The sequence below is a fragment of the Haliotis rubra genome, unplaced genomic scaffold, assembly GCF_003918875.1.
Source record: "Haliotis rubra isolate DU_JTF1 unplaced genomic scaffold, ASM391887v1 Scf1291, whole genome shotgun sequence".
Classification (NCBI taxonomy): Eukaryota; Metazoa; Mollusca; class Gastropoda; order Lepetellida; family Haliotidae; genus Haliotis; species Haliotis rubra.
This window is the reverse complement of record NW_025765216.1, coordinates 107962-180050: the sequence shown is the minus strand read 5'-3', so window position 1 is coordinate 180050 and position 72089 is coordinate 107962. Positions and strand designations below refer to the sequence as shown.

Below are 72089 nucleotides of genomic sequence, written 5' to 3'. Positions count from 1 at the left end.
AGATTTTCGGAAACAAATTAATCAAGCATTTGGTTTTGAAAATTAGAATAAACTCATGGTGTGAAATTTAAATATTAAGTAATGTTCCGAAAATGTTCAAATTATTACTGTAATATTATGAAACTGTCTAATACATGACTACACTGGAGTCATTTAGGTTTATAAACCGACATGTAAATTACTATAAGCAGTTACTAAAGTACTGTAATGTTTCGCATTCGTTTAATTTACTCACATTTACGCACATTTAATTTACTCACTAACATATGAAACTATTTTGTTCTGGGGAACAATAGTAGGAAATAGACAGAGCACTGCTGATGCGACCTTAAAAGGCCAGATTAAACGAAAATATATCCCGTTTTTTACACAAATAAAAATAATAAATATTGAGAAAGTGTTATCCAAAATAAAACATATGCTACAAATAGTATTTGTGCTCGTAGTTTCAAAGCCAAAACAGTACGATATCACAAGTAACTAATATATTTTTCGCGTTATATCGATTCATATTTGGCAAATTTCCCGAGAGCTCTGTTTCCATGAAAAACACACTATGGATTATGTCCGTTGCAATATGACGTCACCGGTTCCCCAAGATCCTTATAACACCCATTTCACGTAATTGTAGTAACAGGTGTGTAGTTCGTGTGTCTAGATGCACACCCTACTGTTTTAACCCTCATCCACTCATTGTTAATTGTAGCGAGGGCAATGCTACTGAACACTACATGCAGCTCGCCATTTTGCGCACATTCCAATATTTACTGGGAGAGCTGAGTTTCAAGAAAACATATTAATGATCACGGATTTGTTGTTGTTAATAAAAAGTCCAATGATCAATTATCTACATGTCCAACACCTTGATAAAGCCAGACATGGCCAAGCCTATGACCAAGTTATTTATGTGGATTGCGCAATTAGGGCGTTTACGCTGAATTACATTTAATGTAAAATAACATAGTTTTCGATATCTGTATGAAGGCATATAGTTTTCGATATCTATAACAAGTTTTATCAACTTGTTGTTCTAATTGTAACTAAGGGAAACAGTCAGAAATGAGAAAAAGAACGTGTACTGTCAATGTTGTACGTCAGTCAGACAGAGACTATAATAATGGTGTTGAATGTATCAAATAATTGAAATACATATATTCTGTATTATTAGATAAAAAATCTTTGTTTTTATTCATCCATTAAAACTGTATTTATTGAAGAATTGTATATCACTGATGTGAAGAACCAAAAATACAGGTCATTACTTCTATTTGAAACAAATTTCAATCGTTTCAGAGTACAAAATATTACAAAACGTTTTTGTAATGCTAAAAATTATGATGCTAAATGTCTCCTGTGTCATGTGTTAAGTTACGGATAAGAAATTACCGTGACACAAATCTTGTGAGTCCCCTTTAAACCAGACAAGTCTATGATATTCAATAATATATTGAATCAACAATAAACATGGTTACAATAAATGACAGTGCTCATTTCCAAAACAATACAATCGAGTCACAAATGTAATCTATTAACTCACCAAAGTCTTGATATCTCTGGTAAAGAACAAATGTACTGGCTGTCTCACATTTTATGCATTTGCGATCTCTGAATCAAGAAAAGTCGCCTTGTTTTTATCTCTGAAGTCTCTTACCGTTGGTGATGTTATACGTTACTTTGATATTTTCATACCTGCTTTTTTACCCGATTAGTTTCACAATGTATGTCTTTTGCTTTCAGACTACATAGGAGACCAGTCTAAATCAGTTGGCACCGATTAAATCATAATCTAAGGAGGTAGCTCTTGCCTTTGTAGCTCGGAAAACTGTGCATCCATATATACCAAATGCATTGATTATATTTACCCTCATTATACGAAGTGAGATGGGACGAAGTGTATGTTTGTGTGTGTGTGTGTGTGTGTGTGCGTGTGCGTGTGCGTGTGCGTGTATGGAGATGTTGATCACTGGATTAGAAGGAGCATAGTGTTGCAATATACAGGTGATTAGATGTATCAAATAATATTGATTAATATTCACATATCCAGTTGAATGACTTAGTATAATAACCAGTCCAGAATTTCGAGACTAAGTTGCACAATAGGACGGAACCCAGCCAGTAGGAAACGAGACTATTGTGTAATCAATGGTTTGCTTGAAATTGGGCACCACCTAACCTTAAAAGTTTGTGAGTTTAGTTTTACGCCGCTTTTAGCCATATTTTAGCAATATCAAGGCGGGGGACACCAGAAATGTGCTCCACACATGTACCCATGTATGGAATCGAACCTGGGTCTTTGGCGTAACGAGCGAACGCTTTAACCACTTGGCTACCCCACCGCGCCTAACCGTAAACAAGATTGTAGTATTGTACGGTTCATGACGATATATTTAATCCCAGGAGATTGTGAATGACAACACCAAATGGGAATAAAGATATATTTGACAGCCTTAAGTTTGAATTGATAACCAAGTATACCCCCTTGGACAGAAACGTACTGCGCGAGTGGCTGAAGGGATGGTGTAAATCAAGCTCCGGTCCTTGCAGGTACCAAATGTACTGAAAGTTACCATTGTCTTTGGTAGGGTGATCCGCCCTCAGTTGTAGATGATCTGTATCTCCTTTTATGTTGTAATATCCTAAATAGCTTATGTTTCAAGTTACATGTTGCTTTCAATCTCTAACTGTGATATACTAGTCGGTTTGCTGTCCTATGGCGACATATCTTATAATGTAACGTTACAAAGTATTTACGTGCAAACTGTTTTTAGTCACGATGTTGCAGAAATATTGCTAAAGCGACTTTAAGTGTCAACTCACTCACTCAATCACTCACCCAGAAACGTACTGAGAAGTGTACCCACAAAAGTAACATTCTTCAGTCAAATTAAATACTTTACATTATTCTGCCCATTGGCCTTTGTGAAGCTGAAAGTTGATATCAGTTCAAGGCAGTGCGTCAAATATTCAGTCTACACAGGGAACTTCTAGCCTGCTGAATTGATTTCACCAAAAGACGTTAATAACAGGGTGGGTGATTTCAAACAGTCGATCGGTGTACCATTAAACTAAGGATAACTGAACCAATATTTTGCACATTAATACTAGATAGACAAATAAACATTAGTTTTAATAAATATCCTGATATTTTCAAACATACAGAGGTTAAGGTCAAAGTAAACAAATAACGTAACTTTTCTTTGCATTGACATTCTTAAAATATCAGAATTGTTTTTCTTTTAACGATAGACACAGAACACTATAATGCTATTGTTATGACATACTGGCACAGAGCTACAGATAACTTTTTGGGTCATTGGGTGATGTACTCGCTTGTGTTCATCTCAATTGGGTCTTTTGTTGGTTACCCAGCCACGTTGGCATTTCTGGGAATACAATGGCTGATCTTGCTGCCAAGGCAGCACTCACAAAATCTGTGACACCACTTCTTTTTCCATACTCTGATTACAAAGCTAGCATTAGAACTTACATCCGTGATCTGATGCAGAAGAAGTGGGACACCCAAGTAGGTCTAGTCAAACTCATTTGTTTTCTATTGGCTTACATATTCCATTTCTTTGCCCTCTTATTTTCCTCATGCACGTTCGTTTATTTTCATTCTCTTTTTCTCCATCTGTCTCCTATTCTCCCTCCCTCCATTCGTCTCTCTCACACGGTCAAATAATTTTCTGACTAACGGGCCTTCTGTCATTCGGGCTTTCTGACTACCGGACCTTCTGACTAACGGGATTCTGACTGACGGGCCTTCTGACCATTCCACCTTCTGACTAAAAGGGTGGCGGGTATATCTGTGTCATAATCTATGCCACAATGCTGTTGGGAACGTTGAAGTATCTTGCAACAGCAGCCTCAGACGCCCCTGATTCCAAACGTCCAATAGCGATACTTCGGTAATCTTGGCATTTATTTATTGCCGTTTACATTGTAGATTATGTAATGAAATGATGAATTTGGTTTGTGTTTTATGCTCGACGTCTCTATTCATATTTCAGACCCACTGCACGTGCATTACGTGGAAAACGTTTTCTGCATGCACTTTTCATTATCGTTTTCCGTCTTTTTGACCAACGTTTACAAACACATTTGGGCATGGAGTTGTGCGCAATACGCAACAACCACGACATGATAAAGGGGATTTAAACATTGAAATTGTCATAAAGACGACTGGCGTCAAAATATATCAAAATAATGAACGGCTGAAAACGCCTATGCGTTTGTTTTTGGCTTTTTTGTTTTGAAGAGTGTATTTTGGAGCCTTTTAACGTTTGCTCACATGTTTGAGAGGGTTTATTCTTTTGTAATACGTTTCATTTAGGCGGTTTGCAATCACCATCTACAGCTACTGTGCGGGATAGCACCGCAGATCATGATGGTAAACGTCAAGTTTCAGGTAAGTTCTTCTAATTGTCTAACTTGTCGAAAACAAATTACACATTTCTATATCCAATAAGATTACTCACTTATTCAAATTCAGTACTACATGTTGATCACTGCAAACATTATCAAAATTAAATATTGATTGATGAAGTGATTAGGAGTTCGATGTTTGACATTTCACCACTAGTAAAGAGAACACTTTGCAAGATCACTATTCTCATCTTCACTTTACTCACTTATATATGCAACCATTGTTTCTTGGGAACAATATATTATTCACAATACCTTTCATTTAGGCGCTTTGCAATCACCATCTACAGCTATAGTACGGGATACCGCTGCGGATCATAATGGAAAACGACGTCAAGTATCTGGTAAGGTCTTCTAATTGCTTTCCATAGATTTTCGGAAACAAATTATTCAAGCATTTGGTTTGAAAATTAGAATATACTCATGGTGTGAAATTTAAATATTAAGTAATGTTCCGAAAATGTTCAAATTATTACTGTAATATTATGAAACTGTATAATACATGACTACACTCGAGTCATTTAGGTTTATAAACCGACAAGTAAATTACTATAAGCAGTTTCTAAAGTACTGTAATGTTTCGCATCCGTTTAATTTACTCACATTTACGCACATTTAATTTACTCACTAACATATGAAACTATTTTGTTCTGGGGAACAATAGTAGGAAATAGACAGAGCACTGCTGATGCGACCTTAAAAGGCCAGATTAAACGAAAATATATCCCGTTTTTTACACAAATAAAAATAATAAATATTGAGAAAGTGCTATCCAAAATAAAACATATGCTACAAATAGTATTTGTGCTCGTAGTTTCAAAGCCAAAACAGTACGATATCACAAGTAACTAATATATTTTTCGCGTTATATCGATTCATATTTGGCAAATTTCCCGAGAGCTCTGTTTCCATGAAAAACACACTATGGATTATGTCCGTTGCAATATGACGTCACCGGTTCCCCAAGATCCTTATAACACCCATTTCACGTAATTGTAGTAACAGGTGTGTAGTTCGTGTGTCTAGATGCACACCCTACTGTTTTAACCCTCATCCACTCATTGTTAATTGTAGCGAGGGCAAAGCTACTGAACACTACATGCAGCTCGCCATTTTGCGCACATTCCAATATTTACTGGGAGAACTGAGTTTCAAGAAAACATATTAACTCATTAAGCCCGACAGACACTTCACTACTCAACACCTGGAACCCCTCGCTGATTGCCCTTCTCGCTGTTGCGAGCTAATTAGTGCTATTCACACCTGATTTCCCTGGCAGGTTTCGGGGATGACAGGAAACTGTCTAGTCGTACAAACAAGCTCTGATTGTTTAATTGTGCCGTAAAGATACAAGTTAAAAGAAAGCAGGTGTGAATACATATCATGTATGGCAACGTTTTATGTAATTTATTTTGCAAGATTCTCTTGTAGACCTTTGGTGGCTTGTACATTTATGTTTTATCAACATATGTATGTATTCTTTGTATGTAAGAGATGAAACATACATAACAAATTCTTTCTCTTATATCATTGTGTGAGGTTTAATTTGACAAAATATCTATGACAGTGACATACTGTAATTTACATACATGCTTTATAATCTTCTACGATATGAGCGTTTTTGCCGATAGATTTCTACTGTATACTGAATATTTCAAGGAAAGTACTATTACGCTAGTCTGTGACTAACAAAGAGCACATTCATAACTTTGTTCCATCTAGATTTAATGCCAAAACATACGTGATCATACGAACATACATATAAAAATTGTATAATACAGATTCCTAGTATAGACATGAAACAAAGAGTCACGTGATAGGGCGTCATCAAATTTCCCCAGTAGAACATGCGGTATCTCAATCGCTCAATTTGATCATTTGTTGTTTATGACCAATCGTATCACGAGATACCTGTCACAGAGGAAGGGACAGGTGATGGGGCGTGGGCGAAATTTCTGAAGACCACGTTTGGTCACTCAACAGCTGGATAGAGATTGATTATTGGCTATACCGTTGACCAGTCGATATGCTGGGTTTCGGCTTTAACAACTCAAGCTATCATGTAACAGTTTGTGTATTGTAAACATACATAATCGTAACGATCTATGAAATATACACATAAGACACATAGGAGTAGATAGATCTCAGAGATCGAAAACACATTTTAGTGATTTTCGATAAGTAAAACAAAGTGATTGAAATCCAACCATTGAGTAGAGATAGTATTTATTTTCATATACATTTTACGCACACAGCCAGTACATAAAACATAATGGTTTGCTGTACATGTAAATATAATCTTCACCTTGATATGAATGAATATCCAAATTAAAGTACACGTATTATAGAATTAAATAAGTGACACGATACTGAATTATTATAATGTATAAACTTGCGGTTTAATCCCCCCAAATGTTTATGAAGATGGGCGTGCCTATATTTATACTGAATGTAAACGAGGTTCATAAGTTTATAGATGTGCATGCGTAAACATTACAAAGAGGGGCGTTACTCCATAAAGCAGGTTGTCCAATGATATAACATCGCATGTTTTTTTTACACTTGTCATGGGTCTTCAATTATCTCATTACTGTAATATGATTGATTATACGCATGTGTATAGATACCGTAACTGATATACTATCCAGCTTTTATTGACGATTGATCAATAGAGACTGAGTTCATTGATACACGTGATAATTACACCGGATTTGATCGTTACAGAGATCAAATGGAAATGTTTTTCACAATGCTCATGTAAATTGGTTTGAAGGGGAAATTTATGAAATTTATCATCAAGATGTACTCATCATTATGTGCTTGTGTCAGAACTGATACTGGATTACCATCTTATTTCAACTGTAAGGCAAGGATGTATTTTAAGTCAACTATCACAAATGCTGGAGAATGATGGGGGAAGTGGTATTTTTATATCTTCACAAGCCAAGGATGTTTATTCTCTCCTATTTGCTGATGATGTCTCATCTGTATCTGACAGTGCTATGCAGCTCCAAAGGAAAATTAATGTTGTTGAAAGGTTTTGTGCAGAGACTGTAATGAAGGTGAACCTGAAAAAGACTAAAATAATGGTATTTCGCAATGGAGGTCCGCTCAGGGATTATGAGAAGTGTTTTTAAATGGAACACAAATTGAGGTTGTTAATATGTATAGATACTTAGGTATTGTGTTTACTCCAAGATTGTCATGGACAAAAGCGAAAACCTGTTTATCGTCTCAAGCGAGGAAGGCCATATTTTCTATCAACAATTATCAAAAACGTTTTGGATATATTAACCATCATGAATTGTTTAAGATATTTGACTCTATGATTGCACCAATACTCTGTTACGGATCGGAAATATGGGGAACAAGCTACTGTAAAATTATTGAAACTGTGCACACCAGATTTTGCAAGTCATTTCTTAAAGTTAGTAAAACTACCAACAACAACATGGTTCTGGGAGAGTGTGGGAGAACTCCCCTCCAGTATCAATATATCTCAAGAGCAGAAAACTCTCGATGATAATGGTAAAACAACATATGCTTCTCATATTAGGCTGATATTATTCCAATATGGATTTGGTTTCTTATGGATATCACAAGAAATTGGCTGTATATCCACATTCATGGTAATTTGTAAACAGAGATTCTATGACTGCTTCACTCAAAAGTGGCATGCATCACTACTTTCGTCACCCAAATGTAAATACTATTCACAATTTAAATCATCTCTAAGCAATCAACCATATTTAACCAGTGAATTGCTACCAAAACAGCGTAAAATCATAACTCAGTTTCGGTGCTGTAACTTCAGACTCGCAGTGGAATGTGGCCGTCATACAAACACCCCGTAAAATGAACGTCTCTGCCTCTTTTGTCATGCAGCTGGCCTTGATTACATCGAAGATGAACTCCATAGTTTGTGTCCAAAATATTCCCAACAAAGATCTGATTGTTTTTCAATACATCTGACTCAACCACCGACAATTGAAACTTGAGTAAATATCTTTCACAAGTTCGCCGTAGAAGGAATGAATAACTGTAAAACAAATCAATACTAAACTTTACTTAGCTTTACTCAGTATGTATTTACTTTTGCCAAATGTATGTATTATTGGCCTTGGGCCTAAATTACCGAATAAACCTGTCTGTCTGTAAATTGCACAGAAAACTGACAAATTCAAATCAACATGAAACTTTTAACAGCTTGAACAAAAATACTTGAAATACATTTGTATGGTTTACATGTAATAACTTATGATATTACTTCTGTCTATGTCTAAGAAGTTTTTGAATTACCAACTAACTGTGTTTTGTGACAAACGTAGTAAAAGATTTCATTGTTGTAATAACACTGACATGTATTATATTCGATGCAAAGGCGCGACTTATTACTTTATATTCGATTAGGTATTATGTGTTACGATATTTCTATAGCGCACATATCCAGGCAACTAGTGCTTGCTCAAGGCGCTGGTAACATTATCAACTTTAGAGTATGGAAAATAACTAGTTACAATTCATTAAGCTTTAAATAAGTAAGTTAAATTATGTCTAATCTATTCGAGCTTGGATGTATAATGATTTGGGTTTATACGTTATGTTTCATTATATGAAACATGAAAACGTAATAATACCTAAAAAGTAAATTCAAACTATTTTATTGTGTTTGAATTCTTTGTATGTCCTTGAAATTTCGTATATTGCTTCCTATTTATTAGGAAGTTGAAGAAAATATAATCTTCAGTAACCTCGAAACCATTACATCTAATTCAATCAATGTGCATAAGAATTATTTTATTATCTATTCCCAATGAAGAGTACCAGACACTTACCCCTGTAAACACATCATAATCCCCTTTCTCGCCGACATGTGTTCATTTGCCAAATGCTGTATGAGCCTATGATAATGATTAGCAATTGCTATCAAAACAATTTAAATACTTCTTCTGATAGACACTAAAGGTAGCATCTCTCGTAAGAAAGGCTAATATTTGCTCAGCCCTACTAAATTGGTTGAAATAATAGGTACAGAGCGATTTTTAAAAGTACGACACATATGTGCGTCTCTCGCTGAATAAGAGGTGCTTTCTGTCGACGGATATATGTGGCTCTCGCTGTGAGAAACTGCCAATTACCTGCCCCATAAACACGTCACTCGCTGTGAGGAGCTGATTAATTTGCCCCATATGTGCGTCTCTCGGCCTTAATGAGTTAATGAACACGGATATGTTGTTGTTTTTAATAAAAAGTCCAATGATCAATAATCTACATTTCCAACACCTTGATAAAGCCAGACATGGCCAAGCCTATGACCAAGTTATTTATGTGAGTTGCCCAATTAGGGCGTTTACGCTGAATTACATTTAATGTAAAATAACATAGTTTTCGATATCTATATGAAGGCATATAGTTTTCGATATCTATAACAAGTTTTATCAACTTGTTGTTCTAATTGTAACTAAGGGAAACAGTCAGAAATGAGAAAAAGAACGTGTACTGTCAATGTTGTACGTGAGTTTGCGTCAGTCAGATAGAGACTATAATAATAATGGTGTTGAATGTATAAAATTATTGAAATACATATATTCTGTATTATTAGATAAAAAATCTTTGTTTTTATTCATCCATTAAAACTGTATTTATTGAAGAATTGTATATCACTGATGTGAAGAACCAAAAATACAGGTCATTACTTCTATTTGAAACAAATTTCAATCGTTTCAGAGTACAAAATATTACAAAACGTTTTTGTAATGCTAAAAATAATGATGCTAAATGTCTCCTGTGTCATGTGTTAAGTTACGGATTAGAAATTACCGTGACACAAATCTTGTGAGTCCCCTTTAAACCAGACAAGTCTATGATATTCAATAATATATTGAATCAACAATACACATGGTTACAATAAATGACAATGCTCATTTCCAAAACAATACAATCGAGTCACAAATGTAAGCTATTAACTCACCAAAGTCTTGATATATCTGGTAAGAACGAATGTACTGTCTGTCTCACATTTTATGCATTTGCGATCTCTGAATCAAGAAAAGTCGCCTTGTTTTTATCTCTGAAGTCTCTTACCGTTGGTGATGTTATACGTTACTTTGATATTTTCATACCTGCTTTTTTACCCGATTAGTTTCACGATGTATGTCTTTGGCTTTCAGACTAGATAGGAGACCAGTCTTAATCAGTTGGCATCGATTAAATCATTATCTAAGGAAGTAGCTCTTGCCTTTGTAGCTCGGAAAACTGTGCATCCATATATACCAAATGCATTGATTATATTTACCCTCATTATACGAGGTGAGATGGGACGAAGTGTTTGTTTGTGTGTGTGTGTGTGTGCGTGCGTGTGCGTGTGCGTGTATGGAGATGTTGATCACTGGATTAGAAGGAGCATAGTGTTGCAATATACAGGTGATTAGATGTATCAAATAATATTGATTAATATTCACATATCCAGTTGAATGACTTAGTACAATAACCAGTCCAGAATTTCGAGAGTAAGTTGCGCAATAAGACGGAACCCAGTCAGTAGGAAACGAGACTGTTGTGTAATCAATGTTTTGCTTGAAACTGGGCACCACCTAACCTTAAAAGTTTGTGAGTTTAGTTTTACGCCGCTTTTAGCAATATTTTAGCAATATCACGACGGGGGACACCAGAAATGTGCTCCACACATGTACCCATGTATGGAATCGAACCTGGGTCTTTGGCGTAACGAGCGAACGCTTTAACCACTTGGCTACCCCACCGCGCCTAACCGTAAACAAGATTGTATCGTATTGTATGGTTCATGACGATATATTTAATCCCAGGAGATTGTGAATGGCTTTTACTTGGCAATATCAACACTAAATGGGAATAAAGATATATTTGACAGCCTTCAGTTTGAATTGATAACCAAGTATATCCCCTTGGACAGAAACGTACTGCGCGAGTGGCTGAAGGGATGGTGTAAATCAAGCTCGGGTCCTTGCAGGTACCAAATGTACTGAAAGTCACCATTGTCTTTGGTAGGGTGATCCGCCCTCAGTTGTTGATGATCTGTATCTCCTTTTATGTTGTAATATCCTAAATAGCTTATGTTTCAAGTTACATGTTACTTTCAATCTCTAACTATGATATACTAGTTGGTTTGCTGTCCTATGGCGACATATCTTATAATGTAACGTTATAAAGTATTTACGTACGAACTGTTTTTAGTCACGATGTTGCAGAAATATTGCTAAAGCGACTTTAAGTGTCAACTCACTCACTCAATCACTCACCCAGAAACGTACTGAGAAGTGTACCCACAAAAGTAACATTCTTCAGTCAAATTAAATACTTTACATTATTCTGCCCATTGGCCTTTGTGAAGCTGAAAGTTGATATCAGTTCAAGGCAGTGCGTCAATTATTCAGTCTACACAGGGAACTCCTAGCCTGCTGAATTGATTTCACCAAAAGACGTTAATAACAGGGTGGGTGATTTCAAACAGTCGATCGGTGTGCCATTAAACTAAGGATAACTGAACCAATATTTTGCACATTAATACTAGATAGACAAATAAACATTAGTTTTAATAAATATCCTGATATTTTCAAACATACAGAGGTTAAGGTCAAAGTAAACAAATAATGTAACTTTTCTTTGCATTGACACTCTTAAAATATCAGAATTGTTTTTCTTGTAACGATAGACACAGAACACTATAATGCTATTGTAATGATATACTGGCACAGAGCTACAGATAACTTTTTGGGTCACTGGGTGATGTACTCGCTTGTGTTCATCTCAATTGGGTCTTTCGTTGGTTACCCAGCCACGTTGGCATTTCTGGGAATACAATGGCTGATCTTGCTGCCAAGGCAGCACTCACAAAATCTGTGACACCACTTCTTTTTCCATACTCTGATTACAAAGCTAGCATTAGAACTTACATCCGTGATCTGATGCAGAAGAAGTGGGACACCCAAGTAGGTATTAACAAATTACATGAAATAAAACCTTATACTGGTTACACCTACTTGGGTTGTCAGTCCAGATTTGAGGAGGTCATTATGCGACGATGTCGCATTGGCCATTCGCGTTATACTCACAAATACCTTTTAAAAGGTGAAGATCCTCCGTTTTGTATCCCTTGTGATGAGAGAACCACGATCAAGCATGTCCTGCTTGGCTGTGTTGAATTCTCCATCATAAGGGACAAATATTTCAATGTAAAAACACTGAAGGATCTTTCTACAAATGTTAATTATCATTTAATTATTCGTTTTTTAAAAGAAACTGATTTGTTTGATGAATTCTGAATAATGCGTTTTGTAAATAGATATATTTTAAATATTGGTAATTTAGATTAGTAACTTGGATTGTTAGTGGCTGTACCCTCAAAGGGGTTAAAGTACTGTAAAATTATTGTCCTCCTGAGATGGTACGTAAGTCCCAAAACTTTCAAAGTAAAATGTAAATTTACCATATCTTAAACGTAGTATCTTTGTTTTTTTAACTTCCGGCTACATTTTCCTACAATCGCCAGCGGCTGAAGGGATGGTGTAAATTGAGCTAGGGTCCATGCAGGTAGCACAAGTAATGTAAGTTGCTTAGTATGGTGATCTACCTTCAGTTGTTGGCGATCTATAGCCCGTGTTTTATACTGTATTGTCCTCTTTAATTGAAATGTTTTAGCTTTTTCGCACTAGTTTTATTCATATCTGTGATTCTCTAGTATGTTTACTGTCCATCGTCGACAGGTTTTAATCTTCAAAATGTTTTCTCTTTATATTGTATAAATTGTTTTCGTCACGATATTGCTGAGATATTGCCGATGTGACGTTAAATATTAACTCACTCACTCACTCATCTCAATTGGGTATCCTAATTTTCCTTTGAGTAACCAAATAAATTGTACCCATCTCACTCACACTCAATTGGGTATTTTGCCATTTTCAATTAATTGTAACAATATAATAAAGTTTAAATGTTAGTTTTCGTGTTTGTTATTTCATATTTGAGGTTTGGTGAATGTTAAAAACAACTAAAACATGATACATTCTGCATTCAGTTTAATACAAACTTCAAAGATTAGATATGCATGGATATACACCCAATTATTTAACTGTCTCACACTGATGCAAAACAATTATAAGATTGAGGTTTATGTTTTGAATACTGGAGTAGAACTGTCAGTCTCTCCCAAGGACCCAACGCGTGGTGAAACAACTTTCCTCACTTTGACAGGTCTATATAGAACAAATTTTATGGATAACAACTTCTTTTTTATTCGTGAGTGCGACGTTTCGATACAGATTCTTGTACCATTGTCAAGCACTAATGGAACATGAAGAAGGGGGAAGTATATATACACTGGATGTAACAATGTAACAAAGAAAACAACACTGTAGATCAACATCTATGAAGATACACCCCCAACAGTGACTGCAATTGTCCCATCATGCATTTCCTTAGCATGCGTATCAATTCCAAATACAAAATCTTTGTTCTTAGAATCTTCCTTCTCTTTCTTGGGTGTCTCATCTGTTACTTGTCTTACTTTGCCATGTTCTGTTCTTTTTCTCCCTGTTTGTAATTTAGTCTTACACATTATGCCCCACTAACTTGCATCGGTTACACCTCCTCTTGAGTGCAACTCTCATCTTTAGACCAGTGTCCCGTATTACCACATTTGTAACAAGGTAAATCACTCCTGTTTTTCTTCACATTTAAGTTTCCCTTGTTCCCAGACTTTCGGCTGTCTTCTCGTTTAGATCTCCTCATAGCATTCACTACACTTGGACCTTCAATAGTTTTGCTTGCATTTCTGACTCCTCTAGCGCTCAGTCGACACCGAAATGTCCAAAGTTAAATCACCCCCTTTTTCCCAGTAACTTCATCTTCAACCTGTGAAAGGAACATTTTTTTAATTACTTGGTATCGAATTCTTTCGTCAACAGCTCCAATATGTCCGCCAGCTTGCTGTCGCAGACAAGTTATGAATTGAGAAACAATCTCATCCGTCTGACATATGGCACGAAAAATGTGCCTCTCATATGGCATATTCACACTTGGTTGGAAATATTCGTTTAAGTCAGACTTCGTTTTCTCGTAAGCGTCACCGTCACCTGTCGGCACTAACGTGTAGAATATGTCTTGCACTTCTAGTCCAGCCATATGAAGTAACAGTGCTTTTTTCTGCTCTTCTTTCTTGACCCCCTTTCCGTCTGGAGATAGTTCGAATGCACGCAACTATACTCAGCAGCAAAACAAAATGTCAGTACGAATTCAAAATTAGATCGGCACTGTGATCAAATCATTACAGATATCGACGTAACAAGCGGATCAAACACATTTTTGTTTACAATATCTTGACATATCAATGAATAACTCAGCACAGTTCCAAGACATTACGTGAACGGTTGCAGTCCATTCGGACTCTTGACTTCAGTATCTAGTGTGACCACCACGAGCGGCAATAACTGCAGCACAGCGTCTATGCATGGAGTGCACCAATCGATTGATGAAGGCCATTGGCACCTTGAACTACACTCTGAGAAAGGCCTGACGCAATAAATCGGCTGTGCTGGCCACATTATGCAGTGGTAAGCCCTTAGTCCTGATTAAACTGACAATTTCATCCCAAAGATGTTCAACTGGGTTTAAATCAGGACTAAGGGCTGGTCACTGCTTAATGTTGACACCGTTCTGCTGTTGGAAGTCCCGTGTAGCTCTGGCCGTATGGGCTCTGGCGTTATCATGCTGGAAAATGCTGTTCCGGTGACGTGCGAAATGTGGTATGACGTGGGGTCTGAGAGCTTGGTCGATGTAGCGCATCGCTGTGATGCCGCCTCCTTTCCCTTGACCAAGGTTCTGGAACACCACAGGACCCACTCTCTGGTTAAGGCATATTCCACCCCATACCATGATGCTTGCACCTCCCCATGAGTCTCTTTCCATGACACATTGGTCTGAGTAACGCTGGCGACGTCGTCGCCATATTCTTGTCTTGCCATCTGCAGTTGACTCTTATCTGTGAACAGAAAAGTTCTCCATTGCCTGTATCGCCAGCTTTGGTGTTGTAGGGCAAACTGTAGACGTCCACGTCGATGACGAGGGGTGAGGATAGGTTCACGGTAGGGTCTACGGCAATGGAGGTTCCCGCTGTTAAGACGTCGGCGTACTGTATCCGTACTGATTGGTCTGTCTGGCGTGCTGTTTCGGATGCCTGCATGAAGGGATTCTGTACATGCTATCGCACAACATGGTGGTCTTGTCGTCTTGTGGTCACCCTTGGTCTGCCAGTACGGGGGCGATCATTTGTGGTGTTGGTGGCCCGGTAACGTTGCTGCACCCTGTCGATGGTCCGAGCGTTGACCTGGAAGTGATTGGCAACGGCCTGTGCAGTGTGGCCAGCATCAAGTCTTTCTAGCGCCTGGTTCCTCTGAGCTGTCGTGAGAAGGGGCATCCTGCTGACGTTGTAATATGAATGTTTCAACCAGGCTTGGGGTGCATTTTATAGGGCTGGTACTTGTGAACAGCACGTGCAGCATGAATAACATGGAGAACATAGTACCATCTCCGAATCAGGTTGCGTTTTTGAGACCATTTCCTGGGTTCCATTCTGAGTTTGGGAAGGACTGTCTTTGCTCAGGTAAAGGTGGAGATGTTGTCAAAAATATACAATCAAAACATTAAATGAGTTTACAGTTATCCGTTTCTGCGAAGGAAATTCCAAACTGACGTTTCTTTTCTGCTTAGTATATCTCCGCCATTTTGGTGCGAGACTGGCTGTCTCGGAAAAGTTGAAAACTTTAATACCCGCCATGTCGTCCTATTTGATAGAAGCCATAGTTCAGTCCATTTACCTCGTCGCCTATTGTACTGTGTGCAACTTCTCATTCAAGTTACTGTCTCCAGTTCGCATTTAAGCCTACTACATCATTGTACAGACTGCACATTCTTATGCGTATTTAAATCGGGCCAATACAACATACAGAATCCGAAAAGGAATGCGATTCTACATTATAAACACCACATCCCAAATACGAAATATGATTCGGATTGCGATTCTACATTACAAACACTACAATAACACGCCGGTATAACGTTTCTATTATAGTTTAACGTAGCAGTTTGTGTGTTCCTGAGGGACGCTGTCTTGAATTCCCAAGCCTGAGCACGTGCTTGTTTCCGATCTGAAATCCTTATTTAATGTTCACTTAAGGAAAATCAAGGAAGGGCGATTAAGGAAGAGATTTAGTATGCACATTTTTAAAAACATTCAGTATGATTTCAGGCATTGTAAGATGCATCAGAACACTAAAGATCCTACAGTGCAATCCATTCTAACGGGATGAAGGAATGCCTTAAGGCTTAACTGATGTATTTATGACAGAACACTACAATACCAATAGGCATTCTCTGATATGACTGTTTCTTTTTAAAGGCAATGGTTGTCCCTCGGGACATGTTGTACCTTATGTATACCACGCCAAGGGAAACTTTTGCTACCAAGACTGGACATTCGGTACATCGGTTTGGAAAGATGCCAAGCTGGCATGTGGCAGGGCTTGGGGAATGTTGATGAAGGCGGACACGGTGGAAAAACACCGCCTCTTCGTATCCGCTGCCAAGAACAAGCGTGAGTTGTCTTGGTATCTGCTGGAAGTTTACTTTCAACTATTTAAATAGTCTGTTTCATTTTCTCACACATATTCCAGCAGGGCATGCTAAATGTTCAGCAAACAATCCTCCTTTTCAAATAGATATAAATTAAATCTCAATCCTTTCAGAGCATTTTACAAACGAATAAAAGGCCATTTTAAGACGTACACGGTCTAAATAAGGAAATCATAAGCCTTTCAGAACCGCTGTCCTGTCTTCAAGTTATTAAAACAATTTATGTCAGCATTCAGCAATACTCGACATCACTGAATTAGAATGTTGATAATTTTATGGATTTGCAACTTCTTTATTCTGTGAAAAGCAACGTTTCGACATAGATTCTAATGCACTTGCTTGACAACGACATTTGAATCTATGTCAAAACGCCGCCTTTCACAGAATAAAGAAGTTGTATATCCATAAAATAATCATCATTCTTCATCACCTCAACTTCTAAAATGCCCATCAAATAATTCATTAAACTATACAATTACCTTGCTTCTGGCCAATACGGCATCGCGTTGGTTGGCCAGCCACATCGGAAACATAAGCAACACAAGGGCTAGTAATCAGGCGCAAAACGCCACTTTTTATCCCATACAGTGATTATAAACCTGTTAGAGGTTACAGTCAAGGCCTATTGCAAAAAGACGTTAGACACCCAAGTAGGTGTAAACAATTTACAAAACGTTAATCGAACCACTGGTTACACCTACTTGGGTTGTCAGTCCAGATCTGGAGAGGTCATTACGATTCCCCACTTGAATATTTATTGAAATTTGCTGAAGTAACATAAAATAGGTTTCCTCCTACGAGTCTAAGTTCCATACCATATGAAGTATTCATATGGATGCCAGACCTTTAAATGCAGCATTTTCATTATTTTAAATTTTAAATTAGGTCTAAACTAATAAATGTTTGCTAGTGATTGAATGGATCGTGTAAACCAAACTGGAGTCCATGCAGGTAGCAAAGTGTGGGTTAGTGAGTTTAGTTTTACGCCGCTTTTAGCAACATTCCAGCAATGTCACGACGGGGAACACCAGAAATGGAGTTCACGCCTTGTACCCATGTGGGGAATCGAATCCGACTAGACCAACCCACCCACCCCGATAACACAAGTATTGTTAGTCCTCATGGTGCTCTGCCTTTAGGTACTGGCAATCTATAGCCCCTGTTTATATTACCTTGTTCATTAATAGTGTTTTCTTTTAACAGCTATCAACTAGTATTAAATTTTGTATCAGTGATATTCCAGTTACTATTCTGTCGATCTTATTCATATGTTGAGTATTCATATTAATTTCTTGTCCCAACATGGCTAAAATATTGCCCTTGTGACGTACTATGTAAGCTCACTCAAGCACTAACCCCCAACATTTATTGTTTAAAAATATAAAAAGAAAGTCTCAAGAGAATGAGTAAGTGAGTTTGGTTTTACGCCGCTTTTAGCAATATTCCAGCAATATCACGGCCGGGAACACCAGAAATGGGCTTAACACATTGTACCCATGTGGGGAATCGAACCCCGGTGTTCGGCATGACGAGCGAACGCCTTAAACACTAGGCTACCCAAACGCCCCTCAAGAGAATGGAATGTGTTACTCTTGGTAGTGGACCTATCGTCGTATTTTAGCGGATCAAACCCTCGACAATAACAATTTACCTTGCATCTTATAACATATATATCAAACACTTGACTTTGACTCTCTCTCTCTCTCTCTCTGTCTCTGTCTCTGTCTCTCTCTCTCTCTCTCTCTCTCTCTCTCTCTCTCTCTCTCTCTCTCTCTCTCTCTCTCTCGATTGTTCTATGTATGTTTTACAAAGAGGGATAACGTATTATAAAAGTATTGTATATTTGTTATGTTGGGTAATGGTTAAACCTGAGTAGAATCGCCATCAGCTGAGGGGAGGAGATGTAAATCCAGCGAGGGTCCATGCAGGTAGCAAAAGTATTGTAAGTCCCCAAGGTCTCTATTATGGTGATCTACCTTCAGTTGTTAGTGATCTAGACAGAGTCAAACTAGAAACTTCACAATCATATATTAAATAATGTGGTACAGAGGTTATGATTTATTTGTTAGGGTCGATGAATTGAGAATAAAGAGAATGCTACAAATCGGTTCCATGTGGTTACAGAATATATCAATAAAAGGCGTAAACAAAGTGTCAAGTCACAACAAAATTAAATATGATGTTTCAAACGTTCAGTAGCGTGTATGGCCACCCCGTGCGTTCACAACTGCCAAGCAACGCACCCTTATGGTCTGTCTGATGCGTGTGCACAAATTATTGGTGAGTCGACACCATTGTTCCTGCAAAGCAGCACCACAATCCTGTAAATTTGGTTGATTCCTGAGAGTGCGCAGGCGTCTACCAAGAGCATCCCAGATGCGCTCGACTGGATTGAGATCAGGTGACCTTAACGGCCAGTCAAGATCGTTTATTCCTGCCTTCTGCAGGTAAGTCAAGATGGCTGTATGAGGTCTGGCATTGTCATATTGTAAGTACAGACCTGGACCACCTGCTGCCATGAATTGAATAGCTTCGGGGGCTAGCACCTGGTCGCGGTAGCCTGCAACATTAAGGTTCCAACGGATAACCAGAAGTCGGTAACGAGCAATGCCACAGACAGCACCCCAAATCTGTCAACTTCCTGTACACAACACTGAACATAACGTTCACGGCGTCGCTTCCACACACTCATCTTACCATCAGTGAATATGAGGGTGAATCTTGATTCATCACTGAAGTCAACACGACTCCAGTCTCTCCGAGTCCATCGGAGGTGTCATCGGGCCCCCAGCAGATGCTGACGTAGATGCAATGGCGTCAAAATGGTTCTGCGAACACGAAGGTGAGCAGTCTGCAGCCGGTTTCGGATGGTTTGTGCCGACAAACGACCCCTAAACAGCTCATTTCTGGTTCCTGTAGCCTTTAAAAAACGGTTACGGAGGTGACGTGACACAATCTGACGGTCCTCCGCCTGTGATGGCACACGTGGTCGACCTGGAGTAGGGCGATCAGCAGTGGTGCCAGTTTGTTGCAGTCGAGTCTGAAAATCATAAACAGTCCGACGGCTGCACCCCACTGTCCTTGCAACGTCACTTACCGACGTTTCCGCTTTAAGCCTGCCAACGGCAGGTTCACGCTGCACATTTGAGAGGCGGGGGATAAGAATTGCCTGAATAGTGTTTCAAAGAGTTAACTCACTTTCTACAGTTGATTTGAACGTGCGATCGAATGCAGATGCAAATGATAAAATCACATGACCAGTGACACGTGAAAAACACGTTTTAGCACTATTGTGGGGTGCACGATGTTTGGATTTACTTCAATATGCTGTTGTAACCTTTTCCCTGAGTCGACACTTGGAGATTAATGTTATCATACCCGAAAGCTGTCTACTATAACAATTCATCTTTGCATTTAAAATGAATTGTGAAGTTTTTATTTTGATCCGGTTTCATTTGTATTGTCCTTAATACTATTCTAATTTTAATGTTATATGCTTGCTGCTTTTAAATCTATCTTTGATCCTAGTTGATTTGCTGTTCTTTTCTGACAGATTTTATAATGAAACTCTATTTCTCACTAATTGAAATATTGCCGATGTGACTAAAAATCTTAACTCACTCACTCGATTGAGTATTCTGTGTTGTGCGCAGGTAACATTATCAATCGATTGTTTACAGCTAACCTCAAGACAATCTGGGTCGGAGGCTGGAGCTCGGGCTTATATAAGGAAAAATGGAAGTGGGTTGATGGGACTCCCATCGTCAATGACTACTGGGGCGAGGAAGGGGCAGATCCGTGGCCTTTAAATAACTGCCTGAGTTATGCCTGGTCACAAAACGGATTCAAGTGGGATGATGTCATGTGCCTTGGTTTGAAGGGCTTCTTTTGTGAAGCACCTGCTGAGGGCCAAGATTAAAACATAGTTTGGTGGCATGTTCTCTGACACTCTTGTGTATTGTGTTCTACTGAATAGTTAAAACTTGTGAACTGTATTCCAAATATAAAAAAACCCACACGCATGATCAGGCCTATGATATGAGGTGTTGTTTATTGTCCGTCTCACTTTGGTCTATTTCATCTCTTCCCGCCTGCGGGCCTTAAAGGGGAGGTTTAAAATGTTCACTTACTCTTTAACGTTGCACTATTCCAGTTGTAAATTGGTGCAGTTAATTGTCAAACACTTTGAGTTCAAGGCATGAAACTTGTACAATAAAAGCTTTATCCCCGGCGACTAACTTTGGCAATAGGGAAAAGCAAAATGGACGCGGTTTTAGGCCTGAAATTCTACTTGCTTCGTGGTAGCGTTCATGAAGAGTGCTACTGATCATTTATGAGAGATGTTGGAAGAAGCGTATGCTTGATCTTGGCGTTAAACCAATGAAACGTGAGTCATTAATGAATCATTGAAGATCATTGTTTCAACATTCCGGATTTGGATACGTACGGGATGCTGTGAGGATAGATGCCAAGAAACGTCTGACCAACAAATATTCCTCTGCCAGACATATGTGTGACGACACCAATACCACTGTATGTACACACCATGAGAGTTACTTACCAGTCTGGTTACACAATGAAGCAGGGCCTGAAAAGGGGCCCAACTCTCCCTTATTCGAGTTTGTGGCGAAAGTTGCAATTGCTCCTAAAGTCTGAAAATACAAACTTATATGATGTTTCAACATTATGGTTGTATTTGTGTGATACATGACAATCTGACACTATTTAAAACACAAAGAACTGGTAGGTTCGGATACTTTTCGTAAGGTAATAGGAAAAGGACATTGCTTAATTTTACTTTGTGCAATTTCCGGTGTATCTGTGCGTGCGTGCGTGCGACTGGTGTACATTTTCAGTGTAAGGCCTTGTATTGGAGGTTTATTGTCGACTTTGCAGATACATCAATTTCAGGTTTGACAATCATTTTAAATGTTATATATGTGTTAAACCATGAAACTATGAGATGCCGCTTCTTTGTTTGTGTAGAAGTAGACAGTGCATGTAGATTATGTTGTGATGGTCATGGTGGTTTAGGTCATGTCAGCCATATTGGATTTAGAAGACCTTCTTTGTTCAGATATTCATACGTGTATCCTCACTGTTGTATAACTATTATGACATGTTCGGTAAAAAGAATATCAAGAATTACATCTGCCTGTGTGTATATTGTCATGTGTTGATTTCCAGGTTGGAAATAAAAGGTGAGTGAGTGAGTTGAGTTTTACGCCGCACTCAGCAATATTCCAGCTATATGGCGGCGATCTGTAAATAATCGAGTCTGGAGCAGACAATCCCGTGATCAACAGCATGAGCATCAATCTGCGCAATCGGGAACCGATGACATATGTCAACCAAGTCAGCGAGCCTGACCACCCGATCCCGTTAGTCGCCTTTTACGACAAGCATAGTCGCCTTTCATAGCAAGCATGGGTTGCTGAAGGCCTATTCTACCCCGGATCTTCACGGGTCGGAAATAAAAGGTAACCGGGAATCAGTTGTAAAAGAACTTGATGTGAACCCAACACCTAAGAATTGAGACGTAGTCAACAATCATCGTCTAAAGTGAACTAAGTGTTCAGGTTAATGCAAATCACTACAAAGGTATTACAGTGGCAATACTGTGAATACATATTAAACGGAAGCACACAACATAGACAGTGACTACAGCAATAAAAACAGAGATAGTAACATTCTCTTCACTGCGACAATGGTCAAGTTTCGTGAAAGATGCGGGTTAGAGTGAGTGAGTGAGTTAAAATTTACCTTCACATCGGCAATATTGCAGCCATATCGTGACGAGGATTTGAATAATAAACAAAGTCGCAATAATTTAAGTCAAGTTATAACACCCTGTCAACGACGGACAGTAGCATAACTAGAGGATCACAGATATAGATATAAAACTAGTATGAAAAACTTTTAACTATAGAAGACAATACAATATAAAAACAGGCTATATATTGCCAACAACCGAAGGTAGATCGCCATACTAGGGACCATGGGGACTTACAGTCCATTTGCTTCCTGCATGGACCCAACGTCGCATTGGCCAGTAGCAAGATCATTGTATAATTCTGTAATTTCTATTGAAACAGGATGTTTACAAGAAAGATTTTTAATAGCCTTAAGGCACGAAAGAGAGTCAGAAAATATGATATAGTGTTTATATTTAGGGTGTTTATTAATATATTTTAAGGCTGTTAATATGGCTTTGCTTCTGCTGTGAAAATAGAGCTATTACCAGGCAATCGAGAAGATAGTGTCCTGGATCCAATGACAGTGGCACAAGCAACTGCGCCACCATCCTTGGATCCATCTGTAAATAAGGATTTATATGTATTATATTTTTTTCTTAATTGACTAAATTCTTGTTTATACTGCAATTAATTAGTTTCTGACTTTCTAAATGTGGTTAATGTTATGCCAACTTGTGGCCTAACCAATTGCCAAGGAGAAAAAGAAAGAAGACGGGAAGGAGATATATTCTTTGCCATCAGCAAAAAGGAAAGGTTTAATTTTTATTCCTGGAGGCGGAACAAGAGAAGATTTCGTGGCGTATAAATCCTCATAGAGGGGATTGAAGACACAGCTATATGCACGGTTAGATTTGTTAGAATATATTTTGGTAATATACTGTAAGGAGAGTTTAGACTGCGCTGTGCAAAAGATGGCTCATCTGCCTCGACGTAGAGACTGTCAACAGGAGAAGTTCTAAAAGACCCAAAACAAAGTCTTAGCCCAAGGTGGAAGTTTTAGGTTGCTTTTGCAGACTCCACCATATTCGATGGAGCCATAATCAAGCTTCGAGCGGACCAGTGATCTATATAGATGAAGGAGGGTATAGTGATCCCCTCCCCACTTTGAATTAGAAACGACTTTCAATAAATCGAGTGCCTTCAGGCATTTATTTTTTAGGGATTTGATATAAGGAAGAAAAGTTAAATGGGAGTCGAAAATTAGACCCAAGAACTTGGCCTCCTTGACAACTTTGATGGGAGTACCATTTAAAAATAGTTCCCGGTCCTTATGCGGCTTATGTACAGAAGCGTATACGATTAGTTTTTGATTGAGAAAAAATATCTGTATATCTGCTATAAGGTTATTTGTTTCCAAGTACCAAAGAGTCGATTATTTAGCATGCGTCCAATGGTTTTGCAAACACAGCTAGTTAGGGAAATCGGTCGATAATTTGACGGATCTGTATGATCACGTTCAGGTTTAGGTATTGGTACTACTATAGCGTCACGCCATGAAAGAGGAAATTTACCTCACGTCCAAATACCATCAAACATATTTAAAAGAGTCTCTAGACAGGATTCTGGTAAGTGCTTCAGAAGTTGCTAATGTATGTTATCAGCTCCTGTAGCAGTATCGTGAGCTTGTTCAAGTGCAGTATGGAGCTCATGAATAGAAAATATTTCATTATAATCTTCCCCATTATCTGAATTGAAATTAATAGTTTTCTTTTCTTGTTGTTTTTGATATTGTTGGAATTTAGGTGCCTGAATAGAAGAGGAAGTGTGTTTAGCGAGGGTTTCACCCAGTTTATTCGCAATATCTGATTTATCAGTAAGTGAGTGAGTGAGTTAAAATTTAAAGTCACATCGACAATATTTCAGCCATCTCGTGACTAAAACTAGTTCTAAATTCGTAATACATACATATCATATCATATATAAACCCAGTCAACGAAGGACAGTAAAATCACAAAATGAGTTAAAACTAGCTAGTATATATCTTTAAAAGTAGATAACTATTTTTTGACAATTTCAGTAAGTAATTGATATCCATGTTTAAGATGATGGACACTAGATTTAGTACCTTTACCTTTACTTTTCTGTACCATGTTCCATACTATGGACATGGGCGTTCGAGAATTTATTTTGGATACATAATTTTGCCAAGATTGGCATTTATTCTGTTTAAAGCTACGCCACTCTTTAGTATTTAAAATTTTAAATTCATTTAAATTATGCACCATAGGGTGGCGACGGAAATAATGTTCTGCTTCTTTCCTTGCCTTCCTAGCTTGTTTGCACTCATCGTTGAACCAAGGTTTTCGATTGTGTGGAATTGCAGAGGACTTTGGCATACGCTCATCAGCTATGATGTTCAGTTCATCAGAAAAAAAACATTTGACAGCATCAGGAACATCAATAAAGAGTTCAGGTTTAAGTTAGAGCCCAGTTAGCCTTTTTTACAAATTCCGCCTTGATGATGGTGGAACATCAGACGGAGTTACAGCTTTTAGTATAGTAGGAAAATGGTCACTTCCACGGAGGTCATCGTGGACTGACCATTCGAATTCATTCAGAAGTTCTGAATTTGTGACTGACAAGTCGAGAGCAGAATATGTTCCTGTACCAGGGTGTAAATATACGTTGGAACCATCATTACAAATACATAAATCATTATCTGAACAAAACTCCTCCAGTAGTTTACCTTTAGCATTTGTAGTTGCACCACCCCAGAGTGGTTTGTACCCGTTTAAATCTCCCATGATAATACAGGGTTTCGGCAGTTGATCATATAGAGCTTTAAGATCGGTTTTGTGAAACGTTGAAGACGCACTACAACAGCCTGCAAATTAGTAGTAAGTGAAACAAGACTATGGATAAAGTTCTGTTTGACTAGGATGGAAGATCCTCCAGTGGCCCTGTCGCCCGGAGGTGAAAAACAATGATATGCATTGAAAGAACGTAGGACAAAAACATCTATCCGTTTTAAATAGGTCTCCTGCAGACAGAACGCTGATGGTTTTAAATCGCTGACTAAAAGCTGCAAGTCATTGAAATTTAGTCCTTAATCCTCTGCAATTGGACTGTATAGTATTATTCTGATAACCTATCTTCTGTGGGTTTTATTGGGGATCTACCCCGCACTCTTTTGATGGGCGACAAGCTGTGTGCCCTAGAACGGACGTTTTCGGACACGTCCATATTCTCGAGAGATCCCTAATTGTTGAACAATTTAATTTTATTTTCTGACCCTTTTGGTGCTCTGCCACTCAGCTTTTTCGATGAATCTGGCTTTTTACTTTTGGTCTTAACGATTTGTTGAGACCTTATTGTCGACTGAGAAGATGGTTCATGATCAGTCGATTCTTCTGATTGGATTCGGGAAGTACTAGGTAGAGGTTCTGCTGTTTGAGTAGATATGGCAGGTGAGATAATTTGAGGGGAATCTGTTTTCACCCATGTTAAGTTGGTCTGACAACTTGCAGATAATTTGGTGACTGTAAGGGTTGCTTCAAAAGTTGCATAGCTCTCTGTTCTGAGCTTTGAACAAGTTTCTTTGCGTCAGCAAAACTAATGTTTTGGGTGAATTTTATTCTATTGATAGCCATTTGTTTTTCCAAACAGGACAGTCTTTAGAGTAAGACGGATGATCCCCTGTGCAGTTTGTGCATTTGTTGACATTACTGTCACAATCTTCTGTTGTGTGTGTCTTTTCACCACAGTGGACCAACCTCAGTTACTTACAGTCCGCCGCCATATAGCTGGTTGCTGAATACGGCGTTAACGCACATTAAACAAAAACAAATAACAGAGGAAGACAGAAGAACAGATTAGAGAGATTCTTATTAGAAACATGGTCCAGTGGAATGAAAAAGGTGAGACGCCCATCGCATACTTTTGCCACTACGAAAAGTTAATAAGTTAATAATTAGTATTGTAAAAGATAAAGAATATGAAATTATTGATGGTAAACAAAATCGTGAGGAACAGAAATTGTTTTAAAATTATATACATCTTCAAAACTATTAAGATTTGAAAAATAAATTTTGTAATATGGCAATACCATGATTAGATACACAGCTGACCGAATCTAGAGGAAATTGCTATTTCTGTCAAATCAATGAAAAATAACAAAACCTAGGGTAGGATGGTTTCCCAAAGAATTCTTCAAACCTTTATCTGGAGTGATCTCAAATATGGATTTTCAGATGCTAGTAATTAAAAGAGGTATTTGAAAAAAAAGGATTGCCTATTGTGATGAATAGAGGTGTTATAACTTATATTCCAAAGACAGACACAAATAGAAAATATTTTCTAAATTGGCGATCAACATAACTTCGGAACACTGTATATAACGTATTTATAATGGTATAATGAAAGAAAACAATACTATTATTGCTTATCGACATCGAAAAAGTTTTTAGGTCAAAATTTAGAAAACAGGTATCAGTCTTACGTAAAAAGGCTAATTTGTATATTTTACAAAATGACCACATGTCATCTGCTTTTATGAACGAAAGAGATCCTTTATCACCCTGTGTGGCAGATATTCTGAGCATAGGATAAGACAAATTCTACATATCAAAGGGATAATTCTGAATGGGCGACACATTAGGTCAATATGCAGATAGCACACAGCTCTTCCTTGATGGCCCTGATCCTAGTCTGCAGGCAGCAATACCAACTATGAACTACCGAGTGATTGAACGGGTTTAATTTTACGCCGCACTCAGCAATTTTCCATCTATATTGCCGCGGTCTGTAAATAATCGTGTCTGGACCAGACAAAGCACACACTTTAATTCATTCTAATTAACAATCAAAACGGAGTTCAAACTTGACAATTATGGTTAACACATTTTCGGGAATCACATTTAGAGTTCAAACAAACAAAATCACCAAAAACTGGTACCATTAAGATACCCCAAAGTCAGTATCGTGTATGGCCTCCATGGGCATTGATGAAAACGTTGCATTGTCTGTACATGGAATGAATTAACCGGTTGATGAAGGCCATAGGCACCTGAGTCATACTCTGCGAAATGCCTTATCGAGTCCAGCCGCAGTTGTTGGCCTTGGTTGGAGGTTATTCAGTCTTGTTTGAATCTCGTCCCAAAGGTGTTCTATTGGACTTAAATCCGGACTGAGAGCTATTATGGCGTTTGGATGCTATGTTGTCTAAGGAAGTTCAATGTTCCTCTTGCAGTGTGGGCACGAGCGTTGTCTGGCTGGAAGATGTTTTTTCTGCAACCAAAATGTAGTGCAACGTGGAGTCTTATGACTTGGTCAATATAGCGATCAGCTGTCACGTCATTTCCTCATCCTGGACCAAGATTCTGAAACACCACGGTGTCAACTAACGGGTTCGGACCGATTGCACCCCACACTATGATGCTTGGACCACCCCACGAGTCTCTTTCAACAATACAATCATTGGAAAACAGTTCCCCTCGCCTTCACCATACTCTCTCTCTCTCTGACATCGACTGTCGAAACACAATACAATGTATCGGCTTTCATGAGATAAAAACATAGTTCTCCACTATCGATAACGCCAATTTCGATGCTGGGTTGCCCATTGCAGTCGGTTTGGGTGGTGATGAGCGGTGCGGACAGGACTACGATAGGATCTGTGCCAGCAGAGGTTTCATCCGCGCAACGTCAACGCACTGTATCGGCACTGATGGGTCTGTTGTAAGTCCCCATTTGGATTGAAAACATATTAACAAAACGTTCAAAAGTTCAATTCTAAATATTTAACATATGTTTCGTTACAAAAATGCTGACATCCATAAATTAGTGCCTGACTGAGTTTAGTTTTACGCCGCTTTTAGCAATATTCCAGCAATATCACGGCGGGGGGGCACACCGGAAATGGGCTTAACAAATTGCCTTTTGCCCATGTGGGGAATCGACACCCTCGAGTCATCGGGTCTTCGGCGTGACGAGCCAACGCTTTTCGAACCACTAGGGATTTGACTGTATATAAATCCCAGATACAAATAAAAACAGATACAAAATACAGATGTATAATCATGATAAACGTAGAGCATAAAATTATATGTGAGTGATAAATTAGTGCCTGACTGAGTTTAGTTTTACGCCGCTTTCACGCCATATTCAAGCAACATCACGAACGGGTCGGCGTGACGAGCCAACGCTTTAACCACTAGGCTACCCCACCGCCCCCCATAAATTAGTGAGTGAGTTTAGTTTCACGCCATATTCAAGGGGGGACACCAGAAATGGGCTTCACACGCTATATCCTTGTGGGGAATCGAACTACTGGGCTACCCCACCGCTCTAGTGATACGAATGTTACAATATTACATGGTTAGGCATAAAACTGATCTTCGTGCATATATAGATGACAAAACCCCTTCCACATCCGTTCTCTGTCGATTGTACAATTATGACTATATCCTAAGCGCTTGTTTGTATCGTTCGTTTACTTAACGCTGCATTCAGTTATTTTACAGCTGTATGGAGGTGGTCTACAAACTATCGAGTTTAGACCAGACAATCCAGTGATTGACATCGTGAGATACGGTGACGGAGCATTTGTTTATGAATCACTACCAGTTACTGATGACAGCAGGTGTTCGCCCTACAGGGTTCATCCGTCATAAACATATGCAAAGGCTGCATGTGTATAATTCATCTGAAGAAAGGTAAACATATGGTACAAGTCAAAATAGGGAATTGCACCAGACATAATCTTTGTCACTGATGCATCAAATTTTGAAATGTTATCAACGAATATCAACCTTTGATGATAATGGTTCAGCTTTCAATGATAACATTACAACCAGTATTTGATCTGTTTCTTATATATGGTGAAACCCCACGAAATGTCACGGTTCTTTGCTCCTCTGCAATTTAGTTACGGGACCAGAGCTGTGAAATACTGTTGTATGGTGATTCCCCTTAGCTCAGACGCTAAGTTATTAGACGCTAACTGTTTAGTTCAATACCTGCCGGGCAACCTGGTCCACCTACATTAAGAATATTCTGTTTGACTTTGATTTGATTTTGTATTTTTATTCTAGAATATTGGTGATAAAAGCTTGTTTATATCTACCTGCTAACACAGACTCTTTGACGACCTGGGGCGGTGGGGTAGCCTAGTGGTTAATGAGTTCGCTCGTCACGCCGAAGACCCAGGTTCGTTTCCCCACATGGGTACAATGTGTGAAGCCCATTTATGGTATCTCCCGCCGTGACTTTGCTGGAATATTGCTGAAGCGGCATAGAACCAAACACTCCCTTTGACAACCTACATCAAACTTGGTGCAGCAACATCATCAGTCTTTCAAATTCATAACAAGATAAACGATTCAAATCTCTTCTAAAGAGTGAGGGGCGGTGGGGTAGCCTAGTGGTTAAAGCGTTGGCTCGTCACGCCGAAGACCCGGGTTCGAATCCCCACATGGGTACAATTTTTGAAGCCCATTTCTGGTATCCTCCGCCGTGATGTTGCTGGAATATTGCTAAAAGCGGCGTAAAACCAAATTCAGTCAGTCAGTCAGTCTAAATAGTGAAACTTACTCCAAACAGACGCTTTAGACACATCACCGTCAGCAGATAGGTCTCTGGAATGTTTTGTTTAATGTGACGGTTGTAACGACGTTACTATATTTTGTAAACATGCCTATGTCAGCGTGAGTGAGTGAGTTTAGTTTTACGCCGTTTTCAGCAATATTCCAGCCATTATACCTCACCAGACAACATCTGGAACACCAGCAAAGGGCTTCACATATTTTACCCATGTGGAGAATCGAAGACGGGTCTTTGGCGTGACGAGCGAACGCTTTAAGCATTAGGCTACCACACTGCCCCTAAACAAGGCAGATGTTTTAACATGTCGATACCCATGTCCTTCTCCTCCTATAATGTCATGCTTCTGGCATGTGGCTTTAGATTTGTCACATCAGTACCCCTCAGTACTTGGGTCTATCATTTTATACGACAATGTATGCTGTGAGTGTAAGTTGTGAAAATGAACATGTCTTATGTGTTAACAAAGGGTGGGTGTTAACCTCCAGTAGTTATTGGAAGATGGGCTTAGTAAGCACAGCACTAGGGGCATTCCCAAAATGTCACCTAGATGACTTTCTGAGGCTCCCATCACCAAACCATTTCCATATGCACCCTGGCACAACAACTCAAAAATATTTTCAAAGACAATCACATTATTCTCCATAAATGTAAGAAATAATACGAATGAAACAATACTTTGAAACTAATTAACATGTAAGAAAAGCGGACATTGCCAGTTATTACATTGGAATGAACGTTTTATTAAATTTGATTGAATCATTGACACACGTGTCAGCTACAGTCTATTTTGTAATATTAGGATGGTATTTTCTCAATGCTTTTTTCTACGATCGACATGACACTGAAGACATCAAAACACGTCTCAGTGACTTGGGTTGTTTTCGTTTCTTAAGGTAACAGGTGCGATAGAAAGCATTAGTTGGCCCCCATCCTGCATCTGGTTCTAAGGACGTCTTTATTTTCTGAAATACAAATAATACAATCAACATAATGACTATGCTTGCACAAAGAAAAGGGGAGTTGTGGGGTAGCCTAGTTGTTAAAGCAATCAGACAATCCAGTGATCAACATCATGAACATCAATCTAAGCAGTTGGGATACGATGACATTTGTCAACCAAGTCAGCGAGCCTGACCTCCCGATCCCGTCAGTCGCCTCTTACGACATATTCTAGCCCGGGTCTTCACATGAATGTTCTTTATCGTCACCTAACGGAAACATGTAGTGTCATTTACATTGAGTCGATAGAACAATTCTAACTATACCATGGGTATATTTCTTTCAGCAGTATTACAGCTTTACGATATTGTTTGTAAACAATCAAATCTCGACAAGTGGTCGAGCATAACAGAAAGTTCTGAAATGTAAAATTCTATTGTTTCAGATGTCTTTTTTTTTGCTCATCAAATAATGGTGAGTCAGTCATGTCATTATTCCACTATTTCCTTCATATCTACTGTTCTTAATAATCATAGTGTATTCTCAGTTCACATGTAAGTCAGTGTCAACAATGTCCAGATCACGGGAACATGTTTCAAGTCCACATCCACATGCTGAAGTACACAGCAGGTTCAGACTCAGCTACACCTTCCTGTACATTGAGTTTTACATGTACAGATAAGAATGTCCACGGAAACGACTTTATCACAGAGGAATAATTGATGAAGGTCTATTACGACGGAAGTGTTAATACAAAACATTAAGTGCCTACTTTTATGGACAACTCAAGGATATTCTTAAATGATTGACAATTCTTGCTTCTACTGTAACGTTCATAGAAAGTGTAGGCCTGTTTTAGTAATATCTAATGATATACAAAAGCGTTACGAGGTCATGACACTATCGATCGTCGCAAGTGGTATAGGATGGCATGCATCAAACAACGAAGTGAGAACGACCACCCGATCACATTTGTTCGCTCCTACTACACCATGGGTTGCTGAAGATCAATTTTGACCCAACATATAGGTGAACCTGTGAAAATGGTTAATGAATATATGCAATCTCATAGTCAATCTCATGATATGGATTGTGGATCATTCCAAAAGCTGTTATTGACAAGACAATGCATGTTGCCAATATCAACTGGTCTCTGCATAAATCGTACCCCAGAGAGAAAATTGTCAAGTTACATTTAATTACTATCAGCCATTCAGTACACGCAGAGAAGCTGGTATAGACGTTTACAGACGCTTAAGAGTTAGATTTTGCGCGGAAAACCTTGAAATCGTATAAACATATTGACAGTAATGTGTGACCTCGCCTAGATTGATACTAAAAGACCAACTGTCGTTCATTTCCCTATTTCAGTATGTCGCATGACTACGTTGTCCTTCAAGCAGAGGGTTAATGAATTGACAATAGTTAGCGCATCATTGAATTGGCTCACGTGAATCACTGTCTTCAGCATGTGATGAAGATCAACAATACGACGTCAGTCCTAAAATATTGACAGTATTGGGGAAACTTACCTAGAAGGATACTAAAGACCAACTGTCGTTCATTTCCTGATTTCAGTATGTCGCATGACTACGTTGTCCTTCAAGCAGCGAGTTAGTTAACTGACAATAGTTAGCGCGTCATGGAATTGGCTCACGTGAATTATCAGCTGATGAACACCAGTTCTAAAATACTGACAGACCTCACCTAGATGAACACTACCGAGTCGGCTGTAGTTGCATTGTTCCTACAGACATTATGAAGCCACTGTGATCGGCAAATCGTGTTTTAAATGGAAGACATCTTCTGCTTGCCCAGATCTATATATTTATTTTCCGAAATACGAATGCTAACATTAGTAGGAGATGAGGTTTGTCTTAAGCGTTTCCCTTCTTGAAAGGCCAAATTCGCTCTGTATCGCTGGGAGCTTAGACATGCCAGTAGTCTGTCTCATACTCCAATCTTTCCGCCCAACCTTTTCTCTAATGCAAAAGTCCAAAATCAAGCGAGTCTAGACCCCCACTGGTTCTGAATCTCCGAGCTCACTGTTGCTAATTCAGTGTAAACGGAGTTATGTATTTCATATTTTCAGAGACTTACGCTTTGTATAACCTGTCCGGTTCCTGTAATTATGGACGGAAACATGCCCCGGATCTGCTTATTGTTTTTTATTAAGAACATATATCAATATTTCTCCCACTTACTGTTGTAAGATCCAATATTGAACTAGCACGCTGTGTAGCCTTTTATTGCATTTGTTTGGGTTTTGTGCGTGTGTTTGTTTGTTTAAATCCATCTAAGCAGGATAAGTGTGTGTGTGTGTGTGTGTGTGTGTGTGTGTGTGTGTGTGTGACGGGTACTAAAGGTAGGTCAAAATAGGCATGTAAAAGTTGGAAGGTAACATAACAATGTTTGGTTTGGATTTACGACTTCTTTCATCTTAACAACACGACTTTTCTAGGCTAATTCTTGTCCCTTCACCTGATTGACATGTATTTATGATATTGAATATGTGTTGTTTTTGTTTTGTTTTGTTGGAGTTTTTTGTGTGTTTTTTTTGTAATTCACTTCAGTTGGATACATCAATATTCCGAGAGAATATAAGTGAGAGACAACATGCTTAGAAAGGCGCACATACACATTCAGCTGCTTGGAATAGATGACTGAGTGCAAGATCGTGGAATCACAAATGAAATGCAAGTACAGCATCGTTGTAAGATAAAGTCATAACAGTCACAGCGCTGGTGATATTATATCCCATTTTCTATGAAATGAATCCATGTTGATATTTTTCGAAGGAATATAATTTTCAATTTGATAAAAATCTTTTAATGAGAAGATAAAGCTACTCTGTTTTCGATGTCGCGGTCCTTTATCGTTGGTTTTAGACCGCTAAATGTAATTTAAAACGAACGCACTGTAGCTGATGACAACCGGCTTTAAATCAAAGCTAAATCATTCTTGATTGTGAACGATATGGCTGAAATATTGCCGATGTGACGTTAAATATAACTCACTCACTCACTTGATTTTGAAAAATCACATCAAATTCGGTCGCCAGAACTGCACCACGTTTTCACTATTTTGGGGGTCTGGCTTCTGAACCACAGACAATCTGAACCACAGACAATCCATGCGATACGATAACATAGCATGTGTATACGAATTACTATGGAATAGTGATAAACATTATGTCGTTTTATCTTAACCACATTTGAGAAAAGAGATACAAAAAGCGTATAGATGCCAGACTAGTTACCTGCCAAATGTTCCCCTTTGCCCGGTAAATAGCAATAACCATCATCACGCCTACTGGCAACATTGGGACGGCTGCAATACACCAACCAATGCTTGAGGCGTAGCCCGGGAAGACATACTGTCCATAGGTTGGAGGTTCGTACTGAGTAAAGGTGAAGATTAGGGTAATCTGAAAATGTAAATGTATACTGCTGTTTTGTACCTATTGAAGGTAATTACTTTCGGTTAGCAATGAGTTGGACTCGTAAAATGGTTTTGCAAAAAACTACTTCGATACTGACCGGACTGTTTTTGTGACCTACAATGTACGTAACTTTTCTTGATGGTATTATTAAGCGAACAATTTACTACCAAGACCTATGTGTCATTAATCATGTAGCAAGTAATATCAGGATGTTATCAACGTGCAGAATCTAACCAGAAGCATGGATGGTGTAACATAACACCACGTGATCTTGAAGAACAGTGGTGCTGGTCTGCCAATCATCATCTGAATGTCGTCGCTGAAACGATCCACCCCTGGAAAGTGAAAATTAGAAGACATACTCAACTGCTGTCACGGCATACAAGTTTCAGCGGTGATATAAATGAGTGAGTGAGTAAGTTTGGTTAGCAATATTCCAGCAATATCATGGCTGGGGGCACAGAAATGGTCTTTACACATTGTACCCATGAAAGGAATCGAACCCGTGTATTCGGCGAGACAAGCGAACGCTTTAACCACTAGGCCATCCCACCGCTCCAGTGATACGAATACTAGTATTACAGTGTCTGGATATATAGACCACTGGCATGCTATACATGATTAGGTATACCATAAAACTGATCTTCTTGCATATATAGGTGACAAAACCCTTTCCGCATCTGTCGATTGTACAATTCTGACTATATCATAAGTGTTTTGTTTCTTCGTCCGTTTGTGTGTTTGCTTGTTTAAAGCTGCATTCAGCTATTTTACAGTGGTATGAAGGTGGTCTGCAAACATTCGAGTTTAGACAAGACAATCCAGTGATTGACATCATGAGATACAGTGACAGAGCGTTTGTTTATGAATCACTATCAGTTACTGATGGTAAGAGGTGTTCGCGAAAAGGTGAACGTATCCTGCCCAACAGGCTTCCTCCGTCATAAACATATTCAAAGTCTAGTCAATAATTCATCTAAAAGAAATGGGCAGTTTTAACTCTCCATACTAGTTTTAGTTGTAATTGTGATATTCTAGTTGTTTTACTGTCCTTCGTCGACAGGTTTTTTATAATATACATATATTTCATTTCAATATCAAATGTTTTCGTCACAATATGGCTGAAATATTGCCGATGTGACGTTAAATATTAACTCACTCACTCTAAAAGAAAGGTAAACATATGGTACAAGTCAAAATAGGGTATTGCACCAGACATAACTTTTGTCACTGATGCATCAAATTCTGAAATGTTCTCAAGAAATGTTATAACCAGCAACAGGAAACCTTTGATGATAATGGTTTATCTATAACATGACAACCAGTATTTGATACATTCTATGACAAAATGTGTATCATATCATCAAGTATTCATGCAGTTATGTAAACACATAACCGTCTAGACACTGCAACTGACCCGTGAAGATCCGGGTTAGAACTGATTGTCTGGTCCAGACTCGATATTTTACAAACCGCCGCCATATAGAAAGAACATTGCTGAGTGTGGCGTTACATAAGAACCAACCAACCAAGAGGTGTCCTCCCATTACGCAGACAGGCAGTTCGCAGACGCCTTAAAACAACATTTACGGTTCAATGAACAAATTAGCTAATACCTGTTACCTACATATTATAATGGAATAGTCCAAATAAAAACACGAGAAAAATACTGGAGCTATATTATTTACTTTGAAAGATGGCCAAAAAGACATTAATTTGAATTTTGATTGCTGCAATATAAAACAGTTGATTTTCATAAACATTTGGGTTTAACCTTCTCGTCTAACGGGAGTTGGCGGCATCGTATTGAAAACATTGTAAAAAATGCGGCAATGGATGTGGGAATGTTTTTCAATACTTTCTTGAATGTCCATTGTACTATACTATTCAAAGACGTAAACTGTTACAATCTTTAGAAAGTATTGTAACATTAGAACACTGACTGGTATTAATCTTATCTTACATGGCAATGCAGGTCTCCTAATTACTGAAAATCAGAATCAAATATGTATATATCTGTATCTCTCAAACAAACGTTTGTTTTCTCAGTGAACTTCAAAACAATTTTGAGAAGAGAAGACAGTTTCATTTAATCACTACAAAGTTCTATTTACACACAATCAAACTTCTCAGTAACGAACCTGTTTCAGACTCAACTCAACTCGACTACTCACTAGACAGTGGACTGTTCCATTATACCTGTAGGTGTTACCCTAATTAATGTTCTAGTTCAGTGTCCGCCAATCGACTGTCTGTCAAATGGGTCTCAATTAGGAGATAACCAACCAAGACATTGCAACTCCTATTGTGGAACGCGTTATTGTCGCAGTGAAGGCGATTATAGCTGCTTAAAGATATTCAAGAATTCTAAAATGATTAATGTCCGCAGCACTTACCATAGACCCATGAAACTACTATACACTCTACACAACCACAGAAGATGAGGAACAGAGAGAAGAGGTACCAGTCTAGCAACTGAAATACGTATACACCCCCCTGAAAGTAGAGGGAAAATAATCATGACAACTGTGTTACAGTTCACGATAGTCATCACATTCAAAGTAACCGGAAGAAGCCCCCGGGAAAAAACCTTAGAAATTGGGTTTAACGTCGTGCTTGAGAATATTTCGCTCATATGACGACGTGCAAGTGTGTGTATGTGTATGTGCGACTGCTTGTACTAGCCCAGACTTAAGCTGGTTTTATAGTGCTAGCCCACTGAGATACCATGCCGCAGTGGAACATGAATACCCCACTCAGACACATTATACTGACTCCGAGCCGACCAGTCCTTGTTGTACCCATTAATGCCGAGCGCCAGGCAGGGACCAACAAGTACCATATTTTAACGTCTTTTGGTAAGACGCGGTCGGGGATCGAACCCGCGACCTTCCGCTCTCCGGGCGGACGCTCTAACCACTACACCACGGAGGCGGTCTCATTATCATTTAACGTAACACATCTCAAGTATAATGAGTTAGGTAACATGTCTCCAGTAGGGTATGTAGGTATGTAGGGTCTGTCGAGTGTCTAAACATGTCCCAAGTATAATGAGTTAAGCAATATGTCTTTAGTAAAATTTGTTAAATAACCTGAAATGGGACCCTGGATTTAATCACTGAGCACGAACCAAAAACGCTTGGCTACCCAACGGCATTAAAGATTTTTTACTCCACCTTTTCTGTTGAGCAGCCGAGACTATTTCATGCAAAACTACATTCAAATAGATTTTAATGATAATGCTTGTCACAAACCTGAGTCGTCATTACCAGGCCAGCCAGAAAACACACCGAACAATAAGCTGCTGTTAGCAAAACTCTCCACTTCAACAAGTAACGGAACTCGTCCGTGACAGCGGTTATACAAGTTTCAGCTGCTGAGAACTGGAAATATATTCAGTGAGTGTGTGAGTTTAGTTTTACGCCGCACTCTGCAATATTCCAGCTATATGGCGACGGTCTGTAAATAATCGAGTCTGGACCAAACAATCCAGTGATCAACAGCATGAACATCGAACTACGCAGTCAAATGTAACGTATGTTATATTTGGGATTTTCTCAGTAATCCAATTAACACTTATCAGAGGGGTACACAAAGTCCGCAGTCTAGACTACCAGTTGTCCGACTTCCATTTTTGTGGAAGCCGTGGTGGCTGAGCGGTCGAGGCGTCTGACTTTGTGTGCTGGCGAGTAGGTGCCTGACTCTGAGGGTGCGGGTTCGAATCCCGGATGGGACTCAGCCCCAAAAAGTTTTACAATCTGTAATTTACTGAGAAAGTGCAATCCCAAATATAACATATGTTAGGAAATATATTGATATGAGATACAGGACATGTGATATGTGGAATACCATAACGTTATGATACAATGGTTTGTGATAAATGACCCACATGGTGGACAGGGAGTTGAAAAGAGAAATTCAATCGTTAATGTTCAGTTGGTGTGATGTCTATTTCAGCAATTTTCTGATTTGCGATTGACATAAATATTTTACGCATCAAGAAACTTCTAGTTCCAACCCAATTTGTTCAGCTGATGAGAATATACCACATACTTTGACAATGCCATTCTCTAATGGTTGAAATCTCTGAAACAGCTGACATCAAAACCATGGTTCGAAGATTTTTGTGTAATAGTGTGTAGTAGTCTGCTTTTTGCTTTACCTAATGTGAGCGAGTGAGTTACGATTTTGTAGTCACATCGGCAGTATTTCAGCCATATAGTAATTAACACATGTTAAAACTAGCATGTACATTTAAGACTATAGACAATACAATATATAACAGGCTATAGATCACCAACAACTGATGGTAGATCACCATACTAATAACCATGGGGACTTGCAGTACCTTTCCTTCCTGCATGAACCCTAACTGGATGTCGACCTTCACTTCAGCCATGTTGTTCGATTGTGCTATTTATCTATTTACAAAACATAAAACTTGTTGGTACTGGTGCAATCAGAACTACTTTCTTGCTACAGCATATATAGTATTTCTAGCGATTGTGTCAGAAGCGCTTACAATGGAATCCAGTGCCAGCATTATCAGCATGATAAAGAAGATGAAACTCCACAGCTGCGGAATCGGAAGTTGAGCAAGGACTTCTGGGTAGATCACAAAGCCTAATCCAGGTCCTAGAACATACAGTATGTTACAGAGTGGGTATACTTGCTATTCTACCACTGACGAATGCGTCATTCTGATTAGTCAAGGTACGATCAGAATCAAGTACCTTATGCCAATAGCTAATTAATGTGAAGCCTATCGTACAATGCAACAGCGGTTATTTTCAGAGAAATGTTAATTTCCTATGGGTCCTATGGGATTTTCCTAAGGGTCTGAATGTTCGTTGAGAGCCCTATCGACTAGTTTGGCAGTCAGCGACGACGGGATTACACTAAAGTAATGATGCCAAATAGTCAACTTCAAAAATACCTAAATCCTCATGTGGAAGATTTGGACGTATTTGGTTGTCGATTGTTTGAAATGCCGTGCTCTGATATGAAAAACAAGCAGAGACATGTTTCCATTATCTTAATTACGCCTGTCATTTGTTACTGTCAAAGGAAACAGGGAAAGTGATGTGTTTCTAAAAATGAATCTTTCATTAGTGAGTGAGTTAAAATTTTACATCGCATCGGCAATATTACAGCCATGTAACGATGAAAACAAGGTAATCATTTTAAAATATCTGTCGACAAAGGACAGTAAAACCAACTAGACTATCACAGATATATATTTAAAACTAGTTGACTGACTGAGTTTGGTTTTACGCCGCTTTTAGCAATATTCCAGCAACATCACGGCGGGGGACACCAGAAATGGGCTTCACACATTGTACCCATGTGGGGATTCGAACCCGGGTCTTCGGCGTGACGAGCCAACGCTTTAACCATTAGGCTACCCCACCGCCCCTTAAAACTAGTTGACTATATACTTTGACTATAGAGGACGATACAATAGAAAAACAAGCTATAGATCGCCAAGAACTGAAAGTAGATCACCATACCAGGGAATCTTTCATTAACAAGACTTACTAACATTATAAATGAAATATGTCAGTCAGCATATAGCATGCGTACCTGATGAAACGACATCCATTATGGGCACATCAGCTTCATGTGCCATGAATCCAAGAATTGAGAATATTACAAGACCCGCAAACATGCTTGTTCCTTCGCACACAAATGTGCAAAACACAGCGTTCCTAAATTCACAAACATTAAGAATGTACAAATCTTCTAAACATCAATTAACATTTTTTAGACGGGAATGTCCACATACATGTATTTCTACCGCAACATATGTGCAGTTTTCCCAGAAATTATTGAGAAAGTCTATGTTTCCCAATACTGATAATAGACTTTAAAAATAGGTGTTACATTATGTAGTAAGGTACTCAATATGTGAGGCAACTCATTCATATTGACATTCCTCTGTCTACTGTATACGGAAATTTGAAGAATATTCAGTCAGGAGTTGGGATTGAGCAGAAGACAGGGTCAGTGAGGCCAAGGAAGATCACTATTATGGATCGCCGGCGACTTGGTCAGATTGTGTGTAGGGGAAACTTGAAAAGCGTTGAGAATATCAGAAATGACATGATTAATAGAGGAAGTCCTCAGGTACGTAATGAAACCCTTAGACATGAATTACAAAGATTTCACTGGGTGAAAATTGATGATGAAAGATGCACAAAAAGAAAGACGTCTAAACCGGTGTAGGGTTCACGCAAATCATGACTGGGATAACGTCTTCTTTTCTGATGAATTTTTTGTCTGGCTTTTTCCGAACTGTGTGAAAATTTGGACAAAAGATACCGTGAAACCTATCTATCAATTCAACGCCCAAAACACAGCCCGAAATTTCACATGGAGGGTGGGATATTATCACGTTGGGTGACACCGCTGTGTATTTTCACTGGGAATTTGACGAAGGAATGAAATGTTTACATGTTAAATGATCATCACCTTCCAACGACCCGAAAACCGGATTTTCCAGCATGAAAACGACCCAAAAAAGATTTAGAAATATTGAGGATATGAAGAAAGAAGTGGTCGAATATTGGGATACCTGTCACACGATTTCCTGTAAACTTTGGTTGGTAGTATACCTAGGCGCATTCAGTCGTGTAATACAGGGCAAGAAAGTCTCACCAAGTACTGAATCATATCTCAACATATTCATTTAAGTAAAACTTCCATAGTTTATATGCATGTATTAGATATTTGCCGAAACAACATTCTCAAACATTTCTGGGAATACTATATAGAGGATACTAAACGACCTTCAATGTAGTACCAATTTTATTAAACGAGTTAATGATTTGATGCTAAATCTTTCACGAGTTTAATAAAAATGGTATTTCACGGAAGCGAGTTTAGTATTCTGTGTATTACTCTCCAACATACATTGATAGAAACTGCCTTCTACTACTATACCGTGTGATGACTCTCATCTCATTTTTCCACGAGTCAAGCAAGCTCTAATACCATTGCGACAGTCATTTGCAGCGTGACGTCATAACTGTAACCATTATGATGTCATTAGTCTAGCGGTATTACACTAGTGTAATATTGCCGTAAATATATTACAATGCAGTATCTTCCACGGGCGAATAATAAATATAGTTATACAAGTTTGAGTTTCAAAACTGAGAAGCGTTACTCTAGCTGTACTAAAGTATTATTGCTGTACAAAAAAAGGGTGTATAGCCATTCTCTCAAACAATGCCTCAAATAACAAAAACAAAACTGCGGTAAAATAGTTGTTTGGTGGACATATCTTGTATGAAAGTCTCACTTTTGTCAAAAAAGTGTTTTTGGTAAATTTCATTTACCTGAGACAGTTTGTGTTGAATTTGTTGTAACTCGACATTGTTATGATACAGCCCCAGGCCGGACCCAGGGAGTAGAACACCTGGAGACACGCCTCTAACCACACCTAGAGAAGAAGAGAACATCAATGAAAACATGTTTGATAATGTTATTTCGTCCCCCATCTGGTTATACTACATGCGGACTAATTGCTCTCTTGTGATCTGTTCAATCTAAAGCGTCAGGTTTTTTTTGCTGCCTTTATATCGACATTAATGGATTTTGTGTATCCGTTTTCTTGGTGTCATACATATGCTAGAACTCTTAGAGCTATACACATTGTGTACGTATTTGTAAGTGGTGGTATGCGGTCTTGTGCATAGAGCCCGTGTCACAAATCAGTTGATCTCGTCACGATATGGCTGAAATATTGCCGATGTGACGTTAAAAATTAACTCACTCACTCACTCACTCACAAATCAGTTGAAGTTCAGCAACGATAGTGACGGAGAGTCCTTGGATGGGCGATCGTGTTTGGCAGCTCGAGTTTGTTCAAATTTGCCTCTGTTCACCGGGCAGAAAATGGTACCCGGCAGGATAAGTCATATGACTGTTAACCTTCTAGCGCCTTACAGGCAACTTTGGTTATTCGGGGTAATAATGTCCATTATGCTGCATGTGCTTAGAGCATGCCCGTGCAGCGTGGAGTTCAGCGCTATATAATATAAGTGGCGTTATTATCGGTGTACCTGTATCTCCAGAAGTTTGCTGAAGTTTGGTGTGATGTAAAAGAGGGCTCCATCTGTTCCCCCGGGCAGAGTCAGGCCACGTATCAGAAGAACAATCAGGATGATGTAGGGAAATGTAGCTGTCACATAGACAGCCTACAACGACGACAAAACACACATGACAGAGCTTCAAATAATGTCAGATATTATCACACGAACAAATATTAACTGGTTTCAAATCGAAAAGATTCAAACAGTAACCTTAATTTGTAACCGAATACAGTCTACAGTCGTTGTAGTGAAAAGAATGTTACTGTTGCATGAATGAATGAATAAACTAGGAAGTAGGAATGTATCGTACTGTACAGTATGTCTTTGTTTTTTTTAATGGAATTTCGTGAATAGCGAACTACGGATATAACGAACTAATTTCAGTGGTCCCTTGGAGTTCGTTATACAGGTATTTTACTGTATATTTAATCCAAGTGTCGCAAACGCCATAGTACAGTTTTCATTGTATCTTGGTGATTTTATTCGTTTCTTCTATTCGAAATGTTCCAACCTTTCCAACAGATCGGACGCCTTTGATTGTGCATAAAAAGACGACAATCCATGAGGCAAGTAGACAAAGTGCCAGCTCCATTTTGATTGGACCGAGATACTCCAGGCCTCTGGTAATTTCAAGTGCTTTGTGTCTACAAGAAATGAATATGTATGTATTAATTATGTTCTGAGAGATGACTGCAAACAGCAGCTCACTAACGCTTCGTAATATATCTGTTGACTGGAATTAAGGGGTGACATACGTAACCAGCAATTCATATCAATTCTTGGGACGTGGGACAAATAAATCACCAACAACCTTTACTAATCTAGCTGAGAAGAAATTTAATGGGCCCCGAAAATTCAGGTCACATAACAACATCGGTTACTTTGTTTCATAATGTCACGGTCAGCGTGTTAATCCCTGGGATGTGGGTTTGCCATATGACGTATTATACAACTTCTCCTCAGGAACCACTGGAATGAAAGGACGAACTCCACGCACTGCCAAAATTCTTCAGCTGCCGTCACAGATCTGTTTTTCAATCCTTCATAGACAAATGATGTGTTGGAGGTGGTAGCGTTGTAGTGACTGGACCCATTTGTAACTGTAGAGATAAAATATAGATTACCATTCGATATCGCCAGAAGAGACAGTCATCATACTGAAAGATGCAATACCAGTTGAGACATGCACATTTCACTTCATTCTTATTTACCGAGTCACACCTGTTGTTTGGAACGTTATAATCACCTCGTCCTCCTGAACTATGTCATACAGCACAAGAAAATGTGAAATGAATGTTCATTTGTTATCATGAGGTATTGTGTTAATAGTTAAACTAATAGCTGGGACTTGTATTCATCAGGTTAAACAGAGAGGATATCAAGTACATTTTCCGAAGACTGGGAGAACGTACCTCTTGTTGTGTTGCTCTAACAGTTAATTTCGGATTATGTTTAACATGAATAATACACTGTTCAACTTGGTATTGGTTGTGCCATTTTTTGTAATATGTCCGTTTTTTAATCATATTTCAATCACGATTGTTGATGCGACCACAAACAATGGCTCACGAACACATCTGCACCCAAGTACCTCCACTGAATACTTGGTTCAGGTGCTTCACAGTCGTCACACATGCCTCGGTGTTCCAGGAGTTGCTGCAGGATGTCCACGGAAGAACTGACCTCAGGGAGAAGAATGCATAGTACAAAGACCATGCACAGATGACTGTGGAGTAGATCACGAACCCAGTACAGAAGATCAACATGCCACCCCCAAGTCCTGTGAAAAAATTATGTTTAATGTTTCATGATCTAACCAGAATTAACCAACCTGCCAGTACTGTGAATTTCGACTTGGAATCCAATTAAGAGATAGGGATAATTGTTTGTCTCGTTTATTCGTCAACAACGGCAACATTTAACAAACACTGAGTTCTGAATTGAATTTCATGCAAGATCAAGATAGTTATGCATTGGTAAAGAAGAATAAGTCAAGTCTGCGCGTTTTTGGTTTAACGCCGCAGGCCTGACCACCCGATCACGAAGATCGCCTCTTACCAAAAGCAATAGCTGCTGAAGACCTGAACGTGAAATGACACCAGAAACATGTAAAGCAAATGATGTGTGAAAAACCGGACAATGGCAGCCACGTACCCGCCATGACATTATCTCAAATGGGATCCAGCGAACAACAAACGCTCGAGATGACCAGTCATTTATCTATTTCCGTCCATATGTGTTACTGGTCAGCATTGCGTTAACCTATCACATCAGGACAATGGTCAAAATCAGAGCAATGTACATAGTGGTAACAAAACCCTTTCCACATCCATACGAAATTTCTGCTAAAAGCAGAGTCTGTGTACAATTGTGACTGTATCATGAGTATATAACACCGTCTACAGCCCAAGTAAACACGTGCACCTCTGCTAATGGTCGCCGCTAATAGAACCTCGCCATCAGTTAGAAACCTTTACCTTTCACTAGAGGGCAAAGACTCCACGTATGCATTGCACTACGTCCTGTAAACTGCCCCAGGGCCACCTCAAGGAAGAACAATGGTAGACCACACAGCACCAGACACACCATGAAGGGAATCAAGAACGCCCCTAAAATAGACATACCATCATGGAACACGTTCTTGCGGAACAGCAGTCTAGCGCGTCAGATGTCGCCGTATCAGGATACGATGATCGTGGGTTCGAACCAAAGACGTTCCCTGTTTATGTGGTAAACGTCCCAAACCAAAACAATTTTAATATTTTTCTAAAAACATGTTTAGTTGACATGATACCAGATGGAATTATTATCCAAAGCAACATTCATCCAACGCAAGGACTGTGTAATTGTGCTTATTGCAAAATAAATTCGATTCGTACGTATGGTTGGATTTGCTAACTGATAAATATATAATATGACAACAGCTGTCTAAAACACAATCTTCCTAACATTGTATCGTATTGTAACGCAATCAACCAGAGAACAGGGGCGTGTTTTATTCCTAGTCACGTATTAAGCATCAAGCCAAACGGAGTAAGACATCATTTATTTGAGTATTTCATATAGATATATTGTGTCATTGTAACCTGTAACATATTGCTTTGCTTATTTCATCACCCATTTGCATACCTTTTCAAGATTCTATTTTTCACAGACCGTCACGATAAAGCAGTAATATTGTTTTTAACTCTACAATGTACTTACCTCCCCATTCCTGTTGCAGATATAGGGAAATCGCCACACGTTTCCAAGGGCAACACAAAATCCAATCAGGGAGAGAAGATAGTCAGTTTGCGAGCTCCAGTACTCTTTCTCTCCTCTCTCTTTAGATTTGGATTCGTGTATTTCCATCATTTCAACTGATTCTTGATCTCTCTCGTTATTATCTTTATCGGATTCCATTTCTGGGGCTAACAATGAATCATAAAATCAAATAGATGAGACACAATCCTTTGATTATAGCTATAAACGGACATAAAACTATTGATCATATGGACAATCGTTGATAAAGTTTTCTATTAATAACTAGAATCAGTCACATTACCATGAGCGTGTTTACTGCTGTCAATGCCTGTGCCGACAATACATTATTCTGTCTCCCTAGTGTCATACATACAACCATAACCAAGATTGAATATTTTCTGGAATGAACATAAAATACACTCTTTAAAAGAAAGAAACGCACAGGCGTTTTCAGCAGTCCATTTCGATATATTTTGACAGCACTCATCATTAAGACAACTGTGTTTGAATCCCGTTAATCATGTCTTGGTTGTTGTGTATTGCGCGCAAATGCATCCCAAAATGAAAACGTTTGTCATAAAAACATGAAAACAATACATGAAAAGTGCATGCAGAAAAGGTTTTCCATGTAATGCACGTGAAATCTGTCGGAAACATGAGCAGGGACATCGACTATAAAACGCCAAAATAAATTCATCATTTAATTACGAAATTTACGACGCAAACGACGATAAAAAATGTCAAGATTGAATGGCCGAGATTGGCCGAAATATTGCCATTGGACGTTTGGAAGCAGGGGAGTCGCAGTCTGCCGTTGCAAGTGACTTCAACGTCCACCACCGTATCTCGATATATGGCATCGATACACCCGCTTCAATTTGAAACATGATCGTCCAAGAGTGACCACTCCTGCTCAGGAACGATTCATCCGGGTGTTTCACCAACGTCACCGATTTGCTACAGCAACGGACACTGCAGGACAGGTGCCTGGTCTTCGCAGAATTGCCAACCAAACCATCAGAAATCGTCTGAGGGAAGTGGGAATTCGAGCATATCGACCAAAGTTGGACATGACTACAGCGACAACGACGTGTCCAATGGTGCAACAGAGTACAGGCATGGGAACTGGCGACGCGTTTGTTTCAGCGCAGTTTCCTCCTGCAACAGCGGGGTGGGAGACAACGTGTCTATCGACGTCGACACGACGTACGTGTTTGTAGACAGATTGTGTTATGGTGTGGTGAGCCATGTCCTACACGGTTAGATCAGAACTAGTGCTCGTTCAAGGCAGTATTACAGCAAACCGCTACATCGACCAAATCCTGCGATCTGACCTCCTCCCACTTTTTAACCACCAGAAAGGACTGTTTCAACACGACAACGCTCGACGCCATACATCTTGTGTAACAGGTGCCTATCTCGCCAATGCAAACGTCGATGTTATGGCGGGGATTTGTAAATAATCCAGTCTGATCCAAACAATCCGGTGATCAACACCGTGGGCATCAATCTACGCAATGGGCAATCTTGTTAAATTTATGTTCCCTTCACTAATCCGCTAGGTGCGCTGATCCGGACGGTCCAACCTTAAACTGACAGTGCATGTCGTATGCGATGCGAGCTGTACGGGTTACTATTACATGTAGAGAAAGTTAACCTGTATAGTCTTCACCTTCACCGGTAACGTTCGTGACAGCATATATTTTCCCCATGAACGATGATATATATCCTGAAATACTAGTTCCGTGATTCCATGATACACCAGTGATAACTATGACTGTTTATATTGCAATAATGAAACACCAGATGCTAGGCGGTCATGTTTTGTCGTTTTGTTGACGTTTAGCAATCGGCAATGAAAGTCTTGTTCCAGATGCATGAATATCACGCTTTTAATCCTGGAGTGTATTTTCATTGTATACGTACTCACACCTCTTTCGTATTATGCCCGATTAGTCCATATGCACGCAATTCATTACGGATGTAGCTGATGTAGTACACGAGATGTGAAGGTCTTGTATGCAACGTGTGAATTTCGTCGGCCCGAATATATTGGGATTGTTTACAACAACACAAATATTTAGCAGATATACAACATAGAGAAGTGAAAAACAATGTTCAAGTAATTGTAAAATAAACAGTCGCGAACAAATAATATCAATCATCACATACTTGTCATAATACAATCTTCAAATACGATTTAATAATGGAATGAACATAGCTGAAGTCTATCTGCTTTGTTATCTGTAGGGGTTCATGGAGCAAGATGTAAACAAAGATTTTATGGGTGAATCATGGATATCTATTGCAAATTTCTACAATAACTGCATTTTAATTATGATAACTTCAGTATATATGTCCAAATGGCATTATTGACATTTTGAATAGAAGAAAATAATATTTCTTCAAACAACAGTATATTCATACTTATGATGAATTTCAATCTCTATAATAAAGGACACTGTTAAGAGATGTAAACATCAAATGGTTTACATAATCCTGACTTGCAGTGTGTACATGTGGCTTGCCTTCGCTATATTTAGATGATTATACTACTCAGGACAAAGCTCATATTTTATTTTGTAGACGTATTTTTTATGTTTTCTTGCTGTAAACTAATTTTTCAAATTCTCAAGCAAATGCATCAATAAAGTCAGTCTTTCTTCCTGTCTACATAAATAGATATCTGTATGGTACAGTGTTGTAATTGTATTTGATATTTTAATATAATGTGTACTTCAATATTACATTACACATGCTGGATAACTATTGGAGAGCCTGCAGGAGTGAGCTTAGCTATAAAAACATAAGGTTCATCTGCTGGCCGGGCCGGTCATAGACACGCCTGCGGAAATATCAGAAAAAACATCATTGACGATATCTAATTTCACTGTACGAGCTTTGGCGTGGTGAAATGGGTCGCATTCAAGATTGCTTGTCGTGTTTAGACATATACACCTCTGTGTGTACTTGTGTGCGGTCGTGGTGGAGAGTAGGTGTCGGGTGGGGTTGGTGGGTGTGGGATTAAGGCGCTGCTTGAATACGACTTCACTGATGACGAATCCATAACGCTACCCCACTGAGATACAATGCCGACAACAAGCATCGTGTTCGAACCACCGACCACTGCTCACCAAGCGGACCCTTTCTCCAACAGAACCCGTTGACGATCCTTCATCCTCCATCGCCATCAAACATCCAAAGCAGATTTGGAATTGCTAAAACCTCATACACCTATATCATATATGAGTGAGTGAGTGAGTTTGGTTTTACGCCGCTTTTAGCAATATTCCAGCAAAAGCATCACGGCTGGGTTTGACACCAGAAATAGGCTTCACACTGATTGTACCCATGTTGGTTTGGTTTTATCGAACCAGGTCTTTGGCGGGGACACCAAAATGACGACCATTGACGCTTTACCCACTAGGCGTGACTACCCCACCGCCCCCCCATATCATATCATATATATATTATGACAGAAGGAGGCAGAGTTTAGTCTTTGTTTTCCTGGTTAATAATGGTAATTGTATTATAATAATATGCATTACACACTTCCTAGTGTATATATGCGTGCAAGTCATGAAATACATTGCAATGCCATTTTAGAAAGTGGTCAAATGTAACATATGTTATATTTGAGATTACACTTTCTTAGTAAAGTACAAATTCTAGTACTTTTTGGGGTTGAGTCCCATCCGTGATTCGCCAATTAACGCTTATCAGAGGGGTACACAAAGTCCGCAGTCTAGACTACCTGTTGTCCGAAATCAAACCCATGGTGGCGGACTTCAGAAATTCGCTTCACGCATTGCGTGACGAGCGAACGCTTTCGGCCCGAACCATTAACCACTAGCTTACCCACCGCCAGTCTAGCATCAATGACTGCAGTAAACAAACATACATTTGAGGTAAAATGGGACAAGCAATACTGTTATCTTTGGACTTTTACTTTGGAAACATTAGTTCTTAAAATGCATGAAGTAGTGGTTCCCTTAACGTATTGTTTCTTTACCCTTGTGCCTAGAGTGAAAAGATCACTGTCATTGAAATGAAATCATCCATCGTAACTGGAACATAAACTGTGCATGTAATTGAGGATAACAAACTTATTTTATATAATGAGTGAAGCAAGAATAAACCAAAATTCCAATCTACATGCAACTTGAACTTGAAAAATACAGGAAAACATTAAAAATAAAACACTTATGTGTCATAGTCAGTAGGACTAAGTACATTCGCATAATTATTTTGAACAGGATCTATGGTGAGTTTAAAGGTGAATCTAGGACAATAATTGTTGTCCTCCACTGATTGTGATCTTGCTGGAGGAATAGATTAAAACATCGCCTGTGATATTTTTATGGCGAGGTACAGCTTACAAATTCACTTATGTAATGAAGGATAAGGGAAAATCATTTTCTATGATAAATGAAGCAATAATTAATCAACCAGACAGCCAATGCACGTGCGACATGAGCTTAAAAATCTCCAGGAAATAATTAAAACAAATACCGTTCTGTGCCATAGTCTGCAGTACTTACTCCACCAAATTAATTGTGTTCTAGCTATAGGAACAGATTAAAACTACAATTACACTTACGAATACATGCAGTTTCCCCGAATATACGTGTGTGGGTTTCATGTGATGTCTAGATCTCATTCACCAAAAATGAATATTTTCTATCTGCAGCCATTGACGCCATGGTCACGAGCAGGGTAAACATCGTTGTTTTGTAATTCACAATTGTGAGTTGAAATGTTGGAATCCTAAACTCGGTGAAATTGTCTAGAATGAAAACGTTTTCGACTAAGTGTATGATACAAATTTATATAATTTTCAGCTAATTTGAGTATTTTGAGAGTCTGAATTTGTTTAGGCTGGGCAGGTTTTAACATTACTTTTATTAAATACAAATATGTGATTGATCACTTAAAGACTACAACATGTTTAATTTCATTGATCGTGATTAATTTCCCCCAAGACTGCATGAGTTAAAATTTGATATAACGATTGTTACAGTGAATGAGTGAGTGAGTAAAACTTTATAGTCACATCGGCAATATTTCAGCCATATTGTGACTTAAAAAGTTATAAATTAACAATAAACACAATTACATTATAAAAAAAATGTCGACGAAGGACAGTAAAATAACTAGATTATCACAGGAATAAATTTAAGACTAGTAATTAAATCTAAAATATTTTACCTATAAATGACAATACAATATAAAAACAGGCTATAGATTGCCAACAACTGAAGGTAGATCACCATACTAGGGTCCATGGGGACACGATTGTTACAACAGCAGATCTGCTTAAAAAGTACGTGTCTCCTACTGACGCTTGAACAGGACGGAGAAAATGAGAAATGAATCTATTAACTATATATCACAGTTTTCATTGAAATGTTTATGTTGTTGTATATGTCATAACGTGCTCAAATAAACAACAATGGGCCTCTGTTCATTTCAGGATATACAAAAAATCCCAAGAACCTGTTTAAGACTTTGTCGTTAAGTATAAGTGTTTTTCTCTTATAAAACGATCATAACCAGTTCAGTATGACATGAGATATTGGAGCAAATTGTAATGTGATTAATGTAATTTGATGTTCTACATTTCCAGTATATGGGATACTTAAATCATTATAAAAAAAATCATTTAAATCTGAAGTGTAATAAGTTCAAATTAAATATTCTGTTCATGTAAGTACATGCAAGGAACAGTGTCGTCTCGGTGTGCTGGCATTATGAAAGCAGCATTTATATATACAATGTAGATAATATCAAACAACACAATTCACAGACTGTAACCAAGCGACCTTTCATGCCTTTTGGTCGTCTCTACATATGCTTTTTAGCAACCCTGTGTAATGTGTTAGATATAGCATTTAAATGAAAACTAAATCGTGTACATCTGCATGCACATATGTATGCACATGTATGTATTGTTGTGTTGAAATGTAACCAAAAAGTGGAAATAAAAAAATGTATACACATGGCTACATACGACTAGCAATCTTGAATGCGACCCAGTGCACCACGCCAAAGTGCATACAGTGTAATCACATATCGTATGGTATTGTTGTTTATTACCCACGTGGTCAACGTATGGGTAGTTGCATACTAATCGCGTACGTCACACGAGTGTCGCGTTGACCTGTGTCGTAACGACTTGACCTGAGATTCTAACCATTTGATTGGATAACCGATGACCTCTCAATTAGGTCACATTCTGACGTAACTATTTTTTCATTCATAACAAACACGTGAATTCATTCATTCTACAACTTAAATGCATTGTGGGAATGTAAACATTGCAAACGTTGCCGTGTTGCTGTTTAATTGTGAGTCGAACTGAGACATTATATTCCGTTGAAAAACATAAACGCAATGTTTCCACCAGTGATGTTAGCCGAATGAAGCAACTGGAAACCAAGAAACGAGCGAGTGAGTTCAGTTTTACGCCGCACTCAGCAATATGCCAGCTATATGGCGGCGGTCTGTAAATAATCGAGTCTGGACCAGACAATCCAGTGATCAACAGCATGAGCATCAATCTGCGCAATTGGGAGTCGATGACATGTGTCAACCAAGTCAGCGAACCTGACCACCCGATCCCGTTAGTCGCTTTTTACGACAAGCATAGTCGCCTTTTATGACAAGAATGGGTTGCTGAAGACTTATTCTACCCCGGATCTTCACGGGTCACCAAGAAACGAGGTGCTACGGAGTAGTTTACTGTAGGAGGCTGTACGAGGCGATGACAACTGACATGCATCGTGACGTCGGTTACCAAGGCAGTGACGTCATTACAGTGTGACGTCATGCAAATATTGTACTACAGTACAAAACTCTTCCGCAACCGCTTTATGATACCGGTTTCGGTTTGAAACCAAACAAAATAACAAAAATACGCTATTTTGTCAATTTAATGCATTTAAGACGTGGGTAATAAATAAAATACCACACTCGGTCTCATTACATACGAATTATACGAAACCCGTGACCTTCCTATGTTATCTGACCTCGCTTTCGCTTTAGTGCGAATATAGAGAATACTACACGAGGTCTCATTACATACGAATTATACGAAACGAGTGTCCTTCTTTGGTATCTGACCGAGCGAAAGCGAGGTCAGATACCATAGGAAGGTCACGAGTTTCGTATAATTCGTATGTAATGAGACCTCGTGTAGTATTCTCTATATTCGCACTGTCGTCTCTACAACTGGTACGGCCAGCAAAGGCGTGAACGTTATGCTGTTATAGCAATTCTCACTCTTTCTAGTTCTCATTAGTACACTATTCTTTCATGTCATAAGAAATGCATATCTCGATTATCTCTTTCACTTTCCTACAGACATAATTCATTCGGCGCTGTCACTTTTTATAATATGCACAATCACCCTTTTCACACCGAAATGTGTGCGCCGTTTGTTATAGTTAGCAACATCAACGTTCTGAATAAAGACGGTACAATATTCTGATATAGTATTGACCATGCGTTATACAAATTGAGCACAAACGACACGAGCAAATCGATTTCTGGACGTTTGGAGCGATGTTAAAGGTCAAGTCACTCACTCACTTAACGTTTTGAATAACATTGGTATTATGTAAATGCACTCATTTTCAAGTATTTTGCTGACGAAGGAAGGACTAAGCATATACTCCGAAACATAAGGCTTAAATAGTGCCGATGAGACGTTAAATATTAACTCCCTTGCTTGCTCGGGTAACTTGAAAGGCTGGTCACGGACTGGAGACTGTTTGTGAACTGAATAGAAGTTTTATTCACGTATTTTCTAGGTCACGGGCTATCAGAACATAACATTTCAATAGTGTGATTATAAATGAGTGAATCAGTGAATCGGGGTTTACGCCGCTTTTAGCAATATTCCTTTACACTTAGACGTTGATATTTCAGTGACTAGTTCGTTGGTGTATCAAATGAACAACAGTCGGCTGACCATACAACCTTGGCGTTTATGAACAAAGCACTGGAAAACATCCGTAAGCCCTTTATCTGTACGGACACAAGACTGAAGCTTGGAGTACATACTTCTTAAGACTTTCAAGATGTTCCCATGTATTCCATATTTGATAGGCCGATGCTACATTAATGTATGATTGATGCTACCGAAAGCCTTTGAGAAGTCAACAAAGAAGATGCAATTCTCCCTCCAGTTGATTTAGACAAGTATTTTGCGATCATGCCGTAAAGAGAGAACATGTTGTCAACTGTACAATACCCTTTCTAAAACCTGCCCCATTCTCATGAATGATGTTGTTTTCTGTGATCCACTGTTGAAGTCGCTGGTTCAATATTTTAGTGAACACCTTTCCAATCACCAGCAGAAGCTAAATTCCTCAAGCGTAATTCCTCAATAATTATTTGGATCGGATAAAGACCATTCTTGTGTAGTGGGCAGATAATGGCTGTGCACCATGTCATTGGGAAATTACCAGTTGCCAATATGTGAACTGAATATACCCAACATTAAAAGAGCGTCTATTTGAAATACTCACTGGTGGTACACTGGTAGGGGTGTATCTTACATTATCACGGTATTGTTTATGTGGGATGCCAGGGTGTTATTTGCCAAGGTGTCAATGTTTAACAAGAGTTCACTTTCAAGCGTGTTTTGCAGTTGGAAACCAAGGTACAAACGCAGCTTTCATTCAACAAGCTGCATAAAATCTAGGGTAATTTCTGCATTTATGAGCCTGAACCGTGGAAAGGATCACCACCACAATAATCCTATTTTCTAAAATGATAATGAGCTCGCTAGTCTACACCTACCGCCTCTCTCATCATAAAAGGTTTTTGTACCAGATATAGTGCACACCTACATATAATCATGAAGCGTGATTCTAATGTTTGTCAAAGTATAGAAATCGTTTAAGATGCTTTGTTGGTAGCGTTGATAAGGCAAAGAAAACCAGACTTGAATTTGGCGTCACATGAAAAAGAATTATAATGACAATATTTCGAATGTTTAGCAGTTAACAAATGCAACAAAATTCTTTTAAATATCGTATTGGATATCTGCCAAACTGCAGGTTGTTAACTTCGCGGGGATGAATCATAAACAAGCAGTGATCACAAAGCTGATTGAGGAAATTCGACGCCCCCTTGCCCGGCCGGTTTGACCAAACCATACTCATTCAATGTCAAGCCAACTGTGTACCCGAATAAATATCCACGAAGACATTTGGTTTGACTCACAAGGAGGAATTGCATGGGACAACATGTTCTTAACTGGTACGTCAAATCTGGAAATGCCGTCACCATGTCCAAAACAAACGATTTTGAAATCCTCACCGAGGTCCCGAATACACACAACCCAAACAAACAACCCCTTTCGGTCGCAGGACGCTTGCCGAAATGCTATCTTGTGATAGTGAGTGAGTTAAAATTTTAAGTCACTTTGGCAATATTTCAGCCATATCGTGACTAAAACAAGTTACAGATTAATATATATTAAAGGTAAATTATAAAAACCTGTCAACGAAGGACAGTAAAACAACTAGATTATCACAGGTAGAAACTTAAAACACACTATTAAAATCATATGGTCTTGAGCCCGTGACCTAGAAAAACGTGAGTCTATCCTTACTCCTTCCTTCGTCAGCAAAATATTTGAAAATGAGTACATTTACATAAATACCAATGTTATTCAAAACGTTAAGGAGTGAGGACTTAACCTTTACATCGCTCCAAACGTCCAGAAATCGATTTGTTCGTCATCGTTTGTGCTCAAATTGTATAACGCATGGTCAATACTCATATCAGAATATTGTGCCGTCTTTATTCAGAACGTTGATGTTGCTAACTATAACAAACGTAGAAACATTTTAAAGATTAAAGGGTGATTGTGCATACTATAAAAAGTGACTAGCTGAATGAATTATGTCTATAAATATAAAACTAGCGCAATAATCGAGATATGCATTTCTTACTCAGATGAAAGAATAGTGTTAATGAGAACTAGAACGAGTGAGAATTGCTAAAATCACTACCATTTCTCCATCTACGCATTCTGGCGTACCACTTGAATCATGAATTAACTCAACTAGAATGCTAATCCATGAGCTTAAAAATACAGGAAAACATTAAATAGAAAACACCTGTGTGCCATGGTCATCAGAATTAGACATATTCGCATAATTATTTTGAACTGCATCCAAGTTGAGTTTAAAGGTGAATCTGGACAATGCACTTACAAATTGTGATCTGGCAACGTTCATAGATTAAAACCATCACTTGTGATTACAAATTCACTTTTAACGAAAGGTCATATCTTCCTTTTAGGGATACATGCAGTTTCCCCGGATAGCATCACACATGTGTGGATTTCACGTTTCCAAATCTCAGAAAGCTGCACTGTAGAATCTCGAGAAACATCATAGAATGAAAATGATAGGTGTGTTAACATATGCAATTGAATTTGAGGATTGTCGTTATACACGTAGAAATTGTGTTATAACATCACTTAACTGCCGTAAAAGCCTTCATCGTCTTGTATCCTGCATGGCGGGTTGTTCAGTTCAAGATTGTGAATGATACCGACTTTCCATTAGTGAGTGAGTGAGTTATTATTTAACGTCACATCGGCAATATTGCAGCCATATCGTGACGAGAACACATTTGACATTGAAATGGAATATATGTATATTATAAAACCTGTCGACGAAGGACAGAAAAACAACTAGAATATCACAATAAGAATTAAAACTAGCGTGGAAAGTTAAAACTAATAGCACTATTTGGACAATACAATATAAAAACGGGCTATAGATCGCCAACAACTGAAGGTAGATCACCATACTAGGAACCATGGGGACTTTCCCTTATAAACACAAAGTAGGGACTTAACAAATATTTGTCCACCTTAAGTTTAACTTAAACCCCGAATGTATTTCTATTTGACTATGATTATATAGTGGGGTGGCAGATATGGTTAAAATTGTTACAAACTTGTAACAGTACGTAACAGCAGTAACGAAAGCACACCTACCAGATGTGGCTGAATACTTCAAGAATCCACTTCCAGCTCTAAATCACCAAGCCAGTATCTGCCTGTGTACTGGTACGCTTCACTTACAATTTGTCACGTGACCATAGCTGGTTGGTCCAATCAATACTGCATAGTAATACGTCACACGTATTGGTATTTAACGTCAGCCAATAGGTCAATGGTAAGTGGGATGTGCATGGTAATGCATGATTGCATGCGTGCGTTCGCCTGCGTGATATACATCATATATGGCTATGATATAATGGTGGTGGTGGATATGGCTACAATTGCTACGAATTTGTAAAAGCAGTAACAAAGGCACACCTACCAGTTGTGACCGAATGCTGCACGAATCTAGTTCCAGTTCTAAAAGCCACGCCGCACCTCACCACTCCAGTTTCTACCTATAGACGAACTGTCATACACATCGCACTTCTTATTGACACGTACACTGCATGGTTAAATTGTGAAGTTGCTATTCCTCCGTGGTGTATATCACACAGACGAACAAATGTCGAATTGTCATACACATCGCACTTCTTATTGACACGTACACTGAAATCTTTTGTTAATTCCTAAGACATATGGTTGGTTGGGACCTTTGTCATGTGACAAAGCGTACCAGTACATACAGTCCGTTTGACTTCATTTTAGACCGATGATGTGCTCATTAACAGAAAATCTGATAATTGAAGCAAACCCAGATTTTGCACAGTCACATCAAATGGATAGAACAGCCAGGTAATTCTCAAGTGTGTGCAGTGAATTGAAATTTCAGACGTACAACTCGCACACCTGGCTGTTCTACCAGTAAGTGGTCCTCCCTCGTAAGAAATAGCGAACAGTTAAAACAAAATAATGATCGTTTGTTAAACGACTTTTTATTCGGGTGTCCAAATTTATGAGACAAATCATCAGAGTTGGTCTGTCGATATCATGTGACAGTGCAAAGTTTGAATTTGTTGCATTTATTAGATTTTGTGTTAGTGAGCAATTCATCAGTCTAAAATGAAGTCAAACGGATTGAATGTACTAGTACGCTTCAATTTGTCACATGACAAAGGTCCAAACCAACCACATGTCTTGGGAATTAACAAAAGATTGCAGTAAACGTGCAGTGTCAATAACAAGTGCGATGTGCATGACAATTCGTGCATTTGTTCGTGTGCGTGATATACACCACACGGAGGAATAGTACTTCACAATTTAACCATGCTGTGTAATAGGCCCCTGACCAATTTCGTTAAGTGACATAAATTACCAATGTTTGAATGAGTGAGTGAGTTAAAGTTTATAGTCACGGCGGCAGTATTTCAGCCATATCGTGACTTAAGACAGTTATAAATTCATGACAAAGGCGCAAATTTTAAAAACCTGTCTACGAAGGACATAAAAACCAACTAGTATATCACAGTAATAGGAAATAAAACTAGCGTATATCACTAAAATAGGGTTTCAAATTAGGACAATACATTATAAAATAAGGTTGAGGATCGCCAACAACTGAAGGTAGATCACCACTCTAGGGACCATGGGGACATTTGCTACCTGCATGGACCCTAGCTGGATTTATACCATCCCTTCAACCACTGGCGATTACCAATGTTTGAAATGTACGTAGCATTTGGCCACCAAATTTGCATTTGTTACGCATGTCATGAGATAAACGAACATTTGGGAGACTATGGACAGATATAAGACATATGTTTGTTAATATGGTCATCGTTTTCATATGTTCATAACGTGAGAAATGATGGTAAATGTTGTTCATTGATGATACAGGTTTAAATTTTCTTGAAATAGTTTATGAGGTTTGGATTTATCCTATAATTCATAGTCTCCACAATTGCTCTGTCACAGATAAATGGATTATTACCATACTGACAGAAATTAGCATTCATTCAAAGATACGGTAAAATAACTGCATTATAACGCTAGCAATCGTCAGTGCTATAGGGGCAGTGGGGTAGCCTAATGGTTAAAGCGTTGGCTCGTCACGCCGAAGACCAGGGTTCGAATCCCCACATGGGAACAATGTGTGAAGCCCATTTCTGGTGTCCCCGCCGGGATGTTGTTGGAATATTGCTAAACGCGGCGTAAAACCAAAATCAGTCGCTCAATCGTCAGTGATATAATGAGGTAATTGGGAATATTTGGCGTGAGGACCACGTTTTCGCAGACTCTTCAAGCTGATTATTTGTTAACCCAGACTTAATTGAATTGCATTGGATTGGTATCAGGTTTCATCTTAACAAATACGAGATTATAGTGATATAAGTATTTAATATCAAATAATGACATAAGTATTTGTTTAGAAAAGCTAAACAAGTGGCACACTCAGCAACATGTCCCTGGCGTTATATTTGAGACCATTTTGCAATTATTGTAATGACAATGCATTTATCGTATGAGCAAATATGATCGTTTTAACGTTAAGTATGTTTCCATCAACAATCAAATAATCCTCCCCGGCATCTGTCGCCACACAATATGAAATAGTAATTCATAGTAAATTGATGTCTATCAGTTTAGAACAAATAGCCTTTTAGACCTACTTTATGTTTACATTGGAAAGACATAGCCATTCATAATCTGCTAGAAATTAATGAATTCACCATGAAGGATTCAATAAAGTTTCTGCCGATTTAAGTGAGTGAGTGAGTTAAAATTTTACGTCACCTCGGCAATATTTCAGCCATATAGTGACGAGAAATGTTGTACATAAACAATAAATTTAAGTAGCCAACTAATCAGTCATCGAAGGACTGTAAAATAACTACAGTATCACAGATGGAGTCTAAAACTAGCATGAACATGTAAAACTATTTTATTTACGAAGACAATACAATATAAAAGCTTGTGCTAGCTTGACGCTGTCTGGAGTTTGGATGACTGGTTACTGTTGGTTGATCAAATGCTTGTTGCGCTCGTCTCAACATGAACAAACAAGGGCAGTGTATTTTAAAGCCAAACTGGGCACACAAACACAGTATAAATGGGTCAAGTCATTCGAGGAGACAGGCACAAGGCGTTGTGTACTGTTTGTGATCGTATCATAGACCTGTCTAATAGGGCTGCGTAATATAACCGGTTTACCGGTTCAGACATATGAAAACGATACGTATTGCGATACGCTGATCGAAAACCGGTATTTTGACTTGCAATCGGAAAACTTCGTAACACTCGGAAATCTTCGAGTATTTCCTTTTTATTTGTGCCAAATATTATTCACATTTTATTTTATCATGATTAAAAGTTGTTATTAAAGCTTTAATCAAACATGGTAATTTGGTTGTGTTTTTTGCTCTATAAATCAAGCATTAACTCGATTATAAGTATTTTTGTTTAAAAATACTTCATGCAATATATTGCAATACATACCGCAATACATGCTTTCGCATCGCAATATATCGCAATATGAAAATTCCCCTGCAATACCTACCCTACTGTCTAATATGGGTGAAGGAGCACTGAAATCACACATGGAAGGCGGCAGACACGCGACTAATGTTGGCAGCATGATGACAGCCACTGGTTTAGATTGATATTTATGGTAAACAGACCATCATTGCGTGATAAAAGCACTGATAACAAAACTGTTGAAAGAAATGGCGTTTTGAATTTGACAGTACCTGTGATCGTATCATAGTGAGTGAGTGAGTCAATATTTAACGTCGCATCGGCAATATTTCAGCCATATCGTGACGAGAACATATTCGACATTGAAATGGAATATGTGTATATTATAAATACCTGTCGTCAAAGGACAGCAAAACAACTGCGATGACACACCACAGAGCCACTACAAGAGTTCGATCCATGACCAAATTTCTGGCATTCATAACATTGGAGTGGACTGGGGACACGTCCACTCCTCTATTAAAATATCCTGCTTTAATCGACTGTGGTAGAGATGCTCGGGCAAACGTCAAGAGATAGGTATTGGTTTTCACAATGGTATCCCCTCTCTTGACGGTGAAACGTTTTACAGCAGTTACACCCTGATCTACAAGCTCTGCAGCAATATCATCCTCTGACATGTCCAACAGACAGTGAGCTCTGTCGCGAATGATTCCTTGACATGAAACAAAGTTTAGTGGTTCTTTAATGTTCTGTGCACAGACACAGCAACCTCAATATTGGCAAATGTTTTAATTGACAAAAGATTTAGAGATTGCTGCCACCGTGCACATTCCACCAGAAGTAAACCACTACGGAGACGGGTGACGTTTTTAACATCTCCACAAATTCCAGAGGCATCCTTTGATATCGCAAAAGGATTTAGTTTCACAGGCAGAAAATCAGTTGCCTCAATCACAAGGAAACAAGCCCATGAGTCAGAATTCGAAGAAACAGTGTTTGAAGTGTCATCAACATTTTCGAAACGTCGCTTTTTTTCGTTTCGCAATGAACCAGATGGATTGGGATCCATGATAAGTGTAAAGAGGTTCAGTACTCCTGCTCCCCACCCACCACGGAGTGTCAACAAGGACAGCATCAAATAGCACCGGATCTCCGAGATGCTGACACCAGGAATACAGGGGTGTTATACTCCAGCGATAAAGACATGAAAAGCTATGAAAAACTAAAAGAATACATGTCAGGCTGGTTGCGCCCATGACATCATTCCCAAGAATTACAGATATCAGAGGTCTAATACCACCAGATTGACCCATGAGCCACAGCCTTCTGACATAGGACTCTAGGCAATTTAAATTAATATAACATTTACACACTATAGATCAAAGTAACCAAGACCCAATGATAGTGTATTGTGCAAATATAGTCACCATGCACAGGGCTTGGAGTGACCAGCCGATTGATAGAATCGGTCCAATTATACCACCCGTCTAGGTGAAGTAAGGGCCAAAGTGGTGTGTTGGGCAAAAGGAACACGGTTCCAGTCTCCCAGTGCCCTCAAACACCAGACTCCCATCCTCCGCCGACCCAGGGGCGCAACCCACGGCAAACAGGTTGCCCAATTCGGTCTTTCGACCAGCAATGGGTTGCTGTGGACCAATATGCCCCCGCGTCCACACGGGTGATTGAAGAATTCTTAGCCTCACCCAGCACGAGGAGGTGGCTCTTCGCGGGTGCCAATCGTATCTTAGACCTGTCTAATATGGGTGTAGGAGTGAGTGAGTAATATTTAACGTCACATCGGCAATATTTCAGCCATATCGTGACGAGAACAAGTTAATTTATATCAACATTAAAATCAATAAATTTAGAACATAAAAATCTGTCATCGAAGGACAGAAAAACTACTAGAGTATTACAGCTCTTAATTTAAAACTAGTACGCTATCATAAAAATGATATCAATATAGACAACAATACAATATAAAAACGGGCTTTAGATCACCAGCAACTGCAGGTAGATCACCATACTAAGGACCATGGGGACTTACAGTACTTTGGGTACCTGCATGGACCCTAGTTGGATTTTTATCAACCCTTCAGCAGCTGGCGATTTTGGTCAAGTTTATCCAAACTTAAAACGACAAAAAATGCTACATTTAAAAATCTGGTAAATTTATATTTCCGTTGAATGTTTAGGGACTTACGTACCCTCTCAGGGGGACAATAATTTTACAATACCCCCTTGTGGGTTATGGGTAAAGAGCACTAAAATCACTCAAGAAAGGGGAGAACACGTGACTAATGCATATTTTAAGGTAAATAGATCATCGTTGTGTGATAGGAACACTGATAACGAAACTGAAAATATAATCATAAAGCGTGACTCTTGTCATAAAATTATTTATGCTTCAATGCTGGTTGGACCTGATAAGGCAAACAAAACCAGACATAAATTTGGTGTCACTTGAGTATAATTATAGTGACAATATTTTCAATGTCAAGCTGTTAACAAAAGCAACAAAAAACATTTGTCATAATAGATATCAGCCAGACTGCACGTTGATGACCTCGCGCAAAATGTCGAGGTCACCTTGCCCCACCGCTGTGACACCCCAGTATCTTATTCAATGGCAATTCATCTGTGAAACCGAAAGAATATCCACGAAAACGCCTGCATGGGAAATGGCAATTGCATGGGACAACATGTTCTTAGTATGTACGTCAAATCTAGAAATGCCCTCACCAAGTCCAAACCAAGACCTTTTGAATTTAGAAATTTCAAGAAATAACTCAGCACTGGGGTATGGTACCAGGTTACACTGTACACAAACACTGTCAATAATTTTAAGTATGTATGTCCAATATATTTCAAATGTCTAGAACTCCTGAGATATGTTGTATGTCCGACATTTGTTTGGAAAAAGTGAAAATAATCCTGTCATTTGCATCACTTTTATAACCATATTGACACTGTTGAAGTATGGTAGATTCTGTTTCTAATTCCAGACCTGTAAGGAATTATACACATAACATGCATACACTCCGTTCGGAATACATGGAAATACCTCAAGTTATTACCATACTTTCCAAATATTTGAATACATGGAAATGTATTATTTCATGCAATGACACATTTTGACGACACTTACACTGACAACACCAGTTGTTTGTGAAACTCATTATCAGTATGGGATACATTTTGGAAAGTGGATATAAAATATAAATTTAGAAGGAAATGTGTCTGAAACGCAACTTGTCAACATAGACACGCAACATGTCTTAATGTGTTTTACCACAATAGGGGATAAATATTTTAATTTTAAAACTGTTAAGGATCTGTTTAATACTGTTCCTTTTCATTTAATTCTTGTTTTTTTTAAAGAAGTTGATTTAATTTATGAATTTTGATTTCTATGTTCTGTATATAGATGTATTTTAATGATATGTAGTTTATGATATGTAGCTTAGATTAGTAACTTATATTGTACCCTTAAAGGGGGTTAAAGTACTGTAAACTTATTGTCCTCCTGAGAGGGTACGTAAGCCCCAAAACATTCAAAGTAAATTTAAAACTACTACCATTTTAATCGTAGAATAAATGTTCGTTTAATTTGTGGCTAGATTATCTAAAATTGCTAATAGCTGAAGGGATGGTTTAAATCCAGCTAGGGTCCATGCAGGAAGCAAATGTACTGTAAGTCCCCATGGTCCCGTGTATGGTGATCTACCTGCAGTTGTTGGCAATATCTAGCCAATTTATATTGTATTGTCTTCTATTGTGAAACTGTTTTAGATTTAATTACTAGTTATAAATTCGAATCTGTGATAATCTAGTTATTTTACTGTCCTTCGTTGACAGGTTTTCACAATTTACCATTGGTTACTATGTAGAATATTAATTGTTCTCGTCACGATATGGCTGAAATATTGCCGATGTGACGATAAATTTTAACTCACTCACTTAATGTTGTTCCTAGTTGTGCTTCACTTTTCCAATCAGTTGGGTAGTTAAATACTCGGCCGACTCTTGCTGATCTTAACCGATATGTGACAAATATGGCCCACTCATTTCATTAATCTATACCATCATGTCGAGGAGAACAATAGCCGCGAATAGCTTCACGACCGCCTATTATCCGAGTCACTAGAAATATATCACATCACATTACATTGTATATAAACCACATTACAATTTGCCCCATATCTCCTGAATAGTTTAAGAAAATGTGTTAATATATGTCTATCCCGAAAGAAACAGATTCTTGGTATTGTTTATCTAACAAAATATATGTACACTAAACCCCAAAAGAAACGTTACCCTCCTTCCTTAATGACGGAGGTACCAATCTTCAGCCTGCGTTGTGATGCGTGGACGTCCACTTCTTGGTCTGTCTACGGTGACCCCAGTGTCCCTGAAGCCCTGAATAAGTCTTATAACCGTGATACGGTGGCGTCAGAGGGCGTTGGCAACCGCATGTATGTCGACTCCATCTGCACCATCCCAATGGCTCTTTCTCTCTCTACAGCTGTTAATTGTGGAATATTTCTCGTACTTGTGTATCATATCATGTATTCTAGGCTCTCTTTGTACCCTATAAATCATTCTACATGTGAAATGGATGCAAATACTGCTTGAATATTGCTGCGTTTTGGCGATTGATATTGCTATGCATTTGAGAATTTGGTTTCGTGATTTACATCAAGCTGTGTTATCAAGCTTTCTTGTAAACTAAACACTTCTAACATATCTTTGATAGTTTTTCGGTAATTCACAAAGGCAGGAAGGTAACGTTTCTTTTGGCGTCTAGTGTATGTAACAAATACCATGTTCTAAACTTCCCAAAGTCTCAAAACACATGTTTTTAATATAAAACTTTCTGTGAAAACCGTGGGATGTAATTAATAGCGTAATTTCTCAGATTCCCCGTCCTGTTTGGGCGTCAATAAGAGACCCGTACTTTTTAAGCAGATCTGCTGTTGTAGCAATCGTTATGTCAAATTTGACTCATGCAGTCTTGGGGTAAATTAATCACAGTCAATTAAATTAAGTACAAGTCATTAAAGTGAGTGAGTTAATATTTATCGTCACATCGGCAATATTTCAGCCATATCGTGATGAGAACAGTTAATGATTATATCATATATTAATAAAATTAGAAATTAAAACCTTTTGACGAAGGACAGTAAAACTACTAGTGTATCACAGATATCCATTTAAAACTAGTAATGAAATCTAAAACATGTTAACTAGAAATGACAAGACAATGTAAAAAGAGGTTATCGATTGCCAACAACTGAAGGTATATACAAGTCATTAAAATGCCGTGTGTTGTGTTAAAGTCCTTGTGATAAATCACATATCTGTATTCAATAAATAGAATGATTGTTAAAATTGCCTATCCAAAACAAATTCAATCACACAATGGGCTTGATCAACTGACTGTAATATCAACATGTTTTCATACACTCAGTCGTAAAAGTTTTCAGTCTAGACAATTTCAAACAAGTTTAGGATTCAAACGTTTCAGCTTACTAACAATTATGAATTACAAGAAAACTATACACTGCCCGTGACGATAGCGTCAATGGCTGCAGTTAACAGACATTCATGTTTGGTGGATGAGACATGTCACACTGTTATGTTTGGACGTTTCCTTTCGGAACATTAGTTCCTGACTTAATGGTTTTCCCTGAATAAATGATGTTACTGTATAACGGAAAAGAATTCGTGCTTTCGTGCGAAATGAGCAGTGCACGTAATTATGGGGTTAAGAGAAAAGCATGTTCTATGATGAATGTAGCAAGAATTTATTAAACACAATACCAATCCAACAGCTTAAAATACAGGAAAACATTAAACGGAAAACACCTGTGTGCCATAGTCAGCAGGACTAAACATATCCGCATAATTATTTTGAATAGGATCCTTGTTGAGTTTGAAGGTGAATCGGGACAGCTGCACTCCACTAATTGTGATCAAGCAAGATGAATAGATTAAAAACATCATTTGTGATATTTTTTATGGCTTACATATTGAGTTAAAGGAAAGGATATATCTTTCGTTTTAGGATAGACGCAGTTTCCCCGGATAGCATCACACATGTGTGGGTTTCAGGTTTCTAATTCTCAGAAAGCTGCAGGGTAGAATCTCGAGACAATTAATAAAATGAAAATGATAGGTGTGTTAAAAATATTCAATGGAAGATGAGGATTGTCGTTATACGCGTATAAATTGTGTTATACCATCACTTGACCGTTGTAAAAGCCTTCAACTTCTTGTACCCTGCAAGGCGAGTTCTTCCGTTCAAGCATATTGTGAATGACTACGACTTTCCAGTTTAAACCCAAGGTAGTACTTAACAAATATTTGTCCACCTTAAGTTCAACTTAAAACCATAAATTTACTTTCATTTGAATATGATTATATAATAGGGTGTACAATTCTTACAAATTTGTTACAGTGTAACAGCAGTAACAAAGGCAGACCTACCAGATGTGATCGAATACTGCAGGAATCCACTTCCAGCTCTAAATCACAACGCAAGTATCTACCTGCGTACTGGTACGCTTCACTTACAATTTGTCACATGACCATAGCTGGTTGGTACAGCCAATACTGCATAGTAATACGTCACATGCCTTGGTATTTAACGTCAGCCAATTGGTCAGTGGTAAGTGGGATGTGCATGGTAATGCATGATTGCATGCGTGCGTTCGCCTGCGTGATATACATCATATATTACTATGATATAATGGTGGTGGTGGATATGGCTACAATTGCTACGAATTTGTAAAAGCAGTAACAAAGGCACACCTACCAGTTGTGACCGAATACTGCACGAATCTAGTTCCAGTTCTAAAAGCCACGCCGCACCTCACCACTCCAGTTTCTACCTATAGTCCGCTTGACTTCATTTTCGTGTTGCTAAGTCATTTTATCAGTTGAATTAATTCTATGGTCGTTCAATTAATTCAACATAGGCCGACAGACAGTAATTGAGCTAACTCCGGAAGGCCATGTAAAGCGACATCAATAGCGACAGTGGGGCCGCTTTTGCTAGCTAGACGCTGTCTGGAGTTTGGATGACTGGTTACTGCTTGTTGATCAAATGTATGTCGCGCTCGCCTTAAAATGAGCAAACAAGTACAGTGCATTTTTAACCCAAACCGGTTAACACAAACACAGTATAAATGGGTCAAGTCATTCGAGGGAGACATGCACAAGGCGTTGTGTACTGTTTGTGATCGTATCATAGACCTGTCTAAAATGGGTGAGTGAGTGAGTGAGTGAGTGAGTTTAGTTTTACGCCGCACTCAGCAATATCCCAGCTATATGGCGGCGGTCTGTAAATAATCGAGTCTGGACCAGACAATCCAGTGATCAACAGCATGAACATCGATCTGCGCAATTGGGAACCGACGACATGTGTAAACCAAGCCAGCGAAACATTACTGTCCACCCGATCCCGTTAGTCGCCTCTTACGACAAGCATGGGTTACTGAAGGTTCATTCGAACCCGGACCTTCTCGGGTGAAGACGGTTGGAGGCATACTCTGGTCCCTCCTACTTTCAGTGAAGCAATCAAGACAGAGCATGAGCAATACTTAGAGAAAGAAAAAGACAAAAAGGAGACTGCTGAGGGAAAAGAAAGCGAAAAGATGCACCAGAAGTGATTGAAGAAATCAAAAAGAAAAGAGAAGATTTGAAACTGACATCGATGGACTGGACAAAAGTCCCGAAAACTGTATCAAAAAGCACAAGCTACAGGACAAATTACATTCTTCATTGAAAAGAACATCAAAGGAAAAATCTGAAGAGAAGTTGAGACTTGAACAGACATTAGCTGGTCATCTCGTTAAACTGAAGACAAAAGTGATACTTCAGCCAGTTCACTTACAACACGATGTAAAGATCAAAATAAAAGGTAATATTAACTGTATGTTTATGTAATTTTTGGTTAAAGGTGGTTATGGAAAACTGAAATATATCATGGAAAAGCATGGAATTTTGCCTATAAATTTCTGTACGAACCCTGCTATCGTCAGTGACTGGAGGGATGATGTAAATCCAGCTACAGTCTTATACCTAGTATGGTGATCTACCTTCAGTTGCTGGTGACCCATGCCCGGTGTTTATGTTATAATAATAATCAAGTTAATATTGATAAAGCGCCTGTTCCAACAAATTGCTCAGAGGCGCTCAGAAGCAAATGTACTGTAAGTCCCCATGGTCCCTAGCTATGGTGATCTACCTTCAGCTCCTGGCAATCTATAGCCTGTTTGTATATTGTATTGTCATCTATAGTTAAAATGTTTTAGATTTAATTACTAGTTTTAAATTTATATTTGTGGTAGTCTTGTTGTGTTACTGTCCTTCGTTGACAGGTTTTTAAAATTGACTATTAATTACTATAAATCTTTAACTGAAACTGATTTAACTGAAATACTGCTGATGTGACTTTAGCATTCGCTGGCATTTGATTTTTCAACATTGTGTACCACTATCCAATATGACAAACGTAAGGAAACACCTCATTCCTTGATCAGCTGCTTAATGAACATTTCCTCCTGATCAGTGGTCCATGATTCTCTATTATCTCACTAAGTACTGGTAGTCACCTACTACCAACACGTCACCCCCTCACAACCATCAGACATAGTTATAAAACAACAACCTTCTTACAACCATCAGCTGCTTAATGAACCAGTTAATCCAGCTACAGGGGAGTGATTCTCTATCATCTCCCTAAGTACTGGTAGTCACCTACTCACTACCAACACGTCACCCCCGACATAGTTAAAACAACAACCTTCTTACAACCATCAGCTGCTTAATGAACCAGTTAATCCAGCTACAGGGGAGTGATTCTCTATCATCTCCCTAAGTACTGGTAGTCACCTACTCACTACCAACACGTCACCCCGACATAGTTAAAACAACAACCTTCTCACAACCATCAGCTGCTTAATGAACCAGTTAATCCAGCTACAGGGGAGTGATTCTCTATCATCTCCCTAAGTACTGGTAGTCACCTACTCACTACCAACACGTCACCCCCAACATAGTTAAAACAACAACCTTCTTACAACCATCAGCTGCTTAATGAACCAGTTAATCCAGCTACAGGGGAGTGATTCTCTATCATCTCCCTAAGTACTGGTAGTCACCTACTCACTACCAACACGTCACCCCCGACATAGTTAAAACAACAACCTTCTCACAACCATCAGCTGCTTAATGAACCAGTTAATCCAGCTACAGGGGAGTGATTCTCTATCATCTCCCTAAGTACTGGTAGTCACCTACTCACTACCAACACTTCACCCCGACATAGTTAAAACAACAACCTTCTCACAACCCTCAGCTGCTTAATGAACCAGTTAATCCAGCTACAGGGAAGTGATTCTCTGTCATCTCCCTAAGTACTGGTAGTCACCTACTCACTACCAACACCTCACCCCGACATAGTTAACGAGCTTAGCAGCAGTTAATCCAGTTACAGGGGAGTGTGTACAGCTAACAGAACAGCCAGGCGAGGGGCTAGAGGTACTACTTAGTAGCTTGTAACAACAGGGGCCTAGCGGGACGGGGGCTAGGGGAATGATGCCCCTTGATCCATGGGGCATTTGTATACAAATGTGGTGAACAAAGATATAGCTGCATATCTATCTTCAGATTTTCAGGACAATTTGTCAAAATTGAAAGCAAATGTCATTTGAAGTTTACCGAGAAAGCAATATGTGAAATGTTGGACTTTCTCATTGATAACATCTTTGTGAAATTTGTGGGTAAAATATTTCGCCAAGAAATAGGCATCCAGATGGGCACCAATGGGCTCCCATCCTTGTGGATCTGTTTCTTTATGCACACGAATCAGAATTTCTGCTTGTGTTGGCAAAATCAAAACAAAGTAATCCGGTACATCGATTATCTAACATCGTTCAATAATCATTAAATTGCTTTTCACTGATTTACCCACCTGAACATGAAATGAAGGACACAAGTGAGACCGCCTCAACTGTTTCATAGTGGATTTATGCTGATAGAAAACTCTCCACAAGGCTGTATGACAACGGGGGGTAATTTCAGCTTTCCCATAGCCAACTTCCCTTTCATGTCGAGCAATATTTATCAGCTCCAGCCTTTGGGATTTACATTTCACAACTTCTGAGGAATGAATGAATGAATGAATGAATCTCTTTATTTCCTCCAGATTATATTCCGAAGATCATTATAAACATGTACATGAAATATTTACAGCACCATAATCACAGCAATATATTCACAACACATTCATATAGTCATATACATGTATATGTACAAACAAAAGATGAAAGGTCTAGAATGCACAGTTTAGTGAGTGAAGCTAGGAATATAGGTATTTACCGAAGAGGACAATCATACATCTCCGTGACATTTCATCAATATCGTTAGTAACTAGTAGTTCACCCCAAGAAAATAGTGATAACATTTTATCTTCAGATAATAATTCTATTTGTACATAAACATCCACATCAAAGAGATCTCTAAGTTTTGAAAAGAAATTATTTCTGTTGTACATATAGTGTTCACAGTGTAGAATTACATGGCAGTCATAATCATTACAATATCTTTTGCAGAGTTCACAATGTTTTGAGAATTTTCCCCTTGAGCTGATTTGTACACAAAACTGTAATATATCTTTAAACTGTGGGTAAAAATACATCAAACAATACAATCTATGTACACCAAAGAAATTGTGGGTCAAGCGATATCTATTCATATCGTGCCTTACACACACTTGAGAAACCCATCGTTCAGTTTCAGATTTATTTATCCAATAATAGGTATTCTTCGCCATGACGATTTACATGGAAACCTTCCAAAATCGAGATAGTCACTAAGATAATTGAAGAGATTGTTTTTAAACTGGTTTGAATAAGTGTGTCACATATACTGTGTAACACAGCTGTTCTGTTTTGAAAGGTGGCTAAATGTACACAGAAAATATCCTTAAATGAAGAGTTACACTTGCTGTTGCACAGCTTGCCGAGAAATAATAGTCTACATTTATCCATATAACCATCCATGCTCCACAATCCAAGGTTACCTAGCACTGAAGCAGAGGAAAAGCGCTTACCGAAACCCTGAATGCATCTGGCAAAATATCTCTGTGTACTTTCTACCAAGTCATACTCTTTACCTCGAAGAATGGGTAAAAGTTCACAACCGTAAAAGCTCGTTGGAAGTATTATTCTTTTCCATATTTTAACAGAAGAAGTAGGGTGGAGATCGTTACCATTTAAAACCAAGACTTTTTAGAGAATTTACAGATTGCCGTGCTCTCTGGCAGTATGAATATACTCTAGATTTTGGGGATAGATCGGACGAAAGTAAAATGCCTCCATACTTAACACAATCACTTATTGGTATGTCTGAATCACCAAATTTGAAAGAATAATTACCCAGACGTTTCTTATATGAGACCGCCTCAACTGTTTCATAGGGGATTTATGCTGATAGAAAACTCTCCACAAGGCTGTATGACAAAAGAGATGATTTCAGCTTTCCCATAGCCAACTTCCCTTTCATGTCGAGCAATATTTATCAGCTCCAGC

The 72089-nt window shown here is 38.6% G+C and overlaps 1 protein-coding gene and 1 long non-coding RNA gene across 7 annotated transcripts; both read right to left on the bottom strand.

Moving 5' to 3' along the window:
* Nucleotides 1-13461: 13461 nt before the first annotated feature.
* LOC124266990 lies at nt 13462-23363 on the bottom strand. 2 transcript variants are annotated; one of them, XR_006895921.1, is made up of 3 exons: nt 23330-23363; nt 21650-21740; nt 19671-20128 (listed from the first exon to the last, which is right to left on the bottom strand). It is a non-coding gene; the product is annotated as an uncharacterized LOC124266990 (long non-coding RNA). The 2 variants fall into 2 exon arrangements; XR_006895920.1 differs by lacking the exons at nt 19671-20128; nt 23330-23363 and adding an exon at nt 13462-14313.
* Nucleotides 23364-30552: 7189 nt separating this feature from the next.
* Nucleotides 30553-67364, bottom strand: LOC124266988 (sodium- and chloride-dependent glycine transporter 2-like). Of its 5 annotated transcripts, XM_046701833.1 has the most exons (16): nt 66982-67082; nt 46068-46273; nt 45341-45472; nt 44455-44643; nt 43861-43963; nt 43375-43507; nt 42834-42968; nt 42108-42211; nt 40351-40475; nt 39290-39402; nt 38022-38150; nt 37164-37263; nt 35002-35102; nt 34585-34752; nt 31163-31348; nt 30553-30570 (listed from the first exon to the last, which is right to left on the bottom strand). In XM_046701833.1, exons 3-15 carry the CDS (start codon nt 45450-45452, stop codon nt 31211-31213), a joined length of 1650 nt encoding a protein of 549 aa, XP_046557789.1. In that variant the 5' UTR covers nt 45453-45472; nt 46068-46273; nt 66982-67082; the 3' UTR covers nt 30553-30570; nt 31163-31210. The 5 variants fall into 5 exon arrangements, with proteins under 5 accessions (XP_046557789.1, XP_046557788.1, XP_046557791.1 ...); XM_046701832.1 differs by lacking the exons at nt 30553-30570; nt 66982-67082 and adding an exon at nt 67310-67364 and having other exon boundaries at nt 30600-31348; XM_046701835.1 differs by lacking the exons at nt 30553-30570; nt 45341-45472 and adding an exon at nt 45488-45582 and having other exon boundaries at nt 30600-31348.
* Nucleotides 67365-72089: the final 4725 nt, after the last annotated feature.

Coding starts and splice junctions, on each gene's coding strand:
- LOC124266988 (XM_046701832.1), bottom strand. CDS start 45,452: ATGGTGTGTCTGGTGCTGTGTGGTCTACCATTGTTCTTCCTTGAGGTG. Junction 43,508..43,860: donor GCAGCTGAAGAATTTTGGCA/GTGCGTGGAGTT, acceptor CATTTCTTGTAG/ACACAAAGCACTTGAAATTA. Junction 42,969..43,374: donor GCGTCCGATCTGTTGGAAAG/GTTGGAACATTT, acceptor TCGTCGTTGTAG/GCTGTCTATGTGACAGCTAC.